The sequence below is a fragment of the Myotis myotis genome, unplaced genomic scaffold, assembly GCF_014108235.1.
Source record: "Myotis myotis isolate mMyoMyo1 unplaced genomic scaffold, mMyoMyo1.p scaffold_m19_p_4, whole genome shotgun sequence".
NCBI classification, from domain to species: domain Eukaryota; kingdom Metazoa; phylum Chordata; class Mammalia; order Chiroptera; family Vespertilionidae; genus Myotis; species Myotis myotis.
Window position 1 is genome coordinate 66,133,014 of NW_023416346.1, and position 72,089 is coordinate 66,205,102.

Sequence of the window (72,089 nt, forward strand, 5' to 3'; positions counted from 1 at the left end):
GTGGGTCCGCAGGAGACATTTAACAAAGGCACATTGAATAAAGAATTGTGAGGCCTTCAGGGACAAAGCTTCCTCATTAGCTGGGAAGTCACTGAAGGTGGTATAACAGTTACAATAAGTGATTCAAAAGCCAGGAGAGAGGAAACGTCTTCTGAGCCTCCTAAGCTATGACCCAGGGGTGAGAAATTGTCTGGGAGAAACTAGATTGAGGACACACTCCTTGTCGTTTGGAACCCTTGGGGGCTTCATAACCTCTTCTGGGTCCCAGGATAGCAATTGATAATCTGAGAAATATTTCCTACAACTTAATCTTATTCATCGGTATTACCAGTATTGGGGAGGGGGGCAGGCAATGGCTCAGAACATCTCAATTACTAATGTTTAGCTTTAAAGTGAGTTATACTCCCTGGATGGTTGTGACAAATAGAATATAGGAAAACAGAGGCTGCATCAATTCTGGCTAGAGGCTTACTGTCCCAGCAGTTTTCTTTTCCTGCCTCTTTGGAATGGTGTTCTCAAGACATTGCTACGCTGTCAGAAATCCACACCATGTGGAGAGGCCACATGTAGGTGCTCTGGTCCACAGCCCAGCCGAGCCCCTGTCAACTGACACTGTCAGCTGTGGCCATGAGGGTACCATTTTGGACATCCAGCCCAGTCGAGCCTTCAAATGACTCCAGTCCCAGCTATCATCTGAGAGAGCCTGACAGAGAAGGGCCTACTGAGTCCAGTCAACCCACAGAAACGTAAGAGGTGTGTTCATTTGCTGGAGCTGCCTTATCCTAGTACCACAAACTGCGTGGCTTAAAGGGACAGAAATTCTCTCACAATTCTAGAGGCTAGAAGTCTGAAATTAAGGTGTAGGCAGGGCTATAATTCCTCTTAAATTTCTAGGAGAGGATCCTACCTTATCTCTTCCATCTTCTGATGGCCCCATGCATTCCTTTGTTTCATTGCAGCATCACTCTAATCTCTGCCTCCATTTTCACATGGCCTTCTCCCCTCTGGGTGTCTCTGTGTCCAAATTTTCCTCTTCTTTTAAGGACATCAGTTTTATTGGATTTGAGCCCACCCAAGTGAATGCATCTTAACTTGATGGCATCTGCAAAGATCCTATTTTCAAAATGTTATATTCATAGGTACTGGTGGTTAGGACATGTCTTTTGGCAGGGGACTCAATTTAACCCATAACAAGAGGTAATAATAAATTGTTGTAAGCTTCTTCGTTTTGGAGAAGTGTGTTCTGCAGCAAGAGAAAACAGAACAGTGGTTGACACTTCTTCAGTACATACTTGGTACATAAGCTGGATGTATAAGGGAAGCCAGTCTACGGTTAAAAAGAGGATATGAAAAAATATAAATAGATGTTTGACTTGGTTTTTAAAAAATTCAGTTAGAAAAATGGACACTTGACAGATGGTGGTATAGTTTCTACAGAGTAATTTTCACTTTCCTTCCTGTCTGCTATTTAAATGGTATACTTTCTGAAAGCCCCATTGTGACAGCTTTACTTATCCATACTTTTTTCTAAAAGAAATATTTCTATTTAGAATGCAGCCCTAGAAGAGTGGAGAATGAGAGCTCTTTGTTTTCCATTTGAAATAATTATTATTCACTTTTAAAAAGTGCAACACTGTAAAGAATGACACAAAATTACCTCATTTATCATTAACAGAAAATATCTGAGAAAATGATTAATATAGAAATAATGAAAATGCATCATATATTGACAACATAAATCCTTTATTTAGTAAAAGTGGCTGTGGGTAGAAATACTAAGTAGTTGGTATTCAGTCCTAACATGGTTCTCATTTCTGGTTATTGGGCTTAAATAATGAAAATAAAAATAAGCTAGAAAATTAAATTAGTTGCTTGGATACACCACAATTTTAGATGTTTTCCTCTGGGAGAAAGGTTAATTGAAAATTTTAACTTCTACTCTATTCCCAATACAGTCATTACTGGAACAAAATAACTAGCAATATTTTTATCTAATTAATAACCTAGATGAGCAAATAGAACTATTGCATTGAATGCACTCTTAAGTATAAAACATGGCTATTTTCTTTCATTTAATTATGTTTATATAACTATCCTCAAGTATCAAGTAGTGTTTTTTTAATATATTTTATTGATTTTTTACAGAGAGGAAGGGAGAGGGATAGAGTTAGAAACATCAATGAGAGAGAAACATCGATCAGCTGCCTCCTGCACACCCCCTACTGGGGTACATGCCCTTGACTGGAATCACAACCTGGGACCACAACCAAGGTACATACCCTTGACTGGAATCAAACCTGGGACCCTTCAGTCCTTAGGTGGATGCTCTATCCACTGAGCCAAAGTGGTCAGGGCTCAAGTAGTTTTGTAGGGCTATTAAATATTCCATCATCAAACAAAATGACAGACACAATTCAGGTAGGTATCCTATCTAATAAAAGAGAAACATGGTAATTAGCCGTACGTCCGCTACGCTTCCAATTGGCTAATCAGGGCGATATGCAAATTAATTGCCAGCCAAGATGGCGGCCGGCAGCCAGGCAGTGTGAAGCAAACATGAGGCTTGCTTGCTTCAGTGATGGAGGACTCCAACGTTCCCCGCCTGCCACTGCCGGCCTCTGAGCTTGCAGTTTGAAACATTGTTACAAATATAGAAGCTAAACAAAACCCCAGAAACCTGCTTTTATCCAGCCGGGATCTCAGAGCTGGAGTTGAAACAGTGTTTCGATTATAGAACTCAAACAAACCAGATACCTGCTTTCAGCAGCTGAGGCCTAAGTGCTGGAGTCAAGCCTCAGAGCTAAATCTGGCCCAGAATAAAAAAAAAAAGAAAAAGAGGAGTGGTGGGGAGCTTCAGTCACCTGCCAGCCTGAAAACAGCCCTCAGCCCCTCACCCAGATTGGCCAGGCACCCCAGTGGGGACCCCCACCTTGAAGGGTGTGTGACCAGCTGCAAACAGCCATCATCCCTTCATCCAGGCTGGCCAGGCACCCCAGTGGGGACCCCCACCCTGATCCGGGACACCCTCCAGGGCAAACCAGCCAGCCCCAACACATGCACCAGGCCTCTATCCTATATAGTAAAAGGGTAATATGCCTCCCAGCACCGGGATCAGTGGAGCCGCAAGGCTTCCAGGCACCGGGATCAGCGTGACAGGGGGCAGCTCCCAAACCCCCTGATCACCCTGCGGCTCTGTGTGTGACAGGAGGCGGGGCCACAACCTCCCTATCCGCCCTGCTCTGTTTGTGACAGGGGAAGGCGCCCCAACCCCCTGATCAGCCCTGCTCTGTGCCAGATAGGGGGGAGCTCCTCAACTCCCTGATAGCCCTGTGGCTCTGTGTGTGACAGAGTGCAGCACCCCAACCCCCTGATGGGCCCTGCTATGTGTGTGACAGGGTGTGGCGCCCCAACCCCCCCCCCCCACGGGCCCTGCTCTGTGTGTGACGGGGTAGAGCCATAACCGCCCCATCAGCCCTGCCCTGAGTGTTACAGTGGTGGTGCCCCAACCCCCTGATCGGCCCTGCTCTGTGCCTGATAGGGTACGGAGCCCCAACCCCCCTGATGGGCCCTGCTCTGTGAGTGACAGTGGGAAGCGCTGCAACCCCTTGATTGGCCCTGCTCTGTGCATGACAGGGGGTGGTGCCGCAACACCCCCATCGACCCTGCCTTGAGTGTGACAGGGGGCGGTGCCCCAAGCCCCCAATCGGCCCTACCCTGAGCATGACTGAGGGTGGAATCGCAACCTCCCGATCCGCCCTGCTCTGTGCATGACGGGGCAGTGCCCCAACTCCCCAGTCAGCCCTGCTCTGAGCCCGACCGGGGCTGCGGGGCAGGCACCTAGGGATTGGGGCTGTCCTCTGCCACCTGGGAGCAGGCCTAAGCCAACAGGTCGTTATCTCCCGAGGAGTCCCAGACTGTGAGAGGGCACAGGTATGTGTGGGATGGCACAGGCTGAGGGATGCCCCACTACCCCCCGAGTGCACAAATTTTTGTGCACTGGGCCTCTAGTCTATAATAATAAAAGCATAATATGCTAATTAGACTGGACATTCTTCCAGACGACCTTCTGGACAAAGCCAAGGCTGTGAGAGAAGCCTGGGTTCTGAGTGCCTGCCGGTGGCCAGAGGGAAGTCCTGGTCCGGGGTGCCTGCTGGTGGCAAGATGGAAGCCCGGGTCCTGCATGCCAGAGGAAAACCAGCCTGCAGCTGGAGGAAGAAAGGCCTACTCTTGCATGAATTTTGTGCATCAGGCCTCTAGTTACATTATATACTCACAGGAAAGAACCATCCTCTTACTTTTTTTCTTATGATCTGTTAATCTTGTTTAAATTAAAATGTCTGCATATAGAGACAAAACACCCATAATCTGCACTGGAAATTGTTCTTGTTGACATCATGGGAGGAATGACTCAAGGATGTTAGGTTTGGTAATGAAGTTGATTGTCCTAGCTGCATGTACTTATTACTAATACAAGGTTTTAGATACATGTTGAATGCTGTGTGGACAAAGCCACAGTGGGCAGGGGCTGCGGCACAGAACCCCAGCCACGGCAGTGGCGGGTGGGTAATGGGGCCAAGGCCCTTCCACTAATTTCGTGCATTGGGCCTCTAGTCAATAATAAAAAACCATCCAACAAACAAAAGTCCAAGACCAGATGGCTTCACTTGTGAATTCTACCAAACATTCAAAGATGATATAACACCTATCTTTCTCAAACTCCTCCAAAATATTGAAGAGAAAGAAATGCTTCCAAACTCCCTTTATTAGGTCAGTGTTATTCTTGATAACAAAACCAGGCAAGGACACCACACAAAAAAAGGGAAATTATAGGCCAATATCCTTGATAAACATAAAAATCCTCAACAAAATATTAGCAAACCACATTTAACAAAACATTAAATGGACCATTCATCATGATCAAGTGCAATGTATTCCAGAACTGCATGTATGGTTAAGTATTCACAAATCAATCAATGTGATACACCACATTAACAAATGAGAGATAAAAATCATATGGCCATCAATAGATGCAGAAAAAACATTTGATAAAATTAAACATTCATTAATGATAAAAACTGTCATCAATGTAATAAAGGTCACAGCTAACATCATATGCAATACTTAAAAGTTGAAAGGTGTGTTTTTCATGTTTACTTTGACACCAGCAGTAGCAATAAGTTTTTGGATCTGCCTCTAAAATCAAAAATAAATGGGTGGAGCTACCTAAAACTAAAAAGCTTTTCAGAGCAAAGAAAACTACCAGAGTGAAAGACAATCTATTGAATGGGAAAATATTTACAAATAATATATGTAATAAAGGGTTAATATCCAAATTGTATAAAGACCTCATACAACTCAATAGCAAAAAGTAAACAAACAAACAAATAATCCAATAAAAACATGGGCAGAAGATCTGAATAGACTTTTTTTTTAAAGAAGACATAAAGATGGCCACAATAAAATCATGAAAAAAAAAATGCTCAGCCTCACTAATTATCAGGAAAATACAAACTGCAATATGATTTCACCTCATACCTGTCAAAATGGCTATTATAAAAAAAAGACATGAAACAGTGTGTTGGTGAGGATGTGGTAAAAAGAAAACCCTGTGGATGTTTTGATGGAAATGTAAATGGTAAAGTTACTATGAAAAACAGTATGGAGGTTCCTTAAAAAAATTAAACATAAAACTACAATATAATCCAGTAATTCTACTTCTGTGTATTCATCTGGAGAAAACAAAAACATTAATTTGAAAAAGTATATGAACCCCTATGCTCATTGCAGCATTATTTACAATAACCAAGATATGGAAACAACCTAAGTATACATCAATGGATGAATGGATAAAGAATATATGATAGGACCTGGGAGCTCACCTAGAAATGCAGCCCGTCCTTCCTATTTGGAGCTGCCTTTTATCATGGAAAAGTTAACAACTTTGCTGCTGAAACCAGAATTGCCAGCCCTTTGAAGATCCTCAGTTCTTTTGCATATCACTAAGTCCTTTGAAGATCCCCAGCCCTATGCTTACCTGTTAACTTCCCATTTGGCAAACCCTTTGGTTATTTCCCTATGTAATCTTTGTCCTTTTACCCAATACTAGAGGCCTGGTGCATGAAATTCATGCACGGGTGCAGTTGTTAGGCCTGGCCAGAAATTGAAGCTCAAGCACCTGGTGTGGAAGGGCAGGTCCAAGCTGACCTTTGGGCCCTGGGAAGCACCTGGGCGCCCGGGCCCCTGAGAAACCCCCTCTGCCTGAGTCACAGCGCCCAAGTCCCCATGCAGAGATGCAGCGGGTGTGGCCAGATGCTGCTGGTCAGGGCATAGCGAGGGCCTCTGGGCCACCCAGCGGTTCTGCATAGAAGCCAGGTGGGCAGCGCGCTCTCTCCTGGGCAGGCTTGCAGACCAACTCTTGCGTGAACCCACAGGAGCCTGACTGGCCTCTGCGGTGCTGGTGGCTGCGACCTGGCTCACCCAGAAGAGGCCATGCGGGTATGGGGCAGGTATCTCATGGGCACCTGGCACCTGAGTGTGGGGGCTTTCCCAGAGCACGAGCCCTGGTGTCCTGGGGGAGGGTAGCAGAAAGAGTGAGAGCGAGCTCAGTGGACACCCCACATTCTCACCACACCTTTGTCCCCATCACTCCCACAACTAGGTTGCCTGCCAGAGATCACAGCCCCACAGCTGGGTGCTGCGGGACCTCGGTTGCCACCACCCACCCCTAATTCCCTGTCCCAGCCCAGGACTCAGCCCTAATCAGGTAATAAGGGCCTGCTGGCTGCTGGTCGCCATCTGCAGGACGATCAATCAGGGCCGGGCCCCCACCCGGATCCCTGAGTCACCACCACTGCCGCTGGTCACTGCTTGCACCCATCTTGGCCTGGCGCCACCCACTCACCTGCTCCATCATCCCTCTACAGTCCCACTCATCAGGACCCATTGGGGCCAGCAGTACCTCCACTGCCACCCACTGCCAGCGCCACATCCTCGACACCCACCATGTTCTGTGCTACCCCCTTGGTCAGTGCACGTCATAGTGGTTGAACTCTTGGTCGAATTCCCAGTCGAGGAGACAATTTGCATATTAGAATTTTATTATATAGGACTAGAGGCCCAGTGCACAAAAATTTGTGCACTCGGGGGGGAGGGGAGTCCCTCAGCTCGGTCTGTGCCCTCTCGCAGTCTGGGACCCCTCCGGAGATAACAACCTGCTGGCTTAGGCCTGCTCCCATGTGGCAGAGGGCAGGCCCAATCCCTAGGTGCAGCCCCTGGTCGGGCTCAGAGCAGGGCCAATTAGGGAGTTGGGGCCCCGCCCCGTCATGCACAGAGCAGGGCAGATTGGGAGGTTGTGATGCCACCCTCAGTCACGCTCAGGGTAGGGCCGATTGGGGGGTTGGGCACCGCCCCCTGTCACACTCAAGGCAGGGTCAATGGGGAGGTTGCGGTGCCACCCCCTGTCACGCACAGAGCAGGGCCAATCAGGGGGTTGGGGCGCAGCCCCCTGTCATGCACAGAGCAGGGCCCATCAGGGGGTTGGGACGCCGCCCTCTATCACCCACAGAGCAGGGCCGATCAGGGGGTTGGGGTGCCACCACTCTCACACTCAGGGCAGGGCCGATGGGGAGGTTATGGCTCTACCCCATCACACACAGAGCAGGGCCCGTGGGGGGGGGGGTTGGGGTGCCGCACCCTGTCACACACAGAGTCACAGGGCGATCGGGGGTTTGGGTGCTGCCCTCTGTCACTCTGATCCCGGTGCTGGGAGGCATATTACCCTTTTACTATATAGGGTAGAGGCCTGGTGCATGGGTGGGTGCCGGCTGGTTTGCCCTGAAGGGTGTCCTGGATCAGGGTGGGGGTCCCCACTGGGGTTCCTGGCCAGCCTGGGTGAGGGGATGATGGCTGTTTGCAGCTGGTCACACATCCTTCAGGGTGAGGGTCCCCACTGGGGTGCCTGGCCAGCCTGGGTGAGGGGATGATGGCTGTTTGCAGCTGGTCACACACCCTTCAGGGTGGGGGTCCCCACTGGGGTGCCTGGCCAGTCTGGGTGAGGGGCTGAGGGCTGTTTTCAGGCTGGGGGTGACTGAAGCTCCCAACTGCTCCTTTTTTTCTTTTTTTTTCTTTTTATTCTGGGCCAGCTTTAGCTTTGAGGCTTGGCTACAGCTCTTAGGCCTCCACTGCTGAAAGTAGGTTTCTGGCCTTTGCTTACAATGTTGCTATCCTGCTGGCTGAAGCCCGGCAGGTTTCTGGGGTTTTGTTTAGCTCCTATGTTTGTTACATAGTTGCTTGCAGCTCAGAGGCCTGCAGCAGCAGGCGGGGAATGTTGGAGTTCTCCATCACTGAAACAAGCAAGCCTCATGTTAGTTTCAAGCTGCCTGGCTGCCAGCCGCCATCTTGGCTGACAGTTAATTTGCATATTGCCCTGATTAGCCAATGGGAAGGGTAGCGGTCGTACACCAATTACCATGTTTCTCTTTTATTAGATGGGATAAGCAGCTGGTTTATGGAGGAATACAGAGCATATTTTGGTGGATGACCTGCCACTCTTCTATATTACTGGCAGTATTGGAATAAATGCTCATATATGATTAAAAAAAAATATGTTACAAAATTAACACCACGAAATCTATGGCCTTTTTATACACCAATAATGAACTCACAGAAAGAGAAACAAAAAAAAAAATCCCATTTACCATTGCAACAAAAAAATTAAGATACTAGGAATAAACTTAACTAAGGATGCAAAACACCTGTATTCAGAAAACTACAGAACATTGAAAAAAGAGATAGAGGAAGACATAAACAAATGGAAGAACATACCGTGTTCATGAATTGATAGAATCAACATCATTAAAATGTCCATACTACCCAAAGCAATCTACAGATTCAATGCAATCCCCATTAAAATACCAATGGCATATTTCACAGACCTAGAACGAACTCTCCAGAAATTCATCTGGAATAAAAAAAGACCCTGAATAGCCACAGCAATCCTGAGAAAGAAGGACAAAGTTGGAGGAATCACAGTACCAAATATCAAGGTATATTTCCAAGCCACAGTTCTCAAAACTGCCTGGTACTGGCACAAGAACAGATATATAGACCAATGGAACAGAACAGAGAACACAGAAATCGATCCAAGCCATTATGCTCAATAAATATTTAACAAAGTAGGCAAGAGCATACAATGGAGTCCAGACAGTCTCTTCAATACATGGTGTTGGGAAATTTAGACAGATACATGCAAAAAAATGAAACTAGATCACCAACTTACACCATACACAAAAACAAACTCAAAATGGCTAGAGGACTTAAATGTAAGGAAACCATAAAAATCCTACAAGACTCCATAGGCAGCAAAATAGCAGACATATGTCATAGTAATATCTTTACCAACACAGCTCCTAGGGCAATGGAGACTAAGAAAATAAACAAATGGGAATACATCAAAATAAAAAGCTTCTGCACAGCAAAAGAAACCATCAACAAAACAACAAGAAAGCCCACTACATGGGAGAACATATTTGCCAATGATATTTCCGATAAGGGTTTAATCTCCAAAATTTACAGGATACTCATACAACTTAACAAAAGGAAGATAAATGATCCAATCAAAAAATGGGCAAAGGATCTAAATAGACACTTTTTGAAAGAGGACACACAGAAGTCCCAGAGACATATGAAAACATGCTCAAAGTCACTAATCATGCAAGAGATGCAAATCAAAACCACAATGAGATACTATCTTATAACTATCAGAATAGCTATCATCAACAAATTAACAAATGGCAAGTAATGGCTAGGATGTGGAGAAAAAGGAACCCTCCTGTACTGCTGGTGGGAATGCAGACTGATGCAGCCACTGTGGAAGACAGTATGGAGTTTCCTCAAAAAACTAAAAAGGAACTGCCATTTGACCCAGCGATCCCACATCTAGGAATATATCCCAAGAAACCAGAAACACCAATCAGAAAGGATATATGCACCCCTATGTCCATAGCAGCACAATTTACAATAGCTAAGATTTGTAAATATCCTAAGTGCCCATCAGCAGATGAGTGGATTAAAAAATGGTGGTACATCTACACAATAGAATACTATGCTGCCATAAAAAAGAAGGAACTTTTACATTTGCAACAGCATGGATGGAACTGGAGAGCATTATGCTAAGCAAAATAAGCCACTTGGAGAAAGATAAATATCACATGATCTCACTCATATGTGGGATATAATGATCAACATAATTTGATGAACAAGAATAGATCCAAAGACAAATGGCAGGGGAGGGGGGAGTTAGAGAACAACCAAAGGACTTGTATGCATTCATATTAGCATAACCAATGGACACAGACACTGGGGCGGTGGGGGCTTGCCCGGGATGGCAATGGCTTGGGGGGGTCAATTGGGGGAAAAGGAGACTATGTAAAACTTTAGACAATAAAAATAAATAAATAAATAAATAAATAAATAAATAAATAAAAAGAATTAGAAAAAAAAGAATATGTGATAGATATAAATCACATATGCCACTAATATGTGATATATGAATACAGTATTACTAGCCATAAAAAAGAATGAAATCTTGCCTTTTTCAACAACCTGAATGGACCTTGATGGTATTATGCTTCATAAAATAAGTCAGACAGAAAAAGACTACCAATACTGTATGATTTCACTTATATGTGGAATCTATAACACAAAAAAACCCAAACAAAACAAAATCAAACTCATAGATACAGAGAACATATTTGTAGTTGCCAGAGAACAGGGAATTTTGGGGTGGGTGAAATGTGTGAAGGGGGTCAAGAGGTACAAACTTGTAGTTATAAAATAAATGTCATAAGCATGTAATGTACTGCATACTGACTATAGTCAATAAAATTATGTTGCATTCAGGGTGGGGAAAAAGAAGATTTATAGTTGTAAGTACAGAAAACACAGTTTATTTCTGTATAATTATTTATTATTTCCCATACGAACAACTGTAAACCTATGTCTGTCCCATCCTGTATTTGAAAATTGCTCACATAGTAAATCTTAAAAGTTCTCATCATAAGAAAATCCTATCTAATAATAGACAAACATGGTAATTGACCATACCTTCGCTATGCCTCCAATTGGCTAATCAGCGCAATATGCAAATTAACCGCGATCCCGAGCTGCCTCCCGCCCCAGTGTGGGACCCGGGCCTGTGGTGTGTGGGGCGGAGTGGGCAGGGTGGGCGGCAGCGAGATCCCCAGCAGCCTCCAGCCCCAGGGCAGTATCCAGACCTGCCCTGTGAGGGGCGGGGTGGGTGGGGCGGGTGGCAGCACTATCTGAGTGGCCGCCCAACCCAGCCCAGGATCCAGGCCTGCCAGGCGGCCCCGCATCCCATCAGAGTGGGGGGTGTAGATTGAGGCTGGGCCAGCTAGGGGGAGGGGCTGCAGGAGGCTGGCCACTGTCCCCACTCCCAATCAGGCTGGTTGGCTGGCCACAGTGAGCATCATAGCAACCAGTCATCCCTGCTGTTCCAGTTATTTCGGTCACTGGCTTTTTATATATGTAGATATGGTGACAGGTGATAACTAGACTTATTGTGATGTTCATTTTGCAGTATATACAAATATTGAATCACTAGAGGCCTGGTGAACAAAATTCATACATGGGGGAGGGGGTGTGTCCCTCAACCCAGCCTGCACCCTCTCCAATCTGTGACCCCTTGAGGGATGTCCGACTTCCCATTTAGGGCCTAAATGGGCAGTCGGACATCCCTCTCACAACTCAGGACTGCTGGCTCCCAACTGCTCACCTGCTTCCTGCCTGATTGCCCCCTTACCACTTCCCTGCCAGGCTGATAGATGCTTAACTGCTCCCCCATCAGCCCAATTGCCCCTAACTGTCCTCCCCTGCTGGCCTGGTCCCCCCCAACTGCCCTCCCCTGCTGGCCATCTTGTGGTGGCCATCTTGTGTCCACATTGGGGTGGCCATCTTGTGTGTTGGAGTGATGGTCAATTTACATATTACCTCTTTATTATATAGGATATGTCATACAACTGGTATGTTATATGTCAATTATATATCAATTTAAAAAGGAGAGAAAAAAACTTGAATATACAGGTATCCACACTTTTGTCATACAAATAAGGGAAGAGCAGTATTACACTATTGCATGAGACTAAGTACTAAGTAATGTTCAACTGAGAAATATAAACATAGAAACATTTATCTCCTGAAAAGATATCTGAAGGCAGAGGTTGGCTCAGCAGATGGAACATTGGCCCAGCCTTTGACATTAAAACAATAGCAAAATAATCAGCAACTTGTATATTTTGTTCTCCTTTCTATCAAAATAACACAAAAGGAACTTTTGTTATCACTGAGCAGGTGAACCAAAGTCAGGAGCCACATTCCTCTAACCTTCTAATTACATAAATAATGACAATAATTAACCTCTATTTTGTTTAAAAGAATATCTATGGAAAAAATTGTTTGAAAGTTTTCCATTAATTTTTTGAGGGGGGGGGGTGAGGAGACACAGAGAGTAAAACAATGAATCTGAAACCCAAGTAGGTGCCTTTGCTCTGGAATTGAACCCAAGACCCTTCAGTGTACTTGCCAATGCTTTAACCAGTAAGCCATGCTAGCCAAGGCAGATTGCTTGAATTTTGACTAAGAGTGTTTTGAATTTATAGATTCAATTAAGGGAAAATTATATCTTAATATATAACCTATCCAATCCATAACCAAATATATCTTTCCATTTATTATATATATTTTTTATTTCTTTTCAATATATTTTAGTTTTTATGCATACAGATCCAGCACATAATTTGTTAAATTTATAGTTAACAAATTTATTTTCTACATTATTGTAAGTGGTATTGATTTTTAAATTTTAGATTTAAATTGTTCATTGCTAATATAGAGAAAAACAGATAATTGACTTTTAAATATTGATTTTGTATTTTGGGATCTTGCTAAACTTACTTGTTAATTCAAGGATTTTTCTGTAGATTTTTTTTATTTTCTACAAACAGAAATATATTATCTGTGAATAAAGTAGTTTTATTTCTTTCTAAGTTAAAAAACGAAATCTCTATTTAAACCTTTTGCCCTATTTTAATTGGGTTATTTGTCATTTTATTAGTGAGTTGTAATGTTTTTTTATACATTATACATAAAAGTCCTTTATCAGATAAATGATTTGCAAATATTGTCTCCCATTCTCTGGATTATCTTTCAAATTTATTGATGTTATCAATAAAGTTTTAATTTTGATTAAGTACAATTAACCCTTTTCTCTTTTTTTTTGTAGTCTGTGCTTTTGGTGTTGTATCTAAAAAACTTTGCCTAATGCAAGATAATGAAGATTTCACTTATGGTTTCCTTCTAAGAGTTTTATATTTTAACCTTTTAAATTTAAGCCTTTTATCCATTTTGAGGTTTGTTTTTTTCTCGTGTGAAGAAAGGGTCCAATTTCATTCTTTTGAAAGTACTTTATTATTTTATGAGTTCCAAGCACTGTTCTTTTCCACATTGAATATTCTTGACATCTTTGTTGATGACCAGTTGACTATAAATGCAAGGCTTTATATTTGAAATCTCAATTCTATATCCATATGTCTATATGTCTATATATCTATATAAGTCTACATATATCTATATATCTATACATTTATACATCTATATGTATACATCTATATATCTATACATCTATGTAATCTGTCTAATATATATATAGTCCATTCACTTGACACATAAATTAACTATCACAAGTTCATCCCTTGTCAACTTTAAACACATATACATCTCTTTAACAACAGTTAATCTCCAAAAAAGACAATAACTTGTTTATAATTACATCTTACATGTTACAATTATAGTACATGCAACCAAAAATGTTCTAAATCCTTCCTGAGAAGAAGAAGGAAAGTTCTTTACTAATATTACTCTTCTCTTTGATATAAAATACCTTAAATACTATGATGTAAAATAAACAATACTTAAATACTAAGATATAGAATCAACATGTCCTACTGTTACATAACAAGAGAATTAAGATGAAAGAGAATGAAGACATTGTATATTATATATAAACACACATTCATATATATTCAGAGCAAAGTATAACAATCATAGTCCTCATTTCTGTAACTGGTTATATGGTCCTAGCTGGTGTTTATAACTACCTTCTACTACCCATTATGTATTATTTCTTTTTCCTTCAGCAAGCATCTCAGTCTTTTTACCCAGTAAAGTGCCCCAAACTTTATTCCTGAAGGGTCTGGGCAATTACTAGTCCTGGTTTATTGGGTTGTTGTAGTTTTCCATTGACCTTAATCACTGGGACTCAAAATTCTAAGAGACACCCTAAAGCAGCGGTTCTCAACCTGTGGGTCGCGACCCCTTTGGCGGTCAAACGACCCTTTCACAGGGGTCACTTAAGACCATCCTGCATATCAGATATTTACATTACGATTCATAACAGTAACAACATTACAATTATGAAGTAGCAACGAAAATAATTTTATGGTTGGGTCACAACATGAGGAACTATATTTAAAGGGCCAGAAGGTTGAGAACCACTGCTCTAAAGTATCTTCTGTATTTCAGACTTTCTCTTGCTTACTTCCAATGTGGAGTAGTGGTACATTTTCCCCTTGATAGTTCAATTACCAAACCAGCACAGTAATGCCATTCTTTGCCTATTGATTCAAAGGCATAAAGAAGCTCCTTTATATGTCAGACTGAACTTCCCGTTTATTGGAATCATTGTTTTGTCTCCTGGTAGAAACATTTCTCCTTTTGGTTTCTAGGTCATGAGAGTACTAGTATGTGATCAAGGAAATACAAAGCAAAAATTTTGCTAGTGCATCATTAAGGGTAACAGTGAGTAGTTCCTGATCCTGTGAATCTTGGCTATTGGCAAAATAGTGTCATATACAGGATGTTGATTTAGATCACATATATCCTTCTGGAGAACTTTGTCCCTATCCTGTGAGGTATTGCCATCAAACATAATTATAACTGAGTCTTCAAAGGCCATTCCACTTTTCCATCAAGTCAACTGCTTCAGGATTATGGGGAAAATTGTAAGTGAGTGAATTCCATGAACATGGACCTGTTGCTGCACTTCTTTTGCTGTGAAAAAAAAAAATTCTTTCATCAGAAATAATAATGTGTGGAATACTGTGATGGTGAATAAGGCAATCTGGGTGAAGCATTGTGTCCAGAGAAGGTGAAAGCATATCCAGAATGTTTACTCTAGTTAATACGGAATGCTACTCCTTCACAATGGAAGCAGTCCATTGCAATGACTTGCCACCATTTCAGGAATTCAGTGTTGGTCTCTGCTGTTGGCAGGTTGGGCACTCAGTGGTGGCTGTAGTCAGATTGGCCTTTGTGAATGAAAGTCAATATTGATAATCCCATGTGTAACCTCTATTCCTGCCACTATGTTCATAGACCCCTATGTTCATAGCATCATTATTTACAATAGCTAAGTTTCAGAAACAAGCCAAGTGCCCATCAGTAGATGAGAGGATTAAAAAAAAAAAAAAAAACCTGTGGTACATTTACACCATGGAATACTATGCATCTGTGAAAAAGAAAGATATCTTACCCTTTGAGACGGCATGAAGGATCAGGAGAGTATTATGCTAAATAAAATAAACCAGTCAAAGAAAGACAAGTATCACATGATGTCACTTATATGTGGAATATAATGACCAAAATATAGTGACAAACAAAATAGACCCAGAGACACTGAAGCTTGTAACAGACTGACATATTTCAGAGGAAAGTGGGGGGGAGCGGGAAGAGATTAAACAAAGAACATATATGCATATATGCATAATCCATGGTCACAGACTATAGTGCGGTGAAGGGCTGGGGAGGGGTCGGGAGCAGCGTAGAGGGGATCCATGAGGTAAAAAGGGGACATATGTAATATTTTCAACTGAAATTATGCAAAATATGTTCTCTGATAATCATGAAATAAAATTAGATATGAATAACAAAAGGAAAATTGGGAATTAAAAAGTATTTACAAATTAAACAGCACTTTCTTAAATAACCAACAGGTGAAAAAAATCATAGGGAAAATTAAAACATTCTTTGAGATAAATGACAACATAAAGAACACATATAGAATCACCTAAAGCAGAGTTTTGTAGGATACTTAAATGCTTACATGGATAAAGAAAAAAATACCACAAATTAATAACCTAAACATGCTGGTTAAGACACTAAAAAACAAGAGTAAACTAAACATAAAGAAAGCAGAAGGAAGGAAATAATAAAACTTAATGAGGAAGTAAAGGAAAACAAGGGAAAAATACAATGGACAGAATAAGTGAAACCAAAAACTGGTCCTTAGATAGCTAAAAAAAAAGACAGAAGACTGAAATTACTGAAGTTATAAGTAAAAGAGAAAAATACTATGAATAACTTTGCTAACAAATTAGTATTCTAGAAGAAATGAAGAAACAAATGACTTGAATTTGAAATAAAAATGAAAACTTCCCACTAAGAAAACCTAAGCCTAGATGGCTTTACTGGTAAAGTGTACCAAATATTTAAAGAAGAGTTAACTGTAATCTTTCACAAAATCTTCCAAAAATAGATGGGAAGGTAAAACTTTTGCAACTCGTGTTATGAGGCCACTATTACCCTAAAACCAAATTTTATACAAAGATATTACCAAAAAACGAAAAATACAGACAAAAACCCCTTCTAAATATAGACACAAAAATCTCTATCAAATATTATCAACCATAACTCAGCAATATATACAAAGGATTATACACCAAGACAAAATAGGATTTATCTCAGAAATATAAGGATGATTTAACATACAAAAATCAGTCACAATATAATATAAGTAGATTAAATAATCAAAGCTACATAATTATCTCAATAGCTGCAAATAAAGCATCTGACAAAATCCAACACTCTTTCATGGTAAAAACACTCAATAATTTAGGATTTTAAAGGACCTTCCTTAGCTTGGTAAAAGGCATCCTGGAAAAACCTACAGTTGATATTATACTTTATCCTGAAAAACTGGATCCTTGTCCCCTAAACTCTACCCTTACTGCTTCTATTCAACATTGTAACATTGTAGTAGATTTTCTAGCTAGAACATTAGGGGAAAAAGATTAAAGGTATCAGCAATAGAAAGGAAGAAATTAGGAAGAAATTAGTCTATCTCTATTTGCAGATGATATAATCTTGTGCATACAAAATTCTGTCTTCTGCTAAAAATAAATTATTAAAACAAAAAACATTCAGCAAGGTTTCAGGATAAAACATCAATATATAAAAATGAATTATATTTCTATACTCTAGCATTGAACAATCAGAATATTAAATTGTTAAAACAATTTACAATAGCATCCAAGATAATAAAATACTCAGGAAGAAATTTAACAAAAAAAGTATAAGACCTGCACAATGACATCATTGAAAAAAATGCAAGGGCCCAGATAAAGAGCATAATATCGGTGATAGTTAATTTTGTCAAGGGTGCCTAGATAAATCATTATTTCTGATTGTGTTTGTGTTGGCGGCATGAGATTACCATTTAAATTGGTGGATTTAGTCAAGTAAATTTCCCTCCACAATGTAGGTAGGCATTATCCAATCTGTCGAGATTGGATAGAACAAAAGGTGGGGGAAGGAAGAAATGGCTGCCTTTTGCTTCCTGCCTGCTTGCTTGAGTTGGGATATCTCATCTCATCTCTGGCCCTCAGACAGGAATTTAACTCAGCAGCTCTCTTGGTTCTCAGGCTGCTGAGTAAGCTGCTCAGCCACTTAGACCATATGACCCAGCAAATCCATTAGTGCTTGTAGGGTTAGTGGCAGAGAGGAATGCTGTTTTGTGTCTTTGATAGGCCCCTATAGGTGGGTCATAGCAGGACTTTAGGATTTTAGAGATATGCTGGTTTGGTGGTATTGTACTCATGTAGCCTTTTGTTGTTGTTGTTTTGATTTTTGTTTTGTTTTGTTTTGTTTTGTTTTTGTGGGGATCCCTTTTTCTTCCCTTTCAGTTTTAAATGATAGCCTTCCTGGATAGAGTGGTCTTGGGTTCAGATATATTTTTGTTTTGTTTTAATATATTTTTATTGATTTCAGAGAGGAAGAGAGAGGGAGAGAGAGACAGAAACATCAACGATGAGAGAAAATCATTTATTAGCTGCCTCCTACACCCCCCATTGGGGATTGAGCCTGCAACTCAGGCATGTGCCCTTGACTGCAATCGAACCTGGGACCCTTCAGTCCACAGGCCAATACTCTATCCACTGAGCCAAACCGGCTAGGTCTCAGGTCCTTGTTTTGCATTACTTTGAATACTTCATGATAATCCCTTCTGGCCAACAGTGTTTCTCTTGAGAAATCACGTCACATTCTAATGGGCAAGCCCTTGTAGGTAACTTTCTGTCTCTCTTATGCATCTTTTAAGATTTTTTCTTTGTCTTTAACGTTTTTCATTTTGATTATGATGTGTCTTGGTATGGGCCTCTTTGGGTTCATCTTCATTGGAACTCTCTGTGCTTCCTGAACTTGTGTGACTTTTTCTGTACCAGTTTAGGGAAGTTTTCTGTCATTATTTCTTCAAACAGGTTCTCTATTCCTTGCTCACTTTCTTCTCCTTCTGGTTAGCCTATGATGAGGATACTATTATATTTCTTACTGTCCCAAAGTTCCCTTAAACTATCCTCTGGTTTTTCAATTCTTTTTTTCTTTTTGTTGCTCTAAATGGGTGCTTTTATCCTACCTTGTCTTCCAAGTCACTAATTCGATCTTTTGCCTTATTTAATCTACTTTGATTCCTTTCAGTGTATTCCCAATATCAGATATGTGATTTCCAACTGATTCTTAATTATGCTTTCCATTTTTTGTTTCATGCTGTTGTAGTTCCCACTAAGTGTCTTGAAATTCTAAGTTCCTTGAGCATCTTTATAACCATTACTTTAAACTCTATATCTGATCATTTGCTTGCCTTTATTTCATTTAACTCTTTTTCTGGAGTTTTGTCCTTTTCTTTCATTTGGAGGTTGTTTCTTGTCTCCCCAGTTTTGCTGTCTCTTTGTATTTGTTTCTAATACATTAGAGCAATCCTGCTATGCCTCCCAATCTTTGAGGGTTGGCCTTATGTTGTGTTTTGTGAGACCCAGTGGTGCAATCTCTTAGATATCCTGAGCTGGGTGATCTAGGAATGACCCTTGTATGAGTTATTTGGACTCTCCTGTTGTAATTGGGTCTTGAATGTTGTCCCATTGAGGATCATCCCTGACCATATTGTGCAAGCTGTTGTGCATGTGCTAGCAGAACAAAACAAAAACATACATAAGACCCCTACAATAACAACAAAAGCAACCACAAAAGAAGAGAAAATTATGAAGGAGAAAAGAGAATAATAGAAGAAAAAAAAGAAACTACAAGGAGAAAAAAAGAGAAGAAAGAGGAATATGAAAGGGCAGAGATGAAAGAAAGGAAATAAGAATAAAGAATAGGGAAGAAAAATGGTATAAAAGAAAAGAGGAAGAAAATAAGTATGAAAAGGAAAGTAGAGGAGAAAGCATCAGAAAGATAAAAGAAAAAATAGAATCAGAAATGGAAAGGGAAAATTTAGATCTAGGAAAGACAAAAGAAACACAGAAATAACAACATATCCGTAAAGAAGAAAGATAAGGAAGACAAAGAAAAAAATAAAGTGGTGTTCATCACAGCAGAGTTTAGTGCATCTTGGGAGCTCCCTTTCGATTCTGCTCTTCTGATGACTGACGCTGACTGTTTTGCCACTTCTGGACCTCTCTGGAGGTATTTAGGTGCTAACCACTGTCAGAAACTTCCTCCTTTGGCTCTCAGCAACCTGTTTAAAGATCCAAGCAATTCACAGTCTGTGTGTTTCTCCACAGGACTTGGCTGCATGCAGGAGGGGCCAAGGTGCACTCTAATGCCAATTTGTTAGCAGCATGGGGCCCAGTGATGGGTCAGCAAATTTCCCGGTGTTCCCTGGGCTCAGTCTGTGCCTACCTTCACCTGCCAGCCAGCTGTCAATCTTAATCTCTCAAAAGTCTGTTTCTGCCTTAGCTGGTTTGGCTCAGTGGATGGAGCATCAGACTGCAGACCAAAGGGTTCCAGGTTTGATTCCATTCAAGGGCACATGCCTGGGTTGCAGGCTCTGTCCAAGGTGCAGGAGGCAGCCAATCAATGATTTCCTCTCATCATTGATGTTTCTATCTCTTTCTTCCTCTCCCTTCCTCTCTGAAATAAATAAAACCATATTTTTTAAAAAGTCTGTTTCTGAAAGGGCTTTAGGCAAGTTGGGAGTCTAAACCTCTGGGTCTCCCGTAAGGGGGAAATGCCATTCAGATTTTCAGATTTCAGGGAAAGTGATGGGTGTGTTTCTATGTCCCAGAGCTACTCCTCTGAGTCACCCAGAACATTTCCCTGTCCTTGGTTAGGCCGAGATCTTTGTATGCAGTCCAGTGGGATCAGTTGTAAACCTGGAATTTCTATCAGTTCTCCAGGGAGGGGAAAGCACCAGTCAGGTTCATGAATTAGTGGAGCAGTCGGCTTCACCCCCAAATCAGAGACTGATGCTTCCTGAGACTGTTCAAACCCCTAGTCTTGGCCTCTCCAGCTGTTTCCTCTGCAAAGGTCAAGAGGCAGGGTGTGGCAGGCAGGGCTCCGGAGAGTGTGGAGGGCTGTATCACCTAGGGCAGGGTTTTTCCCTTTCCTGAGCTGTGGCTTCTGGAATTGCCCAGCACTTCTCAGGTAAAATGGCTGTTTTGCTTTGGGCAGGGGAGGGTGCAACCAAATGCAGGTCTCCTGGCTTACTCTTTTCCATGTCTCACCCCAATGTCTCTACCTCAGCCTCACCTCAAGCACCTTCAGTTTGCACCACCCTTCCTCCCCTGAAGCCTCAGGTGGGTAGCTGCAAACAAAAACCCTGTGCTCTTTTGTGTGTGTGTGTGTGTGTGTGTGTGTGTGTGTGTGTGTGTGTGTGTGTATTTAACAAAACAAAACAAAACAAAACTGCAGCTTTAACTCTGACCAGCTCCAGACTCCCCAATGGCCAGAAGCCCTGCTGCCTTTCATGGCTGGATGTTATGTGCACTGCTGGTTTCAGATCTGCTGCTCTGGGCTATGAATCCCAGCCTGGGATCCAGGCCTCAGTCTTCTCAGGGAAACAACCCCTCTGTAGCTGAGAGATCCCTCCTCACTTTCAGCCTGCTGCTTGTGAAAGCTGTGCCAGCCCCTCTCGTGACTTGCCCCTTCCTACCAGTCTCCACGTGCTTTCTGTCCTTCCTTGATATAAATCTCCTCCTCGACTGGACCTCAGTTGGTAATTCTGGGTGAATGTTCCCCAATTTAGTTGTATTTCCAGTCTGGCTCTGGGGGGAGGTGTAAGAAAGGTCTGTCAACTTGACCACCATCTTCTCCCTCCTCAGTCATTTTAAATTTATTGAGGCTTATTTTATGGTTCAGCTTATGGCCTATCATGGAGAATGTTCTATGTGTATTTGAGAAGATTGTGTATACTATTGTTGATCTCTTTGCCAAAGAAAAGGAGAAAATCAGGTAAGCTGCAAGAGAAAAAAAAAGCTCAAGTTCAAAGGAAACCCATTAAGATTAACAGCTGACTTCTCTTAAGAAACAATAGAGACTGGAAAACATGGGCTGGCATACTGAAAGGGCTGGGGGAATAAATCAACCAAGAATCTCAGTTCCTTGATTTCCCTCAAATATCAAAGAAAGTAGTATAGTATCATGGATTTTTGTTTCTAACATTTCTGTCTCAAAGAATATTTCAATAGTAAATTTTATACTTCCAGCCCCATAGCTTCTTGCCATGTGACTGCCTTGCTCTCCTTCTTTTATTCTCTCACCTCCAGACCTACTCAAATATCAAAATTTCTTCCTCTTTACTATACAGAGTAATTTGGATTTTCTTTTGGCTACTTTGGTCAATAGTCAGCATGTCCTGAGAGTTCTTCAACAACAAAAATTACCTTATCAATTTATTTTGCCTCCATAACAGAAAATCTATCAACAGATAATTTTTTTCCTCTTCTTTGAATTGTTATAAATAAATTACCCTTATTACCACCCTATAACTAACTTCAAACTTCTGAGCTCAGATATTGTTGGGAGGTCCAAAATCCAACTTTAAGATTTTATTTAAAAACCTGTCTGCAATTCATTTCTCAGACAATTTCTTTCTTGTTATGTAGTTTCTCCACACTCAAGAACCTATATCAGTAGTTCTCAACCTGTGGGTCACGACCCCTTTGGGGGTAGAATGACCCTTTCACAGGGGTCGCCTAAGACCATCGGAAAACACATATATAATTACATATTGTTTTTGTGATTAATCACTATGCTTTAATTATGTTCAATTTGTAACAATGAAAATACATCCTGCATATCAGATATTTACATTACGATTCATAACAGTAGCAAAATTACAGTTATGAAGTAGCAACAAAAATAATTTTATGGTTGGGGGTCACCACAACATGAGGAACTGTATTAAATGGTCGTGGCATTAGGAAGGTTGAGAACCACTGACCTATATCCTTCCCATATTCTGATAAGCTACAGTAGCAATTTAAAAAGTCCATGTTCTCATCATTAAATTTTTAAGAATATTTAAGGTTATTCATATCTGAGAACAAAATTATTTTTTTAAAATATTAAATATCAGGTTATCCCTAGAAATTATTATCCCTGGAGAGATATATACAGAAGAACTTCATACTCCACCCTCTTGAAAGTAGCAGCTAACATTATTAACTAAGCCTCTGATTCAAAAAATAAACATGTGCCTATTCAGTGGATGGATAAACTAGCCAAACATAGGAGTTCTACATTGTTATCTGGTATTTTTGTTTCATTGAGTGTGTTTAAATTTTATTTCATGTTAAATGCCTCACCATCAAAAATAATAAAGAAATATTAGGAATAATGAATAAATATTGTGTGTATAACTTATGAGTCTCAAGTTCTGACTGAATCTTAGCCTTAATAGTAGCTAACAGATACAATTATTAAGAAATTATATGTCAGGCACTGGGCTATCGTCTCACCATGTGTTATCTCATTTAATCAACATTAAAACATGAGGTGGATGCTGTTTTTAACTCATTTTGCAGTTGAGAAAACTGAAGCAAAGAAAATGAGGCATTGGAACAAAACTTGTATCAGAGCATCAACTAGAACTTAGGTCTTTCTGCCTCCAAACCTATGCTCCTAATCTACATAATAAACTGCCTTTCCTTTTAACTTCCCTGGGGTCATTTATCCCTCTTCCTTAATGGCTCAGTCTAATTCTAGTTCTATGATTCTTTCTGAGTTTGAGGTAACTCAGTTGTCCAGTCTAGTTCCAAGTGGAGTGAGTCCTTTTCATGTTTGCCCTGTTCAACTACTACAGAATATAACATTTCTGCAGTATTTCAGTACATAACAGAGACACTATGCTTCAATAAAGAATAATAGAACAGGCTCAGAAATCTACCACTTGTATATCAAATCTACCTTGACTCTTTTCTTTTTTTGTAAATAAAATTTTATTGGAATACCACCATGCTGATTAATTTACATATTATGTATGCCTTCTTTCATACTGCAATGGCAGGGTTGAATAGTTGTAACAGAGACCATATGACTCACAGAATTTAAAAAATTACTATTTTTCCCATTTAAAAAACTTTGCATATCAATTTAAAAATCTTGAGAACCAAGATGGCGACATAGGTTAATGCCAGAGTTTGCTGCTTTGAACAACTACTTCAAAAGTGAAACCAAAAAACGGAAGGGACATCACCCAGAACCACAAGAACGCCGGCTGAGTGGAAGTCCTACAACTAGGAGGAAAGAGAAACGCATACCGACACTCAGAGGAGGCACAGTGCTGAAGTCAAATTCTGAGGTGCTGAGTGCGCGGAGCGGGCTGGCGGCGGAGGGCGCGGTTGGTGTTTTCAATCGGGAGGGAGTCGCAGACTCTGAGCTCCAGATCCGGGCGAGTCTTTAGGGACCCAGACTCAAACGGGAGAAGCGGGACTGTCTGGCTTCGGTCAGAGCGAGTGCAGCTTTCTCTCTGAGCTTTGGGACTCAGAGAGGCAGAGCCCCTGGGGACAGGACTGAGAGCCGCCATAACTGCTCTCTCCAGCCCACCCTGTTGATCCTGTGCGACCCGCCCCGCCCAAGCCCTCCACTGAGGCATTTGCCGGATAGCCTCAGGCAAACGCCAGATTAGCACCTCCCTAGAGGACAGAAGTTCTCTCACTGCTGACACAGCTGATTCTCATAGCCACTTGGCCTGGAGGTCAAACCCTCCCTGGAATTAGCTACAACAATCAAGATTTAACTATAAGACTGCGAACAAAGACCACTAGGGGGTGCACCAAGGAAGCATAACAAAATGCGGAGACAAAGAAACAGGACAAAATTGTCAATGGAAGATATAGAGTTCAGAACCACACTTTTAAGGTCTCTCAAGAACTGTTTAGAAGCCGCCGATAAACTTAATGAGATCTACAAGAAAACTAATGAGACCCTCGATCTTATATTGGGGAACCAACTAGAAATTAAGCATACATGGACTGAAATAACGAATATTATACAGACTCCCGACAGCAGACCAGAGGAGCGCAAGAATCAAGTCAATGATTTGAAATGCGAGGAAGCAAAAAACACCCAACCGGAAAAGCAAAATGAAAAAAGAATCCAAAAATGCGAGGATAGTGTAAGGAGCCTCTGGGACAGCTTCAAGCGTACCAACATCAGAATTATAGGGGTGCCAGAAGATGAGAGAGAGCAAGATATTGAAAACCTATTTGAAGAAATAATGACAGAAAACTTCCCCCAGCTGGTGAAAGAAATGGACTTACAGGTCCAAGAAGCGCGGAGAACCCCAAACAAAAGGAATCCAAAGAGGACCACACCAAGACACATCATAATTAAAATGCCAAGAGCAAAAGATAAAGAGAGAATCTTAAAAACAGCAAGAGAAAGAAACTCAGTTACCTACAAGGGAATACCCATACGACTGTCAGCTGATTTCTCAACAGAAACTTTGCAGGCCAGAGGGAGTGGAAAGAAATATTCAATGTGATGAATACCAAGAACCTACAACCAAGATTACTTTATCCAGCAAAGCTATCATTCAGAATTGAAGGTCAGATAAAGAGCTTCACAGATAAGGAAAAGCTAAAGGAGTTCATCACCACCAAACCAGGATTATATGAAATGCTGAAAGGTATCCTTTAAGAAGAGGAAGAGGAAGAAAAAGGTAAAGATACAAATTATGAACAACAAATATGCATCTATCAACAAGTGAATCTAAGAATCAAGTGAATAAATAATCTGATGAACAGAATGAACTGGTGATTATAATAGAATCAGGGACATAGAAAGGGAATGGACTGACTATTCCTGGGGGGGGAAAGGGGTGTGGGAGATGCGGGAAGAGACTGGACAAAAATCGTGCACCTATGGATGAGGACAGTGGGGGGGGCGGTACGGGCAGAGGTTGGGGTGGGAACTGGGAGGAGGGGAGTTATGGGGGGAAAAAAAGAGGAACAAATGTAATAATCTGAACAATAAAGATTTAATTTAAAAAAAATAAATCTTCATACGTTACATTAATTAGAACATAATACATCAATGTCTTTATCACAAGTAAAGCAAAGGACTGGAGACAATGTGTTGTGGAAAAGAGAACCATACAGAGAGAAGAGTTAGAAAAATATCACCTTTGAAGTCTACTGAAAGCAATTAGCAATACAGTGAATCCTGGAAGGAGGGAGGGAGTGAGAGTAGGGAGAGAAAAAAATACCTAAATTTTTGAGGGCTTTATTATGGACCAGGAACTATTTAAACTATTTAAACTATTTAAACGAGAACTAAGTCTCATTTAAACTAGATACAAGTATTATCCTCATTTTACAGTGGGAGAAACTGAAATGTAAACAGTTAAGCACATTCTCAAGTTCACAGTTAACGATAACACCTGCAACTGAACCCAGGAGCAGGTGTATTCCGCCATCCCACTCCACCACAGAGAATAAAAATAAGTTACCCCACATATTCACTGAAAGTAAAAGTAGGGGAGAAAGCTAAAAACAAACATAGAAATAGAACCTTTAAAACCAAATTGAAGATAATTTGAAAGAATGGCATAGCAGGAAAGGTTCCTGTGGGAGGCAGTTGAACCTCTATTTTTGAGGTTTTTAAAAATAAAATAGCTTCTACTGTGACATTTCACTAGTTAAATATTACTGTACCTCTGGATGCCCCCACCCCAGTCTTCTGATGTAATATGAAAATGCTGACTTCCTTAACAAGGAGAAGAAATTGTACATACTACATCTCATTCCAGAAGCCTCAAATCTGGTTCTTGTTCTTACTTTGGACATGTTTAGCATAATTTTATTCATTTAAGTCACGGAGTATATTTTCTACTGTATTATTATTTACTAATATAAAGAACTAAGAATATTTTTATGAATTTTAACAAATAAAATGAGAATATTTGTTTATAAATGAGAAACATTTTAATGTAACTACTAAAACCATGTTAAAAGCATATTTGCACAATACTAACTTAAAGTTAGCACAAGTACTACTATATAAAAATCAAAATAATAATGGGTCATAATCATAAACTAATAACTTTTCCATACTTTTTTGTTAGATTTTTATGTTTTTACTCTTGAGAAAAATCAAACACCCAAAGAACAAAGTTACTTTTGCTAAAGTAAGTTATAATTTTCAATTTAATTAAGTGATCTGTTAAGTTTTGTGAAATATTTATTCAGAAATTTATTTTTCGTCTCAAAATATATTTTCACATCTTTTGTCATATTGTTGATGATTAGACATACTGTCAGTCTGCTTCAGTTTTTCATTTGCAAATATTTTAGGAAAATATTTCATCTAAATGCTTAGCAGAATATTATAATGAAATTTTAATATTAGATTAATATTGTATTTGCAGTATTTTAAATAAAGTTATTCTGTATGAACAACAACAAAAAAAGAATAAAAAACTTTGCATATCATTGCATTGCATTCATGCTCCTTTTAGAAATGTAGTCAATACATATTCTAAAGAAATAAAATTGAACACATTGTACTTATTTTTTAATTACATTTTTGTCAGTGGTAACAAATAACATTTATTGTTGTCTAACATATAGGCAGGAATTTTTCATATTTAGTTAAAGATAAAGTCTAAGAAATCCCGGAAGAAATATGCTGTCATTTTGATGTCTACAATATTCCCTTGTCAGCAAACATGAATTATTATATTTGGGATCTACATGCAATTAATTCAATTTAACTAATATTTATTGAGTCTGTAGTATATATAATTCGCAAGAAGTTTAGTACTTCACCATTCAAATAGAATGAAAAGACTGAAAATTCCATCAACTATTTGGTCTTTTAGTTGTTTTATTCTCTCGTTCCATGTCAATCCCCGCCCCTTTCTAATATAATATTCTAGATTTAACTTTTGACATTATATAAACAGTTTAATTTATCTCCCGATACTAAACATGACTATTCATGTCAAGCTAAGTTGAAATAAAGTAGAAAGGCATATTTTTGGCTGTAAATATAATCTAGTTTTTACACTCTACTTTACTTCTTAAAATGCCTGTTACATATTTGGTAGGTTACTTCCCTACTTTTATAATATTAATGTTGCCATCATCCAATATACAGTACATTTAATACTGAATTTAGTTAGTTTATTCACTTCCCTTCATACAACTACACCCTATTATTTAGCAACTCATAACATTTCTTCCTCTACACTACGTTTAAGGTCCAACTTTTTTTTTCTTAGTCACTAATCACATCTAAAAACCATACTGAGAAAGGTCTGCATATTAGTCAGTGTTCTGTGAGGTTGAGTAACTTCTCAGGGAATTTTAATAATTTAGACTGTTTTGATCTTGTGGTCTCACCACCTCAACATGAACGCTTTGATGAAACACTAGAAGCAGCAATTAGCTACTACCTGAAAGCTTAAGGCAGAGCTACACTCATGACCCTGCCTAATTGCAAGGGAGAATATAAATGTTATTCTCCCATCTACTAAAATAAGAAGACAATCTAAATTAATAAAAGACAAAGATGCTAATTGACTGTACCTTTGCTACACTCTAAGCCAGTGATGGTGAACCTATGACATGCATGTCAGAGGTGACATGCCAACTCATTTTTTTGGTTGATTTTTCTTTGTTAAATGGCATTTAAATATATAAAATAAATATCAAAAATATACATCTTCGTTTTACTATGGTTGCAAATATAAAAAAATTTCTATATGTGACATGGCACCAGAGTTAAGTTAGGGTTTTTCAAAATGCTGACACGCTGAGCTCAAAAGGTTCACCATCACTGCCCTAAGCCATGCCCACCAACCAATCAGAGCGACTATATGCAAATTAACCCAACCAAGATGGCGGCTGGCAGCCACAGAGCTGGAGCAAGCAGGAGGCTTGGTTGCCCGGGCAATGGAGGAAGCCAAGCTTGCCGCCAGCTCTGAGCTGGCTGTGGCCTCCACTAATGGCAACAAAGTTTCAATTATAGAAGACAAATAAATCCCAGATACCTGCTTCCAGCCAGCCTCCATTGGGAGCTTGGGTGGCTAGGGGTTGTGGCCAGCCTGCAAAAAGCCATCAGCCAATCACCCAGGCTGGCCACACCCTCATGGGCTGAGGGTCTCCTCTGGGGGGCTTGGCCAGCCTGAAAACTACCATCAGCCACTCACCCAGGCTGGCCAGGAACCCCAGGGGGCACCCCCACCTTGAAGGGAGTATGGCTAGCCTGAAAATGGCCCTCATCCCCTCACCCAGGCTGGCCAGGCACCCCAGTGGGGACCCCCACACTGAAGGGGTTGTGGCCAGCCTGCAAACAGCCATCAGCCCCTCACCCAGGCTGGCCAGGCACTCCTATATAATAAAAGGGTAATATGCAAATTGACCCAAACAGCAGAACGACTGGGAATGACTGGTCACTATGACACACACTGACCACCAGGGAGCAGATGCGCAATGCAGGAGCTGCCCCCTGGGGGTCAGTGTGCTCTCACAGGGGGATCTCTGCTCAGGCACAAGCCAGGCTGATGGCTGCCAGTACAACGGTGGTGGTGGGAGCCTCTTCTGCCTCCTCAGCTGCACTAAGGATGTCTGACTGCAGCTTAGGCCTGCTCCCCACTGGCAAGTGGACATCCCCCAAGGGTTCCCGGGCTGCCAGAGGGATGTCTGACTGCCAGCTTAGGCCCAATACCCCAGGGAGTGGGCCTACGCCAGCAGGTGGTCATCCCTCGAGGGGTCCCAGACTGCAAGAGGGCACAAGCTGGGCTGAGGGACGCCCCCAATTGCACAAATTTTTGTGCCCTGGGCCTCTAGTTCTATATAATAAAAGCCTAATATACTAAGTGTCCAGTCATCTGTTCAACCAATCAAAGCATAATATGCTAATAATGTGCGAAGGCCTCTCAACTGCTCGCTATGATGTGCACTGACCACCAGGGGGCAGATGCTCTGACTGGTAGGTTAGCTTGCTGCTGCAGTCTGGCTGATTGGGACTGAGCAAGATGGGCCAGACATGCCCTGGAGTCCTCCCGCAGTCCCTCCTTGGCTGGCCAACCTCCCGCGTCCATCCTTGGCCCTGATCATGCACCAGTGGGGTCCCTCACCCTGGCCTGCACCCTCTCACAATCCAGGACCCCTTGGGGGATGTCGGAGAGCTGATTTCAGCTCGGTCCCGTAGGCAAGGCCGAGGGACCCCACTGGTGCACGAATTCGTGCACCGGCCTCTAGTTATATATAAGTGAGTATAAGAAATATCTGCTCTTCCTTTGCATTCACACATTTTATTTAATTAAAAACATACATTTGCCTTGGCTGGTGTGGTTCAGTTCATTGAGCATCGTCCCAAGCACTGAGAAGTCCCAGGTTCAATTCCTAGTCAGGGCACATGCTTGGGTTGCAGGCTTGATCCCCGGTTGGGGTGTATGGAGAAGGCAGCCAATTGATGTTTCTCTCTCATTGATGTTTCTCTCTCTATCTATATGCTTCTCCATTCCTCGCTCTCTAAAAGTCAATTAAAACATATTTCAAAAAAATTAAAATAAAAACATGCATTTGAACTAAATCTTTAGGGCTGGCATATGTCAAAATGAGGGACAAGGGCATTTCAGGTGTATGGAACAGAATGTTCAAAGGCACAGAAGAGAAAAAAGAATGGCATATGACCAAAGGACTTGTATGCATGCATATAACCATAACCAATGGACATAAGACACTGGGGAATAGGGGAGGCTAGGGGACTGTCTAGGGAGGGGGGGAAAAATGGACACATATGTAATACCCTTTGTAATACTTTAAGCAATAAAAAAAAGAATGGCATATGAATAGGAAATATGGGTAGAATACAGATATCGAATAAAATATGTACAGATTTGGCAAGTGATATGATGGGAAAGAATGGAGAACATAACTTTCATCATTGCCTTGTTTTAGAAGCTAATATATTCCCAGTATAATATTTATGATCATTCAACAAATAATCTCTTTTCTAAATATTTTGAAGAAAAAATGTAACTAACAATTTTATATGCATCATTGCATATTTACAATAATTAGTAGTAAGTCCTTTTCTATTTCATCCCTATAAATTTAATCTTTTTAATTTAACTTTCAAAGGGGAAGAAATGTAGCTCACACAAAAGGAAAATATGGGCATCAAATAGTATAGAAATTATTAGTTTTTTTCAGATTGTCCTACTCCATCTCTTATTTGCAGTATGAACTCTGGCAAATTTATTAAAATTCTCTATCATTCAGTTTCTTCATTTGTAAAATAAAAATGCTAATAAAACTAACTCGAAGAGATATTGTGGAAATTAAATTAGTTAATACATGTAAGTCTTAGAATATCGCCTCACACATAGCAAGTACTTAATCAATGCTAGTTAATGGCATTGTCATTATTCTATTTTCTACATGAAATCACCATTGCTAGCTTATCAATTTTAAAATCATTTGCTATGGCTGGCTTACTTTTGTTATTTAGTTACAACCCTCAAAGCCATGACAAATCTGCCAATTTTATTGCCTGAACATATTTTCCCTTTTTATAATTTTCAAAGTCAGTGTTTCCTAAATCGTGGGTTATGGTTCATCAGCATCAGGATCACTTGAGATACTTGCTAAAATTTCAAACTTATGGTTGCCAGATGGAAGGGGGTGAAAAAGGTGAAGGGATTAAGAAGTACAAATTGGCGGGTACAAAATAGTTATGAGGATATAAAGTACAGCATAGGGAATACAGTTAATAGTATTATAATAATCATGTATGGTGTCAAGTGGGTACTGGAAATATCAAGAGGAACAGTTCATAAGTTATATCAATGTCTAAGCACTATGCTATACACCTAAAATTAATATAATATTGAATGTCAACTGTAATTGAAAAAAATTAAAAACAGAAACAACAAAGAAATACAGATTCCTGAGCCTGAGCCCAATGCTATTGAATCAGTGTCTTGAGAGTAGGGTACAGACAATTGATTTTGAAATTGATTCCAAATGTGTTTTTAATGTGCACTCAATTTTGAAAACTACTGCTCCAATAACTTACGAGTAAATCATTAGAAATGGAAGTGTAAGATTCTGAAGATAGTAGAACAATAAACTTCCATGCTATTTTCTTACAATAGAAAAGAACACTTTTCTAGAAAACTGCCTTGTTCTTCTAATCAAAATTCTTGTAAAAATGTATTTCTTATAGGAAATGATGAGTGGTGAAGGAGTGTAAATGAGGGAGAAAAAGATAAGAGGTTTATGGAATATCATGGTGAGGTATTTCTCTATTTTGATGATTGTTTATGGAGACTGGGTGTCTCCTAGTAGAGACTAATAGTACTACTTGCCAAAACTGGAAGCATTTTGAGGCATCTGGGGAGCAAGAAGGGAGTAGGCAGGTAAGTTAAAAAAAATCATTGTTGGTTCAAAAATTCAGCTGTGCTCAGTAGGTAAAACAAATAAGCAAACAACAGACTTTTCATGTCACATAACATTGGCATTATCATATTATGTCTAATTCTCTTTTTTAAATCCCATATTTTATATTTAAAATGTCAGGCTCATATTTTTAAATGGATGGGCCTGGAGAACATTATGCTAAGTGAAATAAGCCAGTTGGAGAAAGATAACTATCACATGATCTCACTCATTTGTGGAATATAATGAACAACATAAACTGATGAATAAAAATAGACCCAGAGACATAGAAGCATCGAACAGACCATCAAACTTCAGAGGGAAGGCAGGGAGGGTGGGAGTGAGGAAGGGTAAGAGATCAACCCAAGGACTTGTATACATGCATATGAGCACAACAAATGTACACAGGCACTAGGGGGGTGAGGGCATATGCTGAAGGTGGAAGTGGTTGGGAAGAGTTCTATGGGGGAAAAAGGAGACATATGTAATACTTTAAACATTAAAAAATTTAAATTAAAAAAATATTATGGAACACTAGTGGCCCGGTGCATGAAATTCATGCACAGCACCGGGGGGAGGGGTGTCCCTCAGCCTGGCCTGCACCCTCTCCAATCTGGGACCCCTCCAGGGATGTCCGACTGCTCGTTTAGACCCGATGTAAACCAGCAGTCAGACATCCCTATTGCAATCCGGGACTGCTGACTCCTAACCGCTCACCTGCCTGCCTGTCTCATTGCCCCTAACCACTCTGCCTGCCAGTCTGCTCACCCCCAACTGGCCCCCTCTGCTGGCCTGCTCACCCCCAACTGCCCCCCACCGCTGGCCTAATCACCCCCAACTGCAATCACTTCATGGCCCGTAATTGCCTCTACCTTGGCCCTGCCACCATGGCTTTGTCCAGAAGAACATCCAGAAGGTCTCCTGGAAGGTATCCCAGTTTGACTAGCATATTAGCCATTTATTAGTATAGATAGAGGCCTGGTACACGGGTGGGGGCCGGCTGGTTTGCCCTAAAGGGTGTCCTGGATCAGGACGGGGGTTCCCTTGTGGGGCGGGGCAGTTTGGAAAAGGGACCTGTGGTGGTTTTCCGTCTGGCCACACCCCCATTGGGGTGGAGGTCCCCACTGGGAACAGTGCTGGCCTGGGCAAGGGGCTGTGGCAGTTTGCAGGCCAGCCACACCCCCTGTAGGGTGGGGGTCCTTGCTGGGGTGCCTGGCCAGCCTGGGTGAGGGGATGATGGCTGTTTGCAGGTTGGCCACGACCCCCAGCAGGTACTCTCACCCCATGGGGGCTTGGCCAGCCTGCGTAAGGGGCTGATGGCTGTTTTCAGGCTGGCCACACACCCCCAGAGGGGACCCTCACCCCATGGGGGCATGGCCAGCCTGGGTGAAGGGCTGAGGGACAATTGCAGGCCCCTTCATTGTCGGCTGGCCCTGGCAACCCAAGCCTCCCATGCACTCTGGCCTGTTCCATGTCCGCTGCCCACAGGTCCCTCTTTTGGCGGCCAGCCAAGGCAAGTGGGAAGCTTGGCTTCCTCCATCACTGGGGGCAACCCAAGCCTTCTGCTGGCTCTGGCTGGCTCTGTGGCCGCCAAAATCTTTGTCCTGCTAATTTGCATACTCACTCCTCATTGGCCAGTGAGCACTGCAAAGTGACGGTCAATTTAGATATTTCTCTTTTATTAGTGTAGATTTTTTTTTGCCTTTATTTTTTTTTATTTTTTTCCCTTTATTGAATAAGATATTACAAATGTGTCCTTATCCCCCCAATGTCCCCTCATCCCCCCAATCCTGCCCTCACCCTCACCCCCTGTTGTCGACATCCATCACTTATGCTTATATGCATGCATACAAGTCCTTTGGTTGATCTTTCCCCCTTACCCCCACTCTCCCCTGCTTTCCCTCCAAGTTTTGAGCATCTGATCGATGCTTCTCTGTCTCTACATCTGTTTTTGTTCATTGGTTTACGTTGTTCATTATAATCCACAGATGAATGAGAGCATGTCATATTTATCTTTCTCTGACTGACTTATTTCACTTAGCATAATGCTCTCCAGCTCCATCCATGCTGTTGCAATATGTTTTTGTTTCACCTAATGAGTGAGAGAGACAGAAAGAGAAAGAACATGATAGCAAAAAAACAACAGCAGTACCTAAAATATATATATTGACCCTTTGTGTTTCCTACCCATGGGGTTTGAAGGATATTAAGTTTATATAACCTACATATCAAATTTCTAATATTAGTTTTCACATACATAAAATAAGGATTACAGAGAAACATATCTTGGTAATTTTATGTAAGGGACTGGAAAATAGAAATATAACCTTGGTTTACAAATATACTCATATCTTTTCCTCACCCACTTTATGTGGCCTTTGTTTACAACTCATCCCCTGTATAATGGTGGTCTGAACACAGTTCTGGCCTCAATCATACATCACTTGAACTATTGCAATAACTTCTCAATTGATTACCTTGCCATCAGCCTCTCATTTCTCTAGTATATCTCTACAATGTCATTGCTTTTATATTGTTAACTCACATATCCACTTCTGTCATTACTCCACTTGAAAACCTCCAATGTGTTTCTGCTGCCTAATAAGTGAAGTCCAGATTCCATAGCAGAATATTAAAGGCCCTGCATGCATCCCACAAACCAAGCCAAATTTCTCTAAATATGCCATACATTTTAAGACTTACTTTCTCTATTTTAATCATTTTAACCTAGAATGATTTTTATCTAATTTTCTAAGAATTTAAAATTTATTCATATTTTAAATTTTAGTTATAATGAGAGCATAATATAGCATTTTATACTTAGTCTAATAAAAAGTAACCATCCTCTTTTTTGAGCTAATATGGTATTTATTTTATTGCATTTTACTATATTTAATGCTTTTGCCCCAGCTATACATATAAAGAGGTAATATGCTAATTGTCCATTATGGTGTCCCAGTAACAACCAATTTTCATATTGACAGAGCAGCAGGTGCACCCGCAGCATGAGGCTCACTTCCCTGACCCCAGCGCCAGAGTCCTCTTTTTCTCCTGGGTGTAAACGCCTGACAAAAAGCCCTGCGACACCGTGCCCTGTCTGAGAGCACTCTGCCTAGAGATGCCACCAACCCACCACCCCGAGATTGGGGAACCTGAGGGGCAACACCCACATGGCAAAAGGCCAGTTCTTGGGGCACGGTTGGCAGATGCCTACCGAGGGGGTTCGTGCATCTGTGGTGACCCCTGGGAGGGGTCGCGGACACAAATCGAGAGGGTGTGAACCCAACACCATGAAGGAAGGGCCCGGGTGTGACAACAGAGAGTGCACAGGCAACCTTCACACCATAGGGAAGCTGCCAGCTCTTTCTCCAGCTGTCCATTCATTCATCTGCCAGGTCTGACCCGGATGGGAGCTTGCATCCTGGGTGGAACGTCCCCCAAGGACAAGCCAGGCCCGACCATGCCTGCACAAGCATGCCTGTCGCCTGCAAATTCCAGAGGGGAGCGGACACAGAGCCGCTCAAGGCTGGGAGTGGGCATGCTGTGGGGCAGGAAAGGCCTCTGCGCCTCCCCCCACCACCACCACCCTTCAGCACTCAACGGGAGAAAAGCCTTGCACACACGTAATGCAGCGGTCCTGGTGATGGACGCTGGCCCGGGCCAGCTGGACGCTCCCCCAGTTCGGAGGGGGGAGGTGCTGGCCATGGTAGGCAAGTCACAGCTGCGTCATCGCTCGGCCCCTCAAGCTGGTGTGAGAGGGGCTCAAGTGCCCATACAGAGGTGGCTACAGGTCCCAGAGAGGAAAGCAGTCAGTACTAAGGGCGAAAAGCACAAATTTTTAATTAGCCTGTAAAAAGAGTAAAAGAGTGAGGGAAGATGGGGAAGAAGGAAAGGAGGGAGGGAAGAACTTTATAAAGGAGTCAGTAGAGAACAGAGTTAAAGAAGGAAAGAGGATGTATGAGTGAACTGTAGGAGCTATAATGAAAATCAAATATTGTTGAGTACTGGGGACAGATTTTAAAAGTAGGAGTCAGAAAGGAAAAAGATAAACGATAGTGAATAATTAGGCAGGTAGATAGATATTTAAAAAGTGGAAGTAAGTAGAGAAGAATGTATGGGAAAGGTAGGATGAGAGAGAAAGAGGGAGGGAAGAAAAGTTTTAAAGGGGAGCTGGTAGAGCTTAAAAGGAGAATGGGAAGAAGGAAGAAATGGGGCAGGGAGCAAAGAAGGTCTGAGGGAGGAAGTGAAGAAAAAAATTAAGGTGGGAAGGAAGGAAAAGGGAAGGGAGGGAAGGGGTAAAGATAAAGGAAAGAAGGAATATGGGGAGGGAGGGAGGGAGGGAGGGAGGGTAGGAGAAAGATGGGAAGAAGGATGATGGAACAGGAGTAGGAAATAAGTAGGAAAGAATAGTTTATAAATGATGAATCAGTAGGAAAAAGTGTTACATAAAGGAGAGAGAAAAATTGTGTGAGAGGGAGAAGCCAATAAGGAAGTCAAATACAATTGTGTGTGAAGAGGATTTTTTTTTAAAGTTAATAGGGGTGACCAGACTGGCAAGGGAGGGCAGTTAGGGGTGACCAGGCCAGCAGAGGAGAGCAGTTAGGGGGATCAGGCCAGTAGGCAGAGTGGTTAGGGCAGGCAGGCAGGTGAGCAGTTAGGAGCCAGAGGGCCCAGATTTTGAGAGGGATGTCCAACTGCCAGTTTAAGCCCGATCTCTGTGAGGGCTCCCGAATTGGAGAGGGTACAGGTTGGGCTGAGGGCCCCCCAGCCCCAGGGCACAAATTTCATGCACTGGGCCTCTAATAAAGTATAAAATACATGATGATAGTTACCTTGACCTATTTATTTACATTCCTTGGCAACATCTTATATGTAAGGAATTATTCTAGACTATATTTGGTCTGAAGAAAAGGGACATTTGCAGAGGAATCTTGAAATCTCAATCCAAAAAGATGTGATTGTCTCCATCTGAGTCATCACCTTGTTGTTGTTGTTTTTTTGTTTTTTTTTTGGGGGGGATCCTATGTGCTTTTCTTTCTTTTTTTTTTTCTATATGCTTTAAAAAAGAAATTCTCCACTTCAGATAGCTAGGTCTATTGAAAGTAAAACTTGCCCTGGGTAGATAAACATCACCTTTCTCTAAGATAAGTATATGCTTTGTGAGGAAAAAAAAAAGCTAAGCCAATTTGATTGAAGAATTTCCAGAGTTCAAGGTACTCAGTGAGAAGTGAGAAAGTAGTGACCACAGTCACACTGAAATAGTTCAGCTCTTAGCTCACCACAAAGGGAAACATTTAAATGAAGCAGAAAAAATAGAAACAGAAATTTAAACCAAATAATAAGGTCTGTTTGGATCATTGCAATGTTCATTAGTAATTAGCTTAGCTTTCCTTATTCTTTCTTTAACACTCGGACTTAATTTATCTTTATTCTAAACAGGTACCAACATTATATTTGCAATAAGTGTGGACATTGTAGAGTTGAGATACATTTTTTATAATCTCAGTCTTATGTAGAATTTTTTATAAAAATTAAGACCTTTAATCTAAAACATTAAGAAAACAGAATTTTAGAAGTCAAAAAGTTATTTACTGTTGGGAAAATATCTTTGTCCTTATCACAGAATCTAAAATATGTATATAAGATTAAGATTACATGCCCTTTTTGCTACAATAATTCAAAAGGTCTTTGAAGTGATTGTTTCTTAATTTATTCAAATTCAAGTTTGTTCTTCACTGTTATGCAGATGTAAAGATTTTAAAAGAAATTATAATGGATAATTCTGCTGCACTTGAAGAATAAATACTCTTCAAATATCATCTTACATAATATAGATATGGATATGAATATGGATGTAGATATGGCTATAGATATTGATATGTTTGTCTATTTTGGAAAACTAAGTATTCACCAATATGTTTTCATTTTAACTACAACACTAATACGCAAGTTTAAGCATTTAAAGCATCTGCTTCTATTAGTAACTATTCACAATTCAAATTATTGTTAATGTATTCATAAATGACATGACCACACTGAAATATTGCTCTTTAGTGAAGTTGCTAAAATGATAAGATCAGCATTATTGCCATTAGGAAATATTACTTTAATAAAAGTAAGCATAAATGAAGCAATTATTTAACCTAAAATAGAAATTGTTTTTAATATTTATCAATACTATTTTAAAGATTTTATAGTTTTCATTTTATGAACTTAAGTTTAAGGAAGTATGCTAAATTCTAGTGCCTCAGAAATTGTATTTACTTGTTACTTTTTGCATGTTGGCCTTTGTCTTTTGCTGTTGTAATATAATTGATTATGTTATTAATGGAAGCCTAAATTAACCATTTAAAAACATTGGTTACGTCATTAATGCATTTTAGACCACTTGTATGCAAATTTACTGATTTTTAAGTTAGCTTTCCCACTACATAGTAAGATATCTACATTAATTAAAGAGAAATATGTAAATTGACTGTCACTTCGCAACATCCACCAGCCAATCAGGAATGAGTATGCAAATTAGCAGGACAAATATGGCAGAGGCCACAGAGCCAGCTGGAGCAGGCGGGAGGCTGGAGTCACCCCCGGCGATGGAGAAAGCCAGGCTTCCCACCCTCCCTGGCCGGCCTCTGAAGGAGGGGCATGTGGGTGGCAGCCATGGAGCTGGCCTGAGTGCTGGAGGCTTAGGCCGCCTGGGCCGGCCGCCAAGGGAGGGGCCTGAAAATGGCCCTCATCCCCTCACCCAGGCTGGCCACACCACCATCAGGGTGAGGGTCTCCGTTGGGGGGTGTGGCCAGTCTGAAAATGGCCCTCATCCCCTTACCCAGATGGCCATGCCCCCCCAGTGGGGACCCCCACCCCAGTGGGGGTATGGCCGGCCTACAAACCACTACAGGCCCCTTGCCCAAACTGCCCCGCCCCCAAGGGAATCACCACTCTGATCTGGGACACCCTTCAGGGCAAACCAGCCGGCCCCCACCCATGCACCAGGCCTCTATCTAAACTAATAAAAGGGTAATATGCTAATTAGACTGGGAGACCTTCCAGGAGACCTTCTGACATTCTTTGGGACAAAGTCATGGTGGCAGGGCCGAGGTAGAGGTGGTTAGGGGCCAAGAGAGGAGGGCAGATGTGGGTGATCAGGCCAGGATGGGGTGGCAGTTGTGGGTGATCAGGCCAGTGGGGGGGGGTGGGCGTTGGTGGTGATCAGGCCAGTGGGGGGGCAGTCAGGAGTGAGCAGGCTGGCCGGGGGGAATTGGGGGTAATCAGGCTGGCACAGGCAGGGCAGTTGGGGGCAAGCAGGCTGGCAGGAGGGTGTAGTTGGGGGCAAGCAGGCCAGCAGGCAAAGTGGTTAGGGGCAATCAGGCAGGCAGGCAGGTTAGCGGTTAGGAGCCAGCAGTCCTGGATTGCTAGAGGGATGTCCAACTGCCAGTTTAGGCCTGAACACACAGGGGCATCCCTCGAGGGGTCCCAGATTGGAGAAGATGCAGGCCAGGCTGAGGGACACCCCCCATGCATGAATTTTGTGCACCGGGCCATTAGTTTTTCAATATGTTCTTAATTCATTTTGTCATTCTATGTGAAAGACAGTAGCATATAAAGTTGCAAAAACTATCAATTGATCCATAGAATAGATACAACTTCTTTGTGTGCAGAAAGAATTTCCATACCCTGCTTCCTTTCGTTAGTGAGTGTACTCTGATGCTAATTTAGATAAAGCACTACATCAAAGAATAGGGGTGGGTGCTTTTTGAGAGCAACCATAGGAAAGTTCATTAATAACATCTTCCAGGTTACCTATTCTTCCTGAATATCCCCAATGATCACTAGAAGGCCTGTATTTGAAAATGGGAAAAAAAGATAAGTTTAGCAAGTTTGATGATGGCAAGGACTGGATTGGATCATTAGCAATTTTTAGATTGGAATGGCTGAAGGAATCAGTAGAAGGTGAGCAAACGAAATAAAGCTAAGTAAAGGTGAATAAATCTAATCTTCATTGTGTGGGATTTTTTTTAAAAAAGAAAGCTTATATATGGGAAAATATATTTGTGTCAGTGGACTGGAGGTCCCTACAAGGTTAGAGAACAAATGTAATAACTATAATAAAGCTAACAATCTTTAGAAGAAGGAGGTTACATATTCCAGTTTGAGGGTTGTTTAGTTTTAGGCATGGCTATGGGGAAGGGTGGCTGTAATGGAGTAAAAATCCATATGAATATTTAAATTAGTGATAAAAACGAAATGGTTTGAGACAGAGATGACAGTCTGGTAAATAAAAACAATTTTAAAAATTACTGGCACATTCTTCTATGGAATAGTTGAAAGCACAGCAGCAATACGTATAAAGTGAAAAATTAACTTGTTTTTCTAGTTAAGATAAATGTATCATAATTATTGTCTTCCTTCAATGCACAAATGCATTACATGAAATTCTCCTCATTCTTTTCTAGCACTAGCTATATCACCATCAATGCTTACAACTATGAAGAAGGCAATTAGTCTATGGATACTGAAATAAATTTTAGAAAAATGATTAGCAAGTCAGTAGCTTATAGTGTAAATCCCTTGAGTAAGTTATACCAACCATTTTAGGTAGTTTACCCAACTTGTAAGTTTAAATGTATTTAATAGCCTTTGAACCTTAATCCCTTAAAATTCAAATATATCAGATAGTTTGACTTAAAATGCAAGATGTATGTTAAAGAAGTACTTTGTTCCAATCAAATTTTCAATGACAGTAATTTTATAGAAAATATGAAAATATCACATTTAAAAAATTTTTAGTGTACATTAACCAACCCAAATAACTAGTTAATTTAATAATGTTTCTTGATTTATCATTTTTCATCTGTCTATCATGAATTGTGTTGTGTCATAATGACAACTAAGAATATGTAGTAAATAATAACATGCTGTTACAAAAATAGCACTGGATTATATGTCTGAGACCTTTATTCTTTTTTTAATTCTTTATTGTTTAAAGTATTACATGAGTCTCCTTTTTCCCCCATTGACCTCTCTCTTGTCTCCTCCTCCCCCAAGCACAAGCCCTCACCCCCATGACTGTCTGTGTCCATTGGTTTTGCTCATATGCATGCATACAAGTCCTTTGGTTGACCTCTTACCCCCTTGCATCCCACCTTCCCTCATAGGGTGTACAGTCTGTTCCATGCTTCTATGTCTCTGATTCTATTTTTGTTCAACAGTTTATGTTGCTCATTATATTCCACAAATGAGTGAGATCATCTGATACTTATTTCTCTGACTGGCTTATTTCGCTTAGCATAATGCTCTCCAGGTCCATCCATGCTGTTGCAAAAGGTAAAAGTTCCTTCTTTTTTACAGCAGCGTAGTATTCCATTGTGTAGATGTACCACAGGTTTCTAATCCACTTGTCTGATGATGGGCACTTAGGTTGTTTACAAATCTTAGCTATTGTAAATTGTGCTGCTATGAACATAGGGGTGCATATATCCTTTCTGGTTGGTGATTCTAGTTTCTTGGGATATATTCCTAGAAGTGGGATCACTGAGTCAAATGGCAGTTCCATTTTTAGTTTTTTGAGGAAACTACATACTGTTCTCCACAGAGGCTGCACCAGTCTGCATTCCCACCAGCAGTGCAAGAGGGTTCCTTTTTCTCCACATCCTCGCCAGCACTTTTCAGTTGTTGATGATAGACATTCTGATAGGTGTGAGATGATTTGCATCTCTTGGATGATTAGTGACTTTAAGCATGTTTTCATATGCCTCCTGGCCTTCTGTATGTCCTTCAGACCTTTATTCTTGTTTCAGATCATATTTTATCTCACCATACAATAACTGAAATTGCTTTCCTGAAGCTTAATTTTATTATCTGCAAAATGAGTTAATTTGACACACAGGATAACCTCTGACATTCTATGACTCAAAGTTTCTTTTGAAAATATCTCTCATTCATTTCACTTTTGCCTTTTGTCTCATTTGGCTATTCTTCTTCCCCAATGCCACAGTCAATGTAACCACAAATGTGGCTGCAAACTATTGTCCACTATGGTATCTATCCTATGTTCAAGAGCACTGTTGCCCATTCGTCTCTTCCAAGATCAGGGGATGGAGAATGTGGAGAATGACATATTTTTAGGACTGAGTTTCTTTCTCAGAAATCTTCAAATCAGAATCTATCTATATCTATCTATCTATCTATCTATCTATCTATCTATCTATCTATCTATCATCTATCTATCTATCATCTATCTCCTATCGAATAAAAGAGAAACATGGTAAATAGCTGTACCTCCGCCACCCTTCCCATTGGCTAATCAGGGCGATATGCAAATTAACTGCCAGCCAAGATGGCAGTCCCCAGCCTGGCAGCTTGAAGCGAACATGAGGCTTGCTTACTTCAGTGACGGAGGAAGCTAACGTTCCCTGCCTGCCGCTGCCGGCCACTGAGCTTGCAGTTTGAAACATTGTTACAAATATAGAAGCTAAACAAAACCCTAGAAACCTGCTTTCAGCCAGCTGGGATCTATGAGCTGGAGTTGAAACAGTGTTTCGATTATAGAACCCAAACAAACCAGATACCTGCTTTCAGCAGCCGAGGACTCAGAGCTGGAGCCAAGACTCCGGGGTAAAGCTGGCCCAGAATAAAAAAAAAAAGAAAAGAAAAAAAGGAGCAGTTGGAAGCTTCAGTCACCCGCCAGCCTGAAAACAGCCCTCAGCCCCTCACCCAGGCTGGCCAGGCACGCAAGCAGGGCACCCACCCTGATCCAGGACACCCTTCAGGGCAAACCAGCCGTGCACCAGGCCTCTATCCTATATAGTAAAAGGGTAATATGCCTCCCAGCACCGGGATCAGTGGAGCTGAGAGGCCTCCCGGCACTGGGATCAGTGTGACAGGGGGCAGCGCCCAAACCCTCGATTGCCCTGTGGCTCTGTGTGTGACAGGGGGCGGGGCCACAACCTCCCTATCCGCCCTGCTCTGTTCATGACAGGGGAAGGTGCCCCAAACCCCTGATCAGCCGTGCTCTTTGCCTGATAGGGCAGAGCTCCCCAACCCCCTGATCGCCCTGCGGCTCTGTGTGTGACTCGGTGCGGTGCCCCAACCCCACCACACGGGCCCTGCTGTGTGTGACGGGGTAGAGCCATAACCTCCCCATCGGCCCTGCTCTGAGTGTGACAGTGGCGGCGCCCCAACCCCCTGATCGGCCCTGCTCTGTGGGTAATAGAGGGCGGTGCCCCTACCCCCCCCCCCCCACGGGCCCTGCTCTCTGTGTGACGGGGTAGAGCCATAACCGCCCGATCGGACCTGCCCTGAGTGTGACAGGGTGAGTCGCCCCAACCTCCTGACCCTCCCTGCTCTGTGTGTGACAGGGGGTGGTGCCCCAACTCCCCTATTGGCCCTATTCTGTGAGTGACGGGGGGAGCTCCCCAACTCCTTGATCAACCCTTCTCTGTGCGTGACAGGGTATGGAGCCCCAACCCCCCGATGGGCCCTGCTCTGTGCTTGACAGGGGTTGGCACCGCAACCTCCCCATCGACCCTGCCTTGAGTGTGACAGGGGGCGGTGCCCCAATCCCCAAATTGGCCCTACCCTGAGCAAGACTGAGGGAGGCATTGCAACCTCCTGATCCGCCCTGCTCTGTGCATGACAGGGGGTGGCACCCCAACTCCCCAATCAGCCCTGCTCTGAGCCCGACCAGGGGCTGCACCTAAGGATTGGGCCTGCCCTCTACCACCCGGGAGCAGGCCTAAGCCAGCAGGTCGTTATCTCCCGAGGGGTCCCAGACTGCGAGAGGGCACAGGCCGCGCTGAGGGACCCCACCTCCTTCCCGAGTGCACAAATTTTTGTGCACCGGGCCTCTAGTATGTGTGTATATATATATATATATATATATATATATATATATATATATATTATTTCCTTGATATAACCTCAACGCTTTAAAGATTTATCTTTTCTTCAGACCTCAAATTATTTGACTAATATAAATTATTAATTGCCTTTTACATAGGCAAATGTTAGTAACTGCTTTCCATTCCATTACCAGGAAGGTCATTGAAGATTAAACAAACAACCTGGTTTTATTCTGTGATTTAATAGTTTTAAAGCCAAAGTGAAATATAGAAGCCAAAATACAAGCACAGAAATTGGAAAGATACCCTACATCAGTGGTTCTCAATTTGTGGGTCGCGACCCATTTGGGGGTCGAATGACCCTTTCACAGGGGTTGCCTAAGACCATCGGAAAACACATATATAATTACATATTGTTTTTTGTGATTAATCACTATGCTTTAATTATGTTCAATTTGTAACAATGAAAATACATCCTGCATATCAGATATTTACATTATGATTCATAACAGTAGCAAAATTACAGTTATGAAGTAACAAAGAAAATAATTTTATGGTTGGGGGTCACCACAACATGAGGAACTGTATTAAAGGGCCATAGCATTAGGAAGGTTGAGAACCACTGTCCTACATGGTAAGATGTCTAAGCAATGAAGCATATGTCATTCTTAACAAACAGAAAATGAGAAGCCTTTATCATAACAGCTTTCTATCAATTACATTAGATCTGACCACAAAAAGCCCTCTAGTTTCAGAGGTGTATAGTACCTGTGAGTTTTACATAAATATAAGCTATTACATAATAATTTAGAACTTAAAGGTAAATGTCAGATTTTGGCTATTCTTCTCTTCAACAAATGCCTCAATTTTGTAAGTACAATTATAACAGAGTATATGTGAAATTTTATATCGGCTATTCCACAAAAGTTGGCTTCAGGGAAAATATGAATAAGAAAGTTTTTTTTTGTTACATATTTTTGGGATAAACAATACAGGATTGCTGAAGAAAATGAGAAAAGTTTGGGATTACTGTATTTGATATTTCAAAAAATAATGTTCTCCACAATGGCTGACACGTGTGAGATGGTACCTCATTGTTGTTTTTACTTCTTTATTTATTAAGGTACTAGAGGCCCAGTGCACAAAAATTTGTGCACTCGTGGGGGGAGGGGGGTCCCACAGCCCAGCCTGTGCCCTCTTGCAGTCTGGGACCTCTCAGGAGATAACAACCTGCTGGCTTAGGCCTGCTCCCGGGTGGCAGAGGGCAGGCCCAATCCCTAGGTGGAGCCCCTGGTCTGGCTCAGAGCAGGGCCGATTGGGGAGCTGGGGAGCCGCCCCCTGTCATGCACAGAGCAGGGTGGATCGGGAGGTTGTGATGCCACCCCTAGTCACGCTCAAGGTAGGGCCAATTGGGGGGTTGGGGCACTGCCCCTGTCACACTCAAGGCAGGGTCGATGGGGAGGTTGGGGCGCCACCCCCTGTCACGCACAGATCAGGGCCCATCAGGGGGTTGGAGAGCTCCCCCCTGTCACTCACAGAGTAGGGCAGATAGGGGAGTTGGGGCAGCGCCCCCTGTCACACACAGAGCAGGGTGGATCAGGGCCTTGGGGCGCCGCACCCTGTCACAAACAGAGCAGGGCAGATAGGGAGGTTGTGGCCCTGCCCCCTGTCATACACAGAGCCACAAGGCGATCAGGGGGTTTGGGCGCTGCCCCCTGTCACGCTGATCCCTGTGCGGGAAGACCTCGTGGCTCCACTGATCCCGGTGCTGGGAGGCATATTACCCTTTTACTATATAGGATAGAGGCCTGGTGTATGGGTGGGGGCCGGCTGGTTTGCCTTGAAGGGTGTCCTGGATCAGGGTGGGGTCCCCACCCTGGGGTGCCTGGCCAGCCTGGATGAGGGGATGATGGCTGTTTGCAGCTGGTCACACACCCTTCAGGGTTGGGGTCCCCACTGGGGTTCCTGGCCAGTCTGGGTGAGGGGCTGAGGGCTGTTTTCAGGCTGGCGGGTGACTAAAGTTCCCAACCGCTCCTTTTTTTCTTTCTTTTTTTTTTTTATTCTAGGCTAGCTTTAGCTCTGAGGCTTGGCTCCAGCTCTTAGGCCTTGGCTGCTGAAAGCAGGTATCTGGTTTGTTTGGGTTCTATAATTGAAACACTATATCAACTCCAGTTCTGAGATACTGGCTGGCTGAAAGCAGGTTTCTAGGGTTTTGTTTAGCTTCTATATTTGTAACAATGTTTCAAACTGCAAGCTCAGAGTCAGGCATCAGCAAGCAGGGAACGTTGGAGTCCTCTGTCACTGAAGCAAGCAAGCCTCATGTTTGCTTAAAGCTGCCCAGTTGCCCGTCCCCATCTTGGTTTGCATATCGCCCTGATTAGCCAATGGGAAGGGTAGCGGAGTGACAGCAATTTGCATGTTTCTTTTTTATTAGTGTAGATTACATATGTGTCCTTGTCTCTCCTTCCCCCCCCCCCGCCCCTGCTCATGCCCTCACCCCCCTGGTGTCTGTGTCCATTGGTTAGGCTTATATGTATGCATACAAGTCCTTTGGTTGATCTCTCCCCCTTACACCCACCCTCCCCTACTTCCCTCGGAGGTTTGACGATCTGATTGAGGCTTCTCTGTCTCTGGATCTGTTTTTGTTCATCAGTTTATGTTGTTCATTATAATCCACAAATGAGTGAGATCACATGATATTTATCTTTCTCTGACTGGTTTATTTCACTTAGCATAATGCTCTCCAGTTCCATCCATGCTGTTGCAAATGGTAGGAAATCGTTCCTTTTTACACCAGCATAGTATTCCATTGTATAGATGTACCACAGTTTTGTAATCCACTCATCTGTTGATGGGCACTCAGGCTGTTTCCAAATCTTAGCTATTGTAAATTGTGCTGCTGTGAACATAGGGGTGCGTATATCCTTTCTGATTGCTGTTTCTGGTTTCTTGGGATACATTCCTAGAAGTGGGATCACTGGGTCAAATGGGAGTGCCATTTTTAACATTTTATTTTGAGGAAACTCCATATTGTTCACATTGGCTGCATCAGTCTTCATTCCTACCAGCAGTGCATGAGGGCTCATTGTTCTTCACATCCTTGCCAGCACTTGTCATTTGTTGATTTTTTTTTTTATGATAACCATTCTGACAGGTGTGAGATGGTCCCTCATTGTTGTTTTGATTTGCATCTCTTGGATTATTAGTAACTTTGAGCAAGTTTTCATATGTCTCTTGGCCTTCTATATGTCATCTTTTGAAAAGTATCTATTTAGTCCCTGACCGGTTTGGCTCAGTGGATAGAGCATCGGCCTGTGGACTGAGGGGTCCTGGGTTTGAGTCCAGTCAAGGGCATGTACCTTGGTTGCTGGCACATTCCCAGCAGTGGGTGTGCAGGAGGCAGCTGATCATATTTCTCTCTCATTGATGTTCCTAACTCTCTATCCCTTTCCCTTCCTCTTTGTAAAAAATCAATAAACTATAATTTTTTTAAAAAAGGAAAGTATCTACTTAGGTCTGTTGCCCATTTTTGATTGGGTTGCTTATCTTCCCTTTGTTAAGTTGTTTGAGTTTCCTGTAAATGTTGGAGATTAAACCCGTATTGGAGATAACATTGGAAAATAAGTTTTCCCATGCAGTGGGTTTTCTTGTGTTTTTTTTTTTTGTTGTTGTTGTTGATGGTTCCTTTGGCTGTGCAGAAACTTTTTATTGTGATGTAGTGCCTTTTGTTTATTGTATCTTTAGTTTCCATTGCCGTAGGAGCTGTATCAGTGAAGATATTGCTTGGGCATATGTCTGATATTTTGCTGCCTGTGGATTCCTCTAAGATTTTTATGGTTTCTCATCTTATGTTTAAGTCCTTTATCCATTTGGAGTATATTTTTGTGTATGATGTAAGTTGGTTGTCTAGTTTTTGCATGTATCTGTCCAATTTTCCCAACACCATTTATTGAAGAGATTGCCTTGACTCCATTGTATGTTCTTGCCTCCTTTGTCGAATATTAATTGAGCATAGTGGGTTGGGTCGATTTCTGGGTTCTGTATTCTATTCCATTGGTCTGTATGTCTGTACTTGTACCAGTACCAGGCAGTTTTGAGAACAGTGGCTTTGTAATACAGCTTGATATCTGGTATTGAGAAGCCTCCACCTTTGTTCTTCTTTCTCAGAATTTCTGTGGCTATTCGGGGCCTTTTTTTATTTCAGATGAATTTTTGGAGAGTTTGTTCTAGGTCTGTGAAATATGCCATTGGTATTTTTAATGGGGAGTGCATTGAATCTATAGATTGCTTTGGGTAGTATGGACATTTTAATGATGTTGATTCTATCAATCCATGAACACGGTATATTCTTCCATCTGTTTATGTCTTCCTCTATCTCTTTTTTCAATGTTCTGTAGTTTTCCAAGTACAGGTCTCTTACCTCCTTGGTTAAGTTTATTCCTAGTTATCTTAATTTTTTTGGTGTGATGGTAAATGGGATTGCTTTTTTTAAGTCTCTCTTTCTGTAAGTTCACTATTGGTGTATAAAAATGCCATAGATTTCTGGGCATTAATTTTGTATCCTGCTTCATTGCTGAATTCATTTATTAAGTTTAGTAATATTTTGATGTAATCTTTAGGGTTTTCTATGTACAGTATCATATCATTTGTGAATAATGACAGTTTCACATCTTCTTTTCCAATTTGGATACTTTTTGTTTCTTCTTGTCTAATTGCTATGGCTAGCACTTCCAGTACTATGTCGAAAAGGAGTGGTGAGAGTTGGCATCCCTGTCTTGTTCCTGTTATTAGGTGAAATGCTTTTAGTTTTTGCCCATTGAGTATGATGTTGGCTGAAGGTTGTTGTATAAGGCTTTTATTATGTTGAGGTATGATCCCTCTATTCCCACTTTGCTAATGGTTTTTGTCAAGGAAGGGTGTTGGATTTTGTCAAATGCTTTTTCTGCATCAATTTATATGACTATGTGATTTTTAATTTCTCAATTTATTTGATGTGTCATGTTTACTGCTTTGAAGATATTGTACCAACCTTGCACCCCTGGGATAAATCCTACTTGGTAATGGTGTATGAACTTTCTGATGTAATGCTGGATTCAATATGCTAGAATTTTGTAGAGGAATGTTCTATGTAGTGGTATGTTCATGAGGGATATTGGCCTGTAATTCTCTTTCATTGTGTTGTCTTTGTCTGGTTTTGGTATTAGGGTGATGCTGGCTTCATAAAATGAGCTTGGAAGTGTTCCTTCCTCTTGAATTTTTTGGAATAGTCTGGGGAGGATAGGTTTTAGTTCTTATTTGAATGTTTGGTAAAACTCCCCTGTGAAGCTGTCTGGCCCTGGGCTTTTGTTTGCTGGAAGCTTTTTGATGACTTCTTCAATTTTCATCATAGTTATCAGCCTATTGAGATTTTTAGATTCTTCTTGATTGAGTTTTGGAAGGTTGTATTTTTCTAGGAATATGTTCATTTCCTCTAGGTTGTCTAGTTTTTTGGAATAGAGTGGTTGATAGTATTTTTTTTTAACTAATCCTTTGTATTTCTGTGGGGTCTGACGTTATTTCACCTCTTTCATTTCTGGTTTTATTTATTTGGGTCTTCTCTCTTTGCTTCTTGGTGAGACTGGCTAGAGGTTCATCAATCTTGTTTATCCTTTCAAAGAACAAGCTCTTGGTTTCATTGATCTTTTGTATTGTAGTTTTGGTCTCTATGTCATTTATGTCTTCTCTGATCTTTATTATCTCCTTCCTTCTGCTCACTTTGGGATTTTCTTGTTGCTCTATTCCTAATTCTTTAAGTGGTAGAGTTAGATGATTTATCACCTTTTTTTCTTGTTTTTTTGAAATAGGCCTGTGGATCTATAAACTTCCCTCTCAAGACTGCTTTCACTGTGTCCCATAGATTTTGGTTTGTTGTGTTTTTATTGTCATTCATTTCCACGATGTTTTTTTAAATTTCTTCTTTGATCTCTGGTAACCCAAACATTGTTTAATTGCATGCTATTCAGCTTCCAAGTGTTTGAAATTTTTTGATTGTTTTTATTGTAGTTTATTTCTAATATTATGCCATTGTGGTCTGAGAAGATGCTTGATATGATTTCAATCTTCTTGAATTTGGAGAGACTTTGCCTGTGACCCAATATGTGATCTATCTTTGAAAATGTCCCATGTGCACTTGAAACTAATGTAGTGGCTTTGGGGTTAAATGTTCTGAAGATATCAATTATTTCAAACAGATCTAGTGAGTCATTTAGGATTGATGTTTCTTTGATGATTTTTTGTCTATTGGATTTATCCAGTGATGTCAGTGGGTATTAAATCCACAACTATGATTGCATTGTTGTCAATCTCTCCCTTGATATCTTCCAGGAATTTTTTTATGTATTTGGGTGCTCCTGCCCCGGGTGCATGCATGTTTACCAGAGTTATATCCTCTTGTATCGATCCCTTTAGTATTATGAAGTGGCCTTCCTTATCCCTTTTTATGGCTTTCACTTTGAGGTATATTTTGTCATATATAAGTATTGCTACCCCAGCTTTTTTTTTTCCATTTCCATTTGGCTGAAAGATTTTTTCCATCCCTTCACTTTCAGTCTGTGTGAGTCCCTTGTTCTGAGGTGGGTCTCTTGTAGACCGCATATATATGGATCATGTTTTTCTATCCATTCAGCCACTGATGTCTTTTGATTGGAGCATTTAGTCTGTTTACATTTAAAGTTATTATTGACTAGAGGCCCAGTGCATGAAATTCATGCACAGAGGGGGGTTTCCTCAGCCCAGTCTGTAGCCTCTAACAATCTGGGTCAACTGTCTCCTAACTCCTCACCTGCCTGCCTGTCTGATAACCCCTAAGTGCCTCTGTCTGCCTGCCTGATCTCCCTTAACTGCCCTCCCCTGCTGTCCTGGTTGCCTTCAATTGTCTTCCCCTACTGACCTGATCTCACCCACAACTGCCCTCCCCTGCAGGCCTGATCTAGCCACCAACCGCACTCCTCTGCTGGCCAATTTGGTTCTGATTAGTCAGTTTCTATGCCAGGGTCAAATGCTCCACCTCCTAGGCAGCCATTGGCTCTCCACAGCACCCAGATTTGGTTCTGATTGGTCAGTTTCAATGCCAGTCAGCATCAGAATCTCTACATCCTAGGCAGCCATTGGCTCCCAACAGCACCCAGATTTGGTTCTGATTGGTCAGTTTCAATGCCAGTCAGCATCAGAATCTCTACATCCTAGGCAGCCATTGGCTCCCAACAGCACCCAGATTTGGTTCTGATTGGTCAGTTTCTATGCCAGTCAGCTTGAGAAGCTGCACCTTCTAGGCAGCCATTGGTTCCTCACAGCATCCACATTTGGTTCTGGTTGGTTGGTTCCTGTGCCAGTCAACATCAAAAGTTCCACCTCCTAGACATCCATTGGTTCTTCACAGTACCCACATTTGGTTCTGATATGTCAGTTTTTATGCCAGTCAACATCAAAAGCTGCACCTCCTAGAGAGCCTTTGGTTCTTCACAGAACCCACATTTGCCTCCGATGGGTCAGTTTCTATGCCAGTCAGCATCTCCGGGCCTATCCTCTGGCCTGGTCAGAGAGGCGGGCTGAACAATAGTCCCCAAGGAGGCCGGGAGAGAAATAAATGCCCAGCTTCTGGTGAAACTGAGAAAAAAAGAGGGAGAGAAAGAAAGAGGCAAGTACTGAACAACAGCTGACACTGAGGCTGTGGATCACACCCTGACTCTCTCTCTCTGGGTCTCAGCCACCTGGACAGTCAGTGCTGGGTCACTAGACTGCAGCAGGGCAGTCAGTGCAAGGTCCCTACGGTAACCCAGTGCTGACTGAAGGACTTCCGGGTTGGTCAGCCTTCAGTCGTGATCGGTTGTTACAACCCTGGCATTTTACATATTAGGATAGGTACTTGTTTGTAGCCATTTTTATTTTTTGTGCCTGTGTTCCCCCTTCTTTTTTTATTTCTTCTTTTTACACCAGTCCTTTTAGCATTTATTGCATTCCTGGCTTGGTGGTGATAAACTCCCTTAGCCTTTTTTTGCCTGTGAAGCTTCTTATTTCCCCTTCAATTTTGAAAGATAGCTTGGTGGATAGAGTTATCTTGGATTCAGTCCCTTGTTTTGCATAGCTTTGTAAACTTCTTTCCATCCTTTCTGGCCTGATGTGTTTCTGTTAAGAAATCATTTGATAATCTAATGGGAGATCCCTTGTACATAACTTTCTGTCTCTCTCTTGCAGCCTTTAAGATTCTGTCTTTATGCTGCATTTTTGCCACATTACTATGACATGCTCAGTGGGGGTCTTCTCAAGTTCATCTTGTTTGGGTCTCTCTGTGCTTGTGTGACTTTTTCTTCCCCACATCAGGGAAGTTTTCTGACATTATTTCTTTTTTTTTTTTTTATTGCTTAAAGTATTACAAAGGGTATTACATATGTGTCCTTTTTTTCCCCCTGTCCTTGACATTATTTCTTCAAATAGGTTTTCTCACCCTTGTTCCTCTTCCTGATGTACTGGCACCCCTATTATTTATATGTTGCTTCATTTCATGTTGTCCTAAAGCTTTTTTAAGCTCTCCTCCTGTCTTTTAATTTTTTTTCTCCACTTGCAGTTCAGTTTGAGTGTATTTTGCTTCCCTGTTTTCTAATTTGCTAATTTGGTCCTCTGCTTCTCTTCATCTACTGTTGAAACTTCCCCTAGAGTTTTTTTTTTTTTTTTTATTGCAGATATGTCACTCTTTATTTCTTCTTGATTCTTACCACATTGTATATGGGAAACGTATTAATACGTTCTACTTATACGTTTTACGTTGACTGGTAGTAGAGAGTGGGACATGTATTAATACGTTTTTTATAGACTAGCGGTAGAATGCGGGTAATGCATAAATACATAAACTAAAGTTATCGTAATTTTACTGAACATTGCCATTTGTGCAAAAAATTAGCAAAAATGGCCCGTGCCACCTGTTAGCGCACGATAAAAATTACCCACAAACAACGTGTTACATAAGTTGTTGATACTTTCATCCATCTGGTTTATGAACTGTATGACCCTTATTCTGAATTCTTTTTCTGACATATTGCATGCCTCCATTTCACTTAGCTCCTTTTCTGGTGATTCATACTTTTCTTTCATTTGGGTGTTCCTTTGTCTCCCAATTTTTGCTCTTACCAAAGGATCTAAGTGTTGAGTTGTGCGGGGGCTGCTCTTCAGGCGGCAGCAGCTCCTTGGGGGTGGCTGCTCCTGGAGTGGTTGCAGCAGTGGCTGCTTCACAGTTGGCAGTTATTCCTCTGGTGGGTGCTGCTCGCATGGCTACTTGCAGCAGTTGTGGCTCCTTTGGCTGGTGGGGGTGGGCTGCTCACACGGTTACTGCTCCTCAGACAGGGACAGGCTGCTCATGAGGCTGCTGCTCCTTGGATGAGGGTAGAATGCCCACGCAGCCGCTCCTCCTTAGATGGGTGTTGGCTGCTTACATATCTGCTGCTCATGTGGTCATGGCACCTTGGGCTAACGCATTATGCAAGCCAGAGGAGAGTGCGCTTCGGAACTCACAGGAGCCCTTGCCTGGGGCAGCTGGCATCTCAGTGATTGTGGGACAACAGCCAAAGCAGCAGGTCTCTGGAGGGCATGACTGTAGAGTCCTAGGTTGTGTCTGAGGGCACCCTGTGTGGAAGCTCCCAGTCACAGCAGCTCTCCCCTTCAAGAAGGCACAGTTTCTGCAGTAGAGTCGGCCACTAAGGGAATGTTTGCAATGGTAGCAGAGGTCGCCTAGTTAGGCAAGCCTGGTTAGCCTACCCCCGAAGGTTCTGCTGGATCTAACTGCCCCTTAGTCACACACAAACACACCCCACATGTCCACACACTCCCCTTTCACTCCCTCATTCATTCCTGCTCTCTCCCTCATTGCCTCCATCTTCCTGCCTCTATAGTTGGGTCTGGATATTGACCCATTCGTGGATAGACTCTCCTCTCTGGGTGTCTAGTTATATAGCTCACTCTCTACCACATTGACTAAACAGGACAAAATAAAACTCGACAAGACATGACAAAAGGGAATAAAACATGAATGTACTCACGACACTGATAACCCTAATATAAGTGACCACCAGAGAAAAGAGAATTAGGGGAGAGAAAAGAGAGCACAAATGATATCGAAGAGAGAAAAAAAATGGTGAGAGAAAAGAAAAATAAGAAAAAGGAAAAAAAAATTAAATATATATATATATATATATATATATATATATATATATATATGGAGAAAACACCACAGAACAAACAGATAAACCAATAAATGCAAACACCAAACACCCAGAAAAGAGGTTGGGGGCAGAATCTGTAGAGGCCAAGCTTATGTACAGAAAGTAAGGTTAAGGAATTGGATGAATATGGGGAGGACCTCAGCTCAGTATAGGGGAGGTAGAAAGAGGATGAGTGGATAAGAAGAAAGAGAAAGAGAAAGAAGAAAAAATAAAAATAAAAGAATTTAAAAAAATTAATTTAAAAAATAGGATAAAATAAAAAAATAAACTAAATAAAAAAGAATGATAAAAATGTGAAAAGAAATAAAAATAAAGAAACAAAGGAAAAAAGAGAAAAAAAAGAAAAAAGTGATAACAAAATAATAATAAAATTTTAAAAAAATGAAAAAGTGAATTGTTGTTTGTTTCTGCCAAGTTTTAATGCCCCGTGGAGGCTGGTTTAAGATCCTGCTCTTCTATACTGTCTGCCACTTCTCAGTTTTCTGTTAGATTGTTGAGTTTCCAAGCAGTCCACTGCTCCTCTGTTTGTGTCTATCTCCACAGCCTTGAGTGCCAGCTGGTGGGACCAATCTTACCACTTTAACCTGTCTGCCCACTGTCAATCTTAATCTCTCAAGCAGCTGTTTCTGACAGGGCTATAGTTGGGAATGTTGCCATAACGCTTACCAGGACTGAATAACCTCTCTTCAGCCCAGTCCCTGAGAGCTCTCAGGAATTATTCAGATTATTTTTGTTGTTGTTATAACACTCAGGGTGTAGTCTGGGTGTGGCTGTATTGGTTGCCTGGAGACTGCAGGGAGGGGCTATCTCTTCAGGAGAAAATAGCTGCTTAGGTCCGGAGTGTCAGGTATGTCCCAGTACCAGACTCCTGGCCACCTTTCCCCAACCTGCTCTTCTCAACAGCCTTTCCCCAGACTCCACAAGCTGCAACTCCACCTGAACCACAGCCATGGGTGAGTGCTTGTATTTGAAAGGTCCTATGAACTGGGTTTAGTGAATGAAAGCAAAGACCAAAAAGAGGGGAAAGAGCTGCACCACTGCGAGCCCCTCTTCCCCTGGCACAGTACAGCTTGGGCAGTTGTTCAGGCTGCCCCCTCTGGGCTCAGCCTCTCGTGGCTGTGGGCTTAGATATAGAATCCCCTTCTGCCAGCAGCCCTGTGGACTTCCTTTCCAAAGTCAGATGTTACACCTGTCCCAAGGGATGTAACCTTGGTGCCATGCAGCTTCCTTCCAACCTTCTGAACTTAGAGGTCCCACAAATCTCTCCAGCCCAGATCCCTGATTTTACCTTTCTTCAGGCATCCTCTGCCCTTCTCAGCTGCGAATTGTCTAACCAGCTGTGTCTACTTTGCCAATTTGGGGTGGATGTTATTTAATTTAGTTGCTCCTTTTATCTGCCCCAGGACAAGGCTCAGGACACGTCTGCCTATTCCGCCACCATTTTGTCTCTACAAAATAATCTTTTAAAGGAAATTGGAATGATAAATGATCAGGGTCAGTGATGTTATTAAACTTTAGAAATAAAGGTTAGAATCTTTTAAGTGATGTTTGTTAAAATAAAAAATTTTCTGTTTAAAGTCATTTTTGCCCATTCTTACAATGAGGAAAACTAAGTTCAGCTTTACATTTGAGTTACTATGGCTGCGTGAGAGCTAGTAACGTCTCTTATTTATCAATATCTACTGGCATACAGACATTTAAAATGTTTCTCAAGTAAATGAGGGAAAGAAGGAACATGGAAATAAGTGCTAATTTTCTGGAGGGCTTAACTTGGAATGTAAGCTACTGTACATAAAATAGAAGTTATAAGGCCATAAGTGAAAAAAAAGGACCTTAGTAATAAAGCTGTTGAAATCCAAATTAAGTCTATAGTTCAGGGATCCTCAAACTACGGCCCGCGGGCCACATGCAAATACAAATATTGTATTTGTTCCTGTTTTGTTTTTTTACATCAAAATAAGATATGTGCAGTGTGCATAGGAATTTGTTCATAGTTTTTTTTTAAACTACAATCCAGCCCTCCAATGGTCTGAGGGACAGTGAACTGGCCTCCTGTTTAAAAAGTTTGAGGACCCCTACAGTATAGTTAATAGTATGGTACCAATGTTAATTTCTTATTTTTGGCAAATGTACCATGGCTATGTAAGAAGTTAACATTAACATATCGATCAGGATGGCAGAGTAAGTGAATGCTATGGAAGCCTCTTCCCATGACCACTTCAAAATGAACAACTAAATTATAGAACAATTAATCTGGAGAACCATCTGAAGACTAGTTGAATAGAAGTCCTATAACTAAAGATATAAAGAAGTCCTGTCAATACTGGTAGGAGGGGCGAAGATGCAAAAGAGGGGCTGGTCACACTCACACGTGGCAGTAGAGAATCAAGAGAGACATCACAGCTGCAGAGGTCTGACCAGAGGAGCTAGGGGTCCAAGTCCCATACCGGGTTCCCCAGCCTGGAGCACCAGTGCTAAGAAAGAGAGCCCCCACATCTGGCTGTGAAAATGATTGGGGGTTTCATCTGTCTGGGAGAAGTGGAAGGCTGCTAGAAATCCAGACATCCTCTTAAAGGGCCCATGCACAGGCACTTTCCCTAGGCCAGCGGTTCTCAACCTGTGGGTCGCGACCCTTTTGGCTGTCGAACGACCCTTTCACAGGAGTCGCCTAAGACCATCCTGCATATCAGATAATTACATTACGATTCATAACAGTAGCAACATTACAGTTATGAAGTAGCAACAAAAATAATTTTATGGTTGGGTCACAACATGAGGAACTGTAGTTAAAGGGCCAGAAGGTTGAGAACCACTGCCCTAGGCTCTGGTGGAGGGTTGACAACTCAGGAAGTGCTAGAAACATACAGGTAGGAACAGAATTGTGTGGCTTCAGGGCAAGGGCTGGAGGGACAGACACCATAATCCCTGTGTTAAGCCCTCCTTCCATACAGCCAACAGGCAGGTGCCATCTTTCCTATATTGAGCCCTAGCCTTGCATGGCCAAATCCGAATCTGCATTAGCCTGTGAACTCAGCTAACTCCTCCCTGATAACTCCCTGAGGCCCTGCCCGACCCAGAACCAATACAAAATAATATTGTATGTCAACTGCAATTGAAAAAAAGAGAGATGTTAACATTAGGGGGAAATATATAAAAGGTGTACACAAACTTTGACTTTGCAACTTTTCTGTATATCTAATTTTCAAAAAAAAATAAAAAGCTTAACATTAAAATAAGTTTGAGATATTTCTTGCCTTAAAAATGTACAAGTGTGCACTGAAGACATATAAGGTAACAAATAATAGGCATTTTAATATCCAGGCAGTCCTTACTTTATAAAGTAGTGTGGCAAGTCTGAAAATGATTGTGCAATTTGAAACTATGGAAAGCAACTATAATAATTAATGAAATTTACAATTGTTCCATGACCTCTTACTTGTTTTGTCAAAATACAAAAAACTCTCTATCAATTTAGTGTACACAAAAATAAAAGTAGTAAAACTATTATTTACTTCACTATTACTTAAAACATTAGAAATATTGATAAATATATCTTTGTAAGAAAATTTCTGAAGAGTGGTTTCAACTGTGTTTGTATCCATCTCGTTTTATAACTAGTAATACAGATTCAGCATCTTTCGACGCTTTAGTGAATTGTTTACTCCTTTCTAAGTTTGGATCAGCTTTCAACATTTTATCCTACAAGCTTTCAATGCTGCCAAATATCTGTGAGAGTTCCTTTAATGCAAAGTTTTGACTGGTGTTATTTCCTCTGGGTCATCTTCATTCTTTTTGTTGCAACCACTTTCCTCATTTATGTCAATAAGTTCACCTTCACTAAGCTCCTCCAGCTGCCTATCTAGAGTCTTTCTGGCAGTGGCAATGTACTGGTATTTTGAAGAAAAGTGCTGCTGAAAATTATCATATACTTCGGGAAGCTTACGGTGAACATGCTCCATCTCAAGATACTTGTGAACGCTGGTTTAAACACTTTAAAAGTGATGATTTCGATGTGAAAGACAAAGAACACCCAGGTCAACCGAAAAAGTTTGAAGACCAACAATTACAAGCATTATTGGATAAAGATGTGTGTCAAACTCAAAAACAACTTGCAGGAAGATTAAACATTGTTCAGCAAACAATTTACAATTGTTTACAAGTAATGGGAAAGATTTTAAAGGAAGGAAAATGGGTGCCACATCAACTGAATGAAAGACAAATGGAAAACCAGAAAGTCATCAGTAAAATGTTGCTTCAACGGCACTAAAGAAAGTCTTTTTTGCAACGAATTGTGACTGGCGATGTAAAGTGGATTTTGAGAATCCCAAATGCACAAAATCATGGGTTGATCCAAGTCAACCATCAACATCAACTGCAAGGCCAAATCGCTTCAGAAAGAAGACAATGCTCTGAGTTTGGTGGGATCATGAAGGTGTGGTGTATTATAAGCTTCTAAGAGCAGGTGAAACCATTAATACTGATCGCTATCAACAACAAATAATCAATTTGAACCACGCTGTGATCGTAAAATGTCCAGAATGGGCCAGAAGACACGGCAAAGTAATTTTGCTTCATGATGATGCACCATCACACACTTCAAAACCAGTTAAAGACACATTAAAAGCTCTTGCCTGGGAAGTATTAACCCACCCGCTGTATTCACCAGACCTTGCTCCTTCAGATTACCCCTTGTTCAGATCCATGGCACACGCACTTTCTGAGCAGCACTTCAAAACGTACGAAGAAGTGGAAAACTGGGTCTCTGAATGGTTTGCATCAAAACAAGAAAAGTTTTATTGGGACAGTATCCACAAATTACCTGAAAGATGGGGAAATGTGTAGCTAGCGATGGACATTACTTTGAGTAAAGTGCTTTTGATGTTTCTCTTGAAATTACCATCTTTTCTTTGATTACAAAATCAGCCATTATTAACCGGTACACTTGGTAAGTGAAGAACTCACCAATTCAAGCTCTACTTGCTTCAGCTCCCCAACCAAAACCTCCAACCTTTAGACTCATCTTTCATGCCCACCTTTCCTCTCCTTTATCACCAAACCCAAACCCACATAGACATACAATCTCTTACAAAAACTTCAGTTGCCTATGCCTGGACCATTCCATTCCACCTTAGTCTCATGGGTCTTGTGTTCCTTCATAATTCCTAAACTGCCTTATACAATATAAATATTTCTTTTGGAAAATATCATTTCAGCAACAAAAATCATGCTTGCTGGAATTTTATAATTTTAAGAATTTTAAGGTAAAATTAAAATTCCTACACCAACTCTCTACCAAGTAATGATTTATATTTTCTGCTCTTTTCAGTGTCACAAGCAAACTTATTAAAAAACACTTTAATTAATAAATATTTTAAAATAATATAATAATAAATAACTGGCTACTGAGCACTTACTATGTATCATTTTTATTTATTTTTTTTTATTTTTTTATTTTTTTTAAATATATTTTATTGATTTTTTACAGAGAGGAAGGGAGAGAGATAGAGAGTTAGAAACATGGATGAGAGAGAAACATCGATCAGCTGCCTCCTGCACATCCCCCACTGGTGATGTGCCCGCAACCCAGGTACATGCCCTTGACCGGAATCGAACCTGGGACCCTTCAGTCCGCAGGCCGACGCTCTATCCATTGAGCCAAACCGGTTTCGGCACTATGTATCATTTTTAGATGCACAGTATGTAAATATGGTTCCTATATAAAATTAGTTTCCATTAATAACCCAGCATAGCACTTCACTTTTTCAAGAGAGGTTAGATTTAGCTCCTTTAAGTAAATTCTCAAGTATGTGTCTTACTAGTTAACTATCAAAGATCATTATTAATTCAGGAAGTCCTTACTTCCCACAGTTCTTATGCGTACAAATTTCTATTACCACAGTGTGCTATGTGTCTAAGCTTTATTGAGATATAACTCAATTTCCATAAAATCCACTGATTTAAAGTACATAATTCAAGAAATTTTAGTGTGTTCAAGTTGTACAACTATCACCACAATCTAAATACAGAATATCTTCATCACCTCCCAAAAAACCCCACGTCCATTGGCTGCCGTTTCTTATTTACCCTCACCTCTCAACCTAGATAATCGCTAATCATTTTTTTTAGTGTATGGAATCATACAATATGTGGTCATATGTGACTGGCTAAATTTACTTAACACACTATTTTTTAATATTCATCCATGTATCATGTATCTGAGCTCATTAATTTTATTTCCAAACAGCATTGCATTTTATAGAGATACTTTATTTTGTATATCCATTCATTAGGGATTGGACATTCTGGTCGTTTCCACATTTGCCTATTAAGAATAACGCTGCTATGAAAATTATTGTACAAGCCTTTGTGTTTTATCATGATGTATTAACTGAAATTCATACAGTACAAACATTTTAGCTAGCTTTTCAGTCCAAAAATTACTACATAAATAACAGAGGCAGGTCATGGTCAGTGACCAATCACATCACTTCTTGCAAAGTCTGTGGATTCTTGCTCACTGCCCATGTCTCTAGCTGACACATAGCAGCAAAGCATGTAGTTGTGTTGACTCCTGTCATGAAACAATAAACCCTTGTGGTAATCAATAAAAATAGATAATCAAAAGAGGAAATTGACCAATAAAGATGAAAGTGTAGCAAAAAAACCCCAAAAACTGGTAACACTGGAAGTGAAATTAGAATCAACCATAAATAGAGTTATACAATAAATAGCTTACTGTGAGAGTGTTTACTAGTACAGGTTCACACATAGCAATAGGAATTAAGAATTGAAAAAAAAAACAAACTTGTTCCTTGCTTTGTATTTAGGCAGACATGCATGGCAATCAGCTTATATGTGAAGAATATGATTCTTTACACCTAAATCTGTGGCCTGTTATAAATCCTCATATAGAAATGCCAGTTAATTTGTTTTTACTTGGTATTATCTGAGTTCAGCTCCTAGAAAAGAAGTTCGATTTTTAAAAAGTCTAGATTCTTTTGATTATAAAATATCTTATTCAGTTAGAAGTACCTGAACATTTTTTTTTTACTTTTTTTCTTAATAGAGTCATAGAATACAGTCTGAGAAGTTTGCATTAATTTACTTTGATAGATCTTTGCCTTTATCACAAATATTTCATATTTCAGTTTCTATTAAAATACTTGAAATCCTTGATTGGATATTTACCAGCTTTCTTCATTTGAATGTTTAGCCACAAAGAATGATGCTTATCTCATGTGCTGAAAGAAATTATAGATGAATACTTAGCTGAAAAATATTGCGGGTGTTATATCAGCAATATTTTTTTTTTGCACTTGGAAGACCAAGGAGATTAAATTTTTATGTTAATACATTTTTTAAATGAAACTGACCCTATAATAAAATTTGTTACTGACTAAAATAAAATAGCTTCATTTCTCCAATATTAAAAGTTCAGTGAAAGACAGTTGGAGAGAATATTAAAAGAATGAGTGATGAAAATAATTTGCTTCACAGCAAAATTTACGTTTATCTTTGTTTCTCAAGATGAATAGAAGACCATCTATGATTCCAGTTCAAAAATTAAAACATAACAGACAAAAGTACATGGCAGACACAGAAAACATTTTAATTGTATAGTTTGTGTCTGTATAGGAGATTGTATTTTATTTCATTCTTTTCTTTTTGTATCTATTGGTTAATTCTTGCATTTTTAATGTAACTCATAAATTCTTGACTTTTTTTTTTTTAAAAAAAGACTGTTCTAATTATCATTGCTGCATAACACAATACCCCAAAACTCAACACAATCATATTTTTTTCTGCTATTGAATATGTAAATTGGTCAACTCTTGCTGGGAACAACTCATTTGTATTCCATGTGGCATTAGGTAGGGCGTCTCCACAGGAACTGGAGGATCCTTTTCCAAGTTGGATCCCAAATATGCTGGCAAGCTGCTGGCGGCTGGTGCTGGGGGCTCCTCTCTATGTAGCTCTCTATAGGGTGGCTTGTGCTTCTTCACATAATTGTCTTTAATTTCCAAGAGAAATCATCTCCCGACACAGGAAGTAGAATGATAATGAGAAAATAAAATGGAATAAGCATTGCTAAGAGAATCACTTAAAATAGAGTCAGTAGGCTCTTAAGGTAATGGGGCCCAGTGCACATCTTGTGCCCCAGTTCTCAGAGCTGCTATTAAGTAGCTGAACTTGTTGCTCAGCTCAGCTCAAAACATCCTGGAACAACTGCTACATGGATAGGTATGGACTTTGCTTCCTCCCTTGTTTGCATATTAGAACTAATCTGTCCCCATGAACCTAGCCTGCAATCCTTCATTTGCATGTAAGACTTACGTTTTGTGTTTTTTGCCCTCAAAAACCCTGCCTGTTCTTGTTCTCCCCAGAGTGCGGTTTGTGTTACTGCCCGAATCTACATCTCTCAGGTTGCAATCCTAATGCTCAAATAAATGCCTATTCTTTATTACGGTCTAAACCTCTTCTTTGTTTAACATTATATTGTAGGTTTCTTAAGGCTTCAGCCTAGAAAATAGCAAAGTATCACCATGGTTGTATTATGCTTGTCAAGCAATCACAAAATTCAGATGCAAGGAGAGGAGACATAAACACCATCTTTGTTTCACAGGAGTTTCAAAAAATTTATAGTCATGTTTCAAAACCACCACAGACTTAGGGAAAAATTTATAGTAAAAAAAATAGAACCTGCCTGTGAGGTAATCTATTACAGATTGTTGTCCTAAGTTAAATATTTTAATATTTCATCTTAAAACCACATGTCCAGAGTTTAGCTAACCTACTCCATGGTATTGCTGCCTCTACATCCAGTTTGCTTGGCCAAGTGGAGTGCAGGGACCTTGAAATGACACCAGTTCCTTTATGCAAGCACATGCTCTGGATAGCAGCCCACAGAGTCACAAGCAAATGTTTCCCAATACCCCCTGTGGTCAACAGTCTTTTCTAATTCCCAGCATTGTGTGCCTTATGTGTCTTTTAGATAAGACCCATGGGACTTACAAAAAGCCAAATCTTTTGGTTTGAATGGATCAATTCAGCTCTAGCCTGTAATGCCACATACTCCACACAGGGACCCTGATAAAGGCCTGTGCAGCAACTCTCTCTCTCTCTCTCTCTCTCTCTCTCTCTCTCTCTCTCTCTCTCTCTCTCTCTCCTCTGCCTTCGTATCCCTGTGTGGAGTATGTGGTATACCTTGAGGAGTGCTGTGTACTTATCCCAGGATTTGTAAATGATAAACTTTTCTATTTTAAATTTCCTTTGTGGTCCCATTTGTTTATTTTCTCCTTAGTTTCCTCTGCCCTAGGAGATGTATCCATAAACATATTGCTATAAGAGATGTCTGAGATTTTGCTGCCTATGATTGCTGCCTATGGTTTCTTCGAGGATTTTTATGGTTTCCCAACTTACATTTAAATATTTTATCCATTTTGAGATTTTTTTGTGTATGGTGTAAGTTGATAATATGGTTTCATTTTTGTGCATATATCTGTCCAATTTCCCCAGCACTGATTATTGAAGAGACTGTCTTGCCTCCATTGTAAGCTTTTGCCTTCTTTGTCAAATATTAATTGAGCGTAATTGCTTGGTTCAGTTTCTGGGATCTCTGCTCTGTTCCACTAATCAGTATGTCTGTTTTTGTGCCAGTACCAGGCCGTTTTGATTACAGTAGTTTTGTAGTATAACTTGATATCTGGTATTGTGGTTCCTCCAACGTTGCTCTTCTTTCTAAAGATTGCTGCAGATATTCAGGGTCTTTTTTAATTCCATACAAATTTTTGGAGTATTTGTTCTAGATCTGTGAAATATTGGTATTTTAATAGGGATTGCATTGAATCTGTAGATTGCCTTGGGTAGTATGGACATTTTAATGATGCTGATTCTACTAATCCATGAACATGGTATATTCTTCCACTTGTTTATATCTCTTTTTTCAAAGTCCTGTAGTTTTCCAAGTATAATTCTTTTACCTCCTTGGTTAAGTTTATTCATAAGTATCTTAATTTATTTGATGCAATGGTAAATGGGATTGTTGGTTTAATTTCTCTTTCTGTGAATTAATTATTAATGTATAAAAAAGCCATCAATTTTTGAGTGTTAATTTTGTATCCTGCTAAATTGCCAAATTCCTTTATTAAATCTAGTAGGGTTTTTTTTTTTTTTTTTTTGTGGAGTCTTTAGGATTTTCTATGTACAATTCATGTTATCTGTGAATAATGAGAGTTTTTCTTTCTCCTTTCTAATTTGGATGTCTTTTATTTCTTCTTGTCTGATCACTGTGGCTAGGACTTGCAGTACTATCTTGTTCCTGTTCTTATTCCTGTTTTTATGGGAAATAGTTTTAGTTTTTGCCCACTGAGTATAATGTTTGTTGTAGGTTGTAATATATGGCCTTTATCATGTTGAGATATGCTCCCTCTATGCCCACTTTGCTGAGAGATTTTATCAAAAATGGGTGTTGGATTTTGTGGAATGCTTTGTCTGTGTCTGCACAGCAAAAGAAACCATAACAAAATTAAAATGGAGCCCACTGTATGGGAGAACATATTTGGCAATGATACATCTGATAAGGGGTTAATTTCCAGAATATATAAAGTACTCATACAATTTAACAAAAGGAAGACAAACAATCCAATTAAAAAATGGGCAAACGACATAAATACACACTTCTCCAAAGTGGACATACTGATGGCCAAGAGATATATGAAAAAAATGCTCAAAGTCACTGATCATCAGAGAGATGCAAATCAAAACGACAATGAGGTAGCACCTTACACCTGTCAGAATGGCTAATATCAACAAATGACAAGTGCTGGTGAGAATGTGGAGAAAAGGGAACCCCAGTACACTGCTGTTGGGAATGCAGACTGGTGCAGCCACTGTGGATACAGTACGGAGTTTTCTCAAAAATTAAAAATGGAACTACAATTTGACCCAGTGATCCCACTTCTAGGAATATATCTTAAGAAACCTGAAACACCAATCAGAAAGAATGTATGCAACCCTATGTTCATAGCAACACAATTTACAATAGCAGCCCAAGTGCCCATCAGTAGAGGAGTAGGTAAAAAAGCTGTAGTACATTTACACCATGGAGTACTATGCAGCAGTAAAAGAGAAGAATCTCTTACCCTTTGAGACAGCATGGGGGACCTGGAGAGTATCATGCTAAGTGAAATAAGTCAGTCAGAGAAAGACAAGTATCACATGATCTCTCTCATATGTGGAATCTAAGCAACAAAATAAACTGATGAACAGAGTGGATCCAGAGACATGGAAGCATGGAACAGAGTGTGGAATCTCAAATGGAAGGCAGGGGAGGGTGGGTAGGTGAGAAGTAATCAACCAAAGACCTTGTATGCATATATGCATGGCCCATGGACACAGACAATAGGGTGCGAAGCCTGGGGCAGAATGCAGGTTTAGGCTGGAATGAGTCAATGGGGGGAAAAGTGGGACATATGTAATACTTTCAACAATAAAGATTTTAAAAATAAATTTCTTTTGTGGTCTTTTGTTGAACCATCGCTCACCATTCAGTATATTGCATCATATTCTCCACTTAACAAATGTTAATTTAACAAAGTTACAACAGTGCAGTTATAAGCTAGTTAATTTTTACCTAAGTATTATTTTGTAGGGTAATATCACATATAAATATGAATAATCTCCAAATATGCAGATACCAATATACTCTCAAGTCTATATATACAAAATCCTAAGGGACCAGCTGACCGGTAGCTATGATGCACACTGACCACCAGGGGGCAGATGCTCAATGGAGGAGCGGAAACCACAGGCATGGAAACATGGAACAGACTGATGAATCTCAGAGGGAAGTGAGGGGAAGAGGGGAGGGTGGAAAGAGATTAACCAAAGATCTTATATGCATACTAGAGGCCCGGTGCACCGGTGGGGTCCCTCAGCCTGGCATGTGGGGATCGGGCAGAAACTAGCTCTCCAACATCCCCCGAGGGATCCCGGATTGCGAGAGGGTGCAGGCCAGGCTGGGGGACCCCACCGGTGTATGAATCCATGCACCAGGCCTCTAGTATTATTATACTCGCTAATGGTTAAAGTGACAAATTAATTCAAATTAATGTACAATTTAAGTGTAACACCTATGTAATGAAGGTCTGTTTATGCAGCTGGAGTAGGTGACACAATTGGAGCTGTGCCTAAAATATAGTACTCTGTCACAGACTCTGATCATTCTACCATTAGTCATTTGGTTGATTTCAATATCTCCAAAAGCTCTCTCAAAAAGTATAGATGTCAACTGAAACTTTATAATTTTTTTAAATATATATTTATTGATTTCAGAAGGGAAGAGAGAGGGAGAGAGAGATAGAAACATCAATGATGAGAGAGAATCCTTGATCAGCTGCCTCCTGCACACCCGCTACTGGGGATCAAGCCTGCAACCCAGGCATGTGCCCTTGGCCAGAATTGAACCTAGGACCCTTCAGTCTGCAGGCTGACGCTCTATCCACTGAGCCAAGCCGGCTAGGGTGAAACTTTATAATTAATTTTCTAATAAGTCATCTGTCATATGAAAAATATTATTAAGACACAGGACATATAATTTGTTAAAATTTAATAGGAGGAAGGAGTTATCAAATGTTAGCATACTGCCCAAAGATAGCAGAATATAGCCAGAATATATACAGCATAATTAGGGTAACCATTTTATTTATCATTCAAACTGGGATAGTCTTGAGAGTGAAGGAGGATACTGCCTGGGTGACATACTGAAGCACAAGGCTTTAAGTAGGACTGTACAAGGAAAACAGAATGTTATGGTTTCACTAAGCATAATGCTTTAGAGCACAAGCTTTAGAATGAGAAGAAAGTGAATTTAAACCATGGTTCTGCTTCTTAAAAGTTATGTAATTGTTAGTATGGTGTTTAGTCTTTCAAATCTTCAGGGTTTTTTAAAATTCATTTTTATTGATTTCATTGAGGAAGGAGAGGGATAGAAACATCAATGATGAGAGAGAATCATCGATTGGTTGCCTACCACATGTACTCTGAACTGGGTCAGGGATCAAGCCTGCCACCGAGGTACCTGCCCTTGACTGGAACTGAACCATGGCCATTCAGTCTGCAGGCCTACTCTCTACTCACTGATCTCAACTGGCTAGGGCTCTTCCTATTTTTTTAATATCTAAAGTGGGATAAAAATGCCTACGTAAAAGATTTGTTGTGAACATTAATAGAAGAACAGAGCTTAGCACATGGTATTTAATAAATGATGTTATTTATTAAAATTTTGCTGCTACTGTTTTTATTAATGTCAATGTTGTTATTGTTTTCAAGCAGTTGACAATCTGCATTATATGGAAGTATAAAATTAGCATGCTTGAAATTATTAAATGCCATAAATTCAGTAGTAATCTGATCCTTCATTCAGCTGTGGTTGAGTTGAGACTGTTTTTATTTTGTTGTTTTTGTGTGTGTGTGTTTAAAATACATTTCTACTGATTTTAGAGAAGAAGGGAGAGGAAGAGAGAGATAGAAACATCAATGCTGAGAGAGATTCACTGATGGGCTGCCTCCTGCATGTCCCCTACTGGGGATCAAGCTAGAAACCCAGATATGTACCCTGACCAGGAATTGAACTGTAACATACTGGTTCGCAGGTCGACACTCAACCACTGAGCCACATTGGCCTGACAAGATCATATTCTTATAGTGACAAACACTAGCTTCAATGGAAGCTTCTCTGGATCTACTCCTACTGATTTGTTAGACTTTCATCTGGGAAGTCAGACTACATATAATTTAGAACAAATTGAGAAAGTTACAATAAATAGCCTTCTCCCAGTCTAAGAGTTAAGAAATATAACAAAGGAATGAGATAGTTGTCAAACTCAACCTTTATTGGATACATCCTAATTTTAAAACCCAATATGATATAGACTTTGCTACCTTTTCACAAGCAATGTTGAGCTCCTATAAGTTTCCCACATGGACTATCTGCTCCCAAAGACTTGCCAAATGGAGGGAGAGAGGAGAAAAGTACTCTGAAGACAAATCTCTTCCAAAAGAGAGAGAAGGGGAAGGAGGCAGGCTATGTAGGCCAAGTTTCTTCTTGCAAACTCACTAATCAGATAAGTCTTTATCTCTTTAAGGTGGAGTAAGGGGTAAAAAGAGGCCAGAGATGACACACTGTTTCTCTTTATATGGAAGGAATAGAGAGAATGTTTTTCCACCCAAGAACTAGTTTCAAATCTTTTCATAGACCTGTACTGCAGAATACCTCTAATTTTTATATATAAAAAACATAAAAATAGTCACAATTTTAACAGTATTACATCACTCTTGCAATAATTATCTTTAAACATATCCTTATTCCCTCTTGATCATTTTCAAGATGTAGAATTTCTAGACATCCTTTTAGTGCTTTTATATATTTTAGCAGATTATTAGTGTGAAGATAGCTTGAGCCCCCCTGTAAGGGCAGCTTAACCCATTCTCTGCAGTAACAGGCTGTTTGCTTATCTATCTATACTCAGCCTAGCCCCCGCTTGCTGCACCCTGCAGACCCACATCCTGGAACAAGGAGTTTGCAGAGGCTTTGAACCAAAACCAAGCCCCCAGGTGTTATCAGCTAGGCCAGTGGTCGGCAAACTCATTAGTCAACAGAGCCAAACATCAACAGTACAACGATTGAAATTTCTTTTGAGAGCCAAATTTTTTAAACTTAAACTATATAGGTAGGTACATTGTTATTAACTTAATTAGGGTACTCCTAAGGCTTAGGAAGAGCCACACTCAAGGGGCCAAAGAGCCGCATGTGGCTCGCGAGGCGCAGTTTGCCAACCATGGAAGGGAACTGTTATAACCTACTTTTCAGCAAAATAGCTTTTAGAAAAACCCACACAAAGACCAGGAAGCAAGAAACAGAACCTGGGGCTATATAAGACTGGGCTCAGCAGGATAAAAATGCTCAGCTTTTGGGAACTGATACCCTGAGCCAGCAGCGCTGCTTTTGGAATGAAGGTGAATTTCTGCATCTTCTGAGTGCTTGGTGGTCTGTCTTCCCATTTCTGGTTACTTTGCCGTAACATTAGCAGCTTACGTTTTTTATTTATTATTTTTTATTTACTTCTTTGTGATGTATGGAAGTCCATTTGAGTTCTATTTTACTCTCAAGTTAGTTGCATTTTTATGATTGTTTCTTGGAATTTTTTATCAAGCAAATTACTTACCTCCATTTCATTAGAGGTTTTTTTTTGTGTTTTTTTTTTTTTCAGGTGTTTTCCTTGTTCCTTCATTTGGGGCATAGTCTCTGTCTCCCCATTTTGTTTGACATTCTGCATTTGTTCCTATGAGTTAGATTAAATAGCTATCTCTCCCAGTCTTGAAAAAGTGGCCTGTGTGTAGACCAGATACCAGATGGTTTTGGTGGGCAGGTTGTAGTTAGGATGGGCACATGTGGCACCTGGGGTGCTGTCTGTCCTGGAGGAGCAGTTTGTGGGCAGCGCAGCCTGGTGTGCATGCATGTGTGGTAGCTCTGCTGTGCTGGCTGTCAGCCTGATGTGTGCAAACTTCCTTGCCCTTCTGATTCCTACAGGGCTGTCTGGTGTGTATGCGACACACCCTGTTGCTTTCATTGCCTGTTGCTTGAGCCAGGTCTGGGCAGCGCTGCCCTGAGTGAGCGTGTCACGGTGCATGTTAGTTCTGCACTTTCCCTGAACAAGGCAGCACTTTGCTGGTTCTACCCTAAATCCAAGCAGGGTAGACCCACGTGTTCTGCTTCTACACCTCTCCATGGGGACAGCCTTGTATACACTTACAGCAATGCCGCATTGGTCCCACACTTCTCTAGATGGGGTAGCCCTGTGTGCAGGTACTGAAAGGAGTTAGAAGCAGAATTAGGCAGACGGGGTACGGAGTGGAAGGAGGAATGGTGGAGCTAGCTGAAACCACAAAATGTTTTGCAGAAAAGCAGGATAGCAGAAAAACAGGGTGTTTTGAAACAAGGAAGTTTATCTTGCAAGTGCAAAATAAAATGTTGCAAAAAGGCCAGGAACTAATCAGAGAGCAGCACAGATAGACAAAGAGCGGGCCTTTAGCAGATATACGGGGAAGGGCAGAATGCTTCAGGAGCATTTAGATCCCCTCCCTGAGCTGGGAACTTGTGTTTGTTTGCAATAAACTCCTGCCTTGTTTGAATTCCTCTGTTCTGCGGCTTCATTCTTTGATTTCGCGAGACACCCGGGAAGAATTCTTGCTCACTGGTTCCGGTATCAGTACCACAGCACTTTGCCAATTCTGCATTATCTCTGGGCAGGGGAGCCCCAAGTGCTCGAACAGTCCAGTCGATGTGTGCCTACTGGTTAGAATTAGATCAATCTCCAGGTAGAGGTATCCCACGTGCATGCGCTGTGGTGCCCTCCTTTTCCTGCTAGAGCTAGCTCCAGGAGGGGTGCCTGAAAAATGCTACGGTGTCCCTGCAGGTAGACTAAGAACTTGGATAGAGCTCCTTCCCTCTATGCAAGCGCAGGGAAATGTAAACAATGGTGCTCACTGCTTCCTCTGGTCCTAGGGAGCTCCCTTAGTTCCCTGAGAGCTCTTGTGGACTCACAACCTTTCTCTCTCTCTCTCTCTCTCTCTCTCTCTCTCTCTCTCTCTCTCTCTCTCTCTCTCTCTCTCTCGCTGTTCAATTGTCCCTCATTTGTCTCTCAGGAGTAATTGCTCTAAATATAGGTGCATGTGCCATGTGTTCTTGGGAGGGGGAGGGCTCAGCATCCTCCTACATCCTAAATTGGAACTGCTTCTAATTTTGTTTAATCCTAAATAATCTTTGTCCTTCTTAGAGTTTTAAATAGTTCATCCTATGGTTTAATTTATATTTTAAAATAATTATAACTTGTTTTTCTTCTGTAATCCATTTTCATATATTTTTTTGTATATGATATGAGGTAAAGATGAAGCTTCGTGTGTATTTCATTGTTATAGCACCATTTATTGAACAAACCTGTTCCCCATTGACGTACCTTTATACCATTGCTGAAGATCACTTTATCATATACAAATGTGGTTATTTAGGGGTTTGTAAATCTATTACACAGATCTCCATTTTTAAACTTTTCATCCGATATCCTGTGTTCATGGATGGACGACCTAATATCTGTAAGATGGAAATACTCCTCAAATTGATCTCCAGAATCAGTGTCATTCCTGTCAAAATCCTAGCTGCCATTTTTGTAAAAATTGAAAATTTGATCCTGAAATTTATATGAAAATGTAAGAGATAGATAACAAAGATAAACTTGAAAAAGAACAAATAGCTGGAAGGTTCATGCCTCCCCCACTTTAAAGCTTACTAAAAAAGTATGATAATCAAGACTTGCGGTATTGATATAAAGATACACACCTATTTCAATAAACTATACTTGAGATTTCAATTATAAACCTTCACAATTACAGTCAATTAGTTTTTGACAAGGGCCAATACATTTCAATAGGGGAAAGGATAGACTTCTAAACAAGCGATTCTAGGACAATGGGATATCTATATGACAATAAATTTGAACCCTTTTCTCACATTGTACACAAAAATTAACTCAAAACAGATAACCTTTATATAATAATCTAAACCTTAATATAATAATCTAAATGTATAAAATTCATAAAATATATAGTGTTAATCTTTGTTTTCTTTTCTTTTTTTAAAAAAATCTTTGTTTTCTTAAAATAAAACAATACTTTTTTTTTTTTTTTTTTGGAAAGGACTCCCAAAGCAGAAACAGGGAAAATAAAAATAACACAAGCTGTACTTCATTAAAATTGTAAAATTTATGCTTTAAAATTTTTGTGCTTTGAAATGCACAAAATGATGATAGTCAACACATAGATTAGTAGAAAGAACTTGCAAATTATGTATCTGATGAATCTCTAGTATACAAAATATAAAAAAAGACAGTTTCAATTTGATAATTAAGAGACAAATAGCATAGTTTAAA